The 72,089-nt window shown below is 39.0% G+C and overlaps 1 protein-coding gene across 1 annotated transcript; it reads left to right on the forward strand.

The window, feature by feature from the left end:
- Window positions 1–18,475: 18,475 nt before the first annotated feature.
- Window positions 18,476–51,310, forward strand: FHIP2A (FHF complex subunit HOOK interacting protein 2A; the record flags this gene model as incomplete). The annotated part of the gene is made up of 17 exons (XM_079714346.1): window positions 18,476–18,520; window positions 25,615–25,693; window positions 30,015–30,184; window positions 31,884–31,988; window positions 32,429–32,551; window positions 37,440–37,733; window positions 37,910–38,106; window positions 39,432–39,546; window positions 40,205–40,281; window positions 40,364–40,556; window positions 40,738–40,907; window positions 41,286–41,429; window positions 42,309–42,399; window positions 44,433–44,576; window positions 50,511–50,651; window positions 50,997–51,100; window positions 51,205–51,310. 17 exons carry the CDS (start codon window positions 18,476–18,478, stop codon window positions 51,308–51,310), a joined length of 2,298 nt encoding a protein of 765 aa, XP_079570472.1.
- Window positions 51,311–72,089: the final 20,779 nt, after the last annotated feature.

Here is a 72,089-nt window from a genome sequence, read left to right on the forward strand (position 1 = left end):
CAGATCTCTCTTGTCTTCATTTCCACTTCAAATTAGATTTTAAAGTCCACCACTTGAACCCCTCTCTGCATAGATTCCTCACCTCCTTTGTCTCATAGACTCTCACTCACATCTGCCTGGAAGTGCCTTAGTTTTGACTGATTTCAGCTGACAATCTTACACCTTTTCTACTACCTACGACCAGGTTAATGAAGGCTGCTGGAGAAAATCACACAACAGTATAGACCAGATACATGGTCATCACATTCACACTGGCTTCCGAAGTTGTTCAACAGTTCCACCATCAGTGTTTTCTTGGCCAGCTCTCTCTCCCCCCAGTCCCCACAGAGGCTATTTTCAAATATTCTCTGCTTTCCTCAAAACTTCAAATCCACCACCACTGCCACCCTCCACCTCTCCCGTCATTCTCATTTGCTTTTTTAGTTCCCAAAGGAAATAGAATCTATTAGCTGGGGACTCTTTGTGTCTGGACCCATCCTCTCCTCCTTTCCTCTTGTTACAATGAAAGAGGAGTTTTGCCTCTGATCTGAAGTCAGTCCCTCCACCTGTGCTTAAAATTTCATTCCCTCTCAACTTCTCAGCAACCCTGATTTTTTTTTTTTTTTTTTTTTTTTTTGCGGTACACGGGCCTCTCACTACCGTGGCCTCTCCCGTTGCGGATCACAGGCTCCGGACGCGCAGGCCCAGCAGCCATGGCCCACGGGCCCAGCCACTCCGCGGCACATGGGATCCTCCCAGACCGGGGCACGAACCCACGTCCTCTGCATCGGCAGGCGGACCCTCAACCACTGCACCAACAGGGAAGTCCAACCCTGATATTTTTTAACCAGGTGCAATCTCACTCCCACCTTCCTGTCTTCCCTGAAGCAGTCGCTTTCTTACTTTATTTTGTTAGCTTCTTCCTTTGTCTAAAACTGTGCTGCCGAACATGGTAGCCATTGGCCACATGTGGCTATTGAGCACTTGACATATATAGTCCCAACGGATAAATCTAGGTCTCAAAGACTTAGTATTTTTAAAAATGAAAGTAAATTATCTAATTGATTAATTTTATATTGATTGCATGTTGAATGTATGACTTTCTTGGGGGAGAGATGTTGGGTGAAACAGGGTAATGAGATTGGCCTCTAATTCCTAAATATTCTGTCATCTGCCATTATGAAGTTATCTGGTCTACTTTATCTGAATGATACAACACATTTCCCTCTGTATATATTCAAGGTTAAACTTCTCACATAGTTAAACCCATTATAAAAAATGCTATCTTTGGGACTTCCCTGGCGGTCCCGTGGTTAAGACTCCACGCTTCCACGGCAGGGGGCAGGGGTTTGATCCCTGGTTGGGGAACTAAGATCCCACGTGCTGCGTGGAGTGGCCAAAAAATAAAAAATTCCATCTTTATTTGAGAATAAAAGAAATGATTATCTTCTATTTCAATATTAACTGTGGTCATAAAGTAGGTAATTGTGTAATTACTATTGTTTAAGCTGCAGAAATTAAATGTGACTATTTTCTCTTTTATACAATAATATACTCACATACTATACAGTATAAATAATATATATCATTAACAAATATCATAGTATGTGTAGTATTTATAAATGAAATTAATAGTGCTGATCCTATTATTAATAATGTTATTCATATTTAAATATAGGGCTTTTTTGGATTTTAGCACAGTGAAACTCATTCCAGACCTCTGACCTTCTGTACTATAGGATAATCCATTTTTGTTGTTTTAAGCCACTAAATTTGTGGTACTTGTTACAGCAGCAATAGGAAACTTATATACCAGTTTTAGACTCTGAAGTCTTTTGACTGCTGTTGTTAGCTTGTACATGATATCTACTGCTGAATAGAAATAGTTAATTTTGATATGATAACATCTCTCAATCTTTCCCTTTATAGTTTTCTTTTTGTGGTCTTATTTAAGAAAATCTTCCTATTCTATATTCTCCTACATTTTCTTTGATTATTGAAACTACAGATTTACCTTTCATGTTTATGACTTTAAACCATTTGGTGTTTGTTTTTATATAAATCTGTTGTGATGGACAGGCCTAGCATACATTTTTTTATAGCAATAGAGTTTTCTAAGAGCAGTCTGCATTGTTACATTGGCTTATTAGTCTCTCCCTCCATTAACACTGTGCTATTTTATTGCCCTGGTTTTACAACTGGGTTTTTTTAATTGAGGTTAAATTCACATAGTATAAAATTAATATATATATATATATATATTTTTTTTTTTGCCCTACGCGGGCCTCTCACTGTTGCGGCCTCTCCCGTCACGGAGCACAGGCTCCGGACGCGCAGGCCCAGCGGCCATGGCTCACGGGCCCAGCCGCTCCACGGCATGTGGGATCCTCCCGGACCAGGTCACAAACCTGTGTCCCCCGCATTGGCAGGTGGACTCTCAACCACTGCGCCACCAGGGAAGCCCTAAAATTAACCATTTTAAAGTGAATGATTCAGTGGCATTTAGTACATTCACAGTCTTATGCAAGCCCTTCCTTTATCAAGTTTTATAACTTTACAGATGGTTTTAATATTGAGTAGGATGTATTCAACTCTGCCTGAGTTTCCTCATCATTCAGTAAAGACAACAGCATAACCTACCTCATAGATTGGTTGTTTATTAAATTTTTTTTTTTTTTGGCCACGGCACATGGCTTGCAGGATCTCAGTTCCCCAACTAGGGATTGAACCCAGGCCACGTCAGTGAAAGCTCAGAATCCTAACCACTAGGCCACCAGGGAACTCCCAATATTTTTTTAAAGTAGTATATCTTAAGGGCTTAGAATAGTGCTTGGCACGAGCCATTATAATATTATTATACCATATTATTGCGTTATGGTCAAAAAACACAGTCCAGGATGATGTTACTTCCTTTGCTGGCACCTCTGCCTCTTCCCAGACTCTGGAGTCTGAGTAGCTCCAGCTCATGGCTTGAACCTCCTCTCTTCCCTACCTACATTCATCCCCTTGGTAATTGCATCTAGGTTCATGTATTTAAATTTTCATGTAAGTTCTGACTACTCCCTAATTTATACTTCTAGCCCTGATCTTCCCACTGAGCTCTAGAGTGGTATATACAACTGCCTATTCAGCATCTCCACTTGGATGTCTTACAGATTGAAAACAGAACACTTGATTCCCCCCTCTGAAAACTCCACCCCTCCCCCAAAGTTTTCCATATTTTAAAATGGCACAGCCATGCACAGTCATCTGGGCCCAAACCCTGGCATCATCCTTGGTCTTGCTCTTTCCCTCATTCATATTTAATTTTAAAGAAAATCCTGTCTGCTATACCTTTGAAATATGTCCAGAATCCAACTACTTCTCACTGCTTTCTCCTTCTACTAGAATAATATGAGTCTTCCACTGGACTCCTTGCTTCTATTCTTGCCTTCCTCACAGACTGTTTTTCACATAGCAGCGGCCAGAGTGATCTTTTTAAAAATGTATATCAAATGTTTCCATTCAAAACCCTCAAATGGCTTCCAGGGTGACTCAGAATAAAATCCTGGATCCCTAAGCCCTGGCCCTATGGTAAGTAAGATCCCATGGCAGTCGGTCTTAATGGAGACAGTACTAGCATATCCTAGCAGGTGTTTTGGAAATTAGTGTAGGACTATGGAATTCAAGGAACAGTTCTAGACATCCTGCAATATATGGGCTATTCCCATAAAAGAAGGACTTTTGAATTTCTGGCTGGATATTCACGTAGATGAAAAACCTATTTACCGTTAGTTGAATATATAAAATAAAATTCCAGGAATGCACTAATTTGTAAATCAAGGGACAGTGGTACATTATTTTTTTTGGAACGTTACCAAAAGTTGCTCACCACGTTGAAGAATCGCATTATTCTTGGCAACACCATTTGTTACTTGCATCACTAGTGTAACATGCCTGAATAGATGTAGAGCTGTCACCTTCGTGCTGATCCCGTATATGGATATAAACATCTATTTTATCATGTCCTCTCTGGAATTGAGTCGCCGCATTTATGTGTTAAAACCCACATAATCCTATTAAATCAGGTCCAAATCCACCCTCCTAAACTCTGCTCTGTGGTCTGGGTCTAGGTCTGCAAATTAGTTTCTCTTTTGCCGGGTAACTGTTCAGTTCTGCCAGCAGGGGGTGCTGGAGGGAGAGTATGAGGAGGAAGAAAAGAAGCAGAACTGCCTCTTTGGGCTTGAACCCATGTCCCCTGCATTGGCAGGCAGATTCTTAACCACTGCACCACCAGGGAAGCCCTGAAAATACCAAACTCTTCCCTTTGTTCCAGTGGCAGGTCATTATCTCTGGGCCTCAATGTTTGCCCCATGTACCACATTTCTTACATTAAATTCTCTCTGCTGAAATGACTGGTGTGGTCTCTGTCTTCCTGACGGTACCCTAACAGGTACAGTACTCAGTGCCAAAGTGGTTCTGGGAAACAGACCCTCAAAGATGGGATTTGGGATTGTTTGGTTATGTCCTTAACTTTGAAAGCAGTGCCAAGATCTTTTGCTAATAGAAAATAGGAATCTAGTTGTCTGTGGTCATGCAGGTCATCAAGATTAACTAAAATATCATCTGTAGTTGACTGTGAAGAAGTGTGTACTGAAACAAGTGGCCTGGAGGACCAAGTGGTTGATGCACTGGGCTGCTATGATAATACTGAAAAGTATGAGAACTAGGGGGTCATTGGCTGCTTCTGACTGCACTGGAGAGCTTACAGAAAGGAAACAACAAGATCAAGCCTTTAAAATGTGATTTTAAACTCTGAGACATTTCAAGTCACAAAGAACTAGAGAGAGTCTATGGTCACCCTAAGATAGTTTGCAATTTCTTATAGCTGCAGGGTCAAACTCACTGAAAATCATACCCCAAATTTAGTTGCTTGGGTTGCAAAAAAAAAAAAAAAAAACAACCAACTTGAGTTGAATTCATAGACTTGGCCATGTCTCTTATGTTAAAGTTATGGCATTGAGAGGGAGTGGACCTGAGACTTGGAATGGGGACTTCTGGTGGAATTGAACAAAGATGAGAACTTAACTCCAAGTCTCTCTGAGCCTCTCCTGCCAACACAGACAGCCTGTCCTCCTGTGTCCAAGGAGACTAGATTAAAGATCCTGTGTAAGATCACCTAGGGAAGTTGCCTTGCATATCCTTCTCGAGACCCACCCTGACCACCCCTAATGACTCTAGACTCAGATCTCAGCATACCCCTGAGAGAACAGTGTTTTCCTGAAGACTCAGTTACAACACCAGTTTGAATACAACATCCTGTCAAAGAAAACTCAAAGACAAAAGCACTCAGAAAAGAAAAATAGCTTACAAAGGAGATTTTTAGAAATAACGTTAACAAAAAAATACAATAAGTTTTTAAAAATCCCACAAAGTTACCGATGTTACTGAGTTTATATTTCATTTGTACATGATGGAAAATAGCAATTTTCTCATATTATTATTATATCCACAAAGACCATGACATTTTTTTCAGGCATCAGCACTACAAAAATCAAGGATGAAGTTGGTTGTTTTTGTTAGGGAGTGAGAAATTTCCAGAAAAAAAAAAAAACACTTAAGGTTTCATTTATTTGGGGGACCAGAATTATATGGGGAGATTTGTTTGTTTGTTTGTTTTTTAAAGCATAGTTATACATAGAGTTTGACATGGCTTTGCTTCAATATCCTGAGAGTCTGTACTGTGATTCACATATAGCAGCCTGCCAAATGCTCCATACAGCATCCCTATCTGCCACTGACATTTCAGGCACCATTGGATCTGCTGGGTCATATGGCCAAGTGACAGAGCAGCTTATGCTGCAGCCCAGTCCTGTTTTGGGTCCCACTCAAAACTGGCAGCTTTGGGGGTCACTTCTTATATGGGTCAGAGCAGCATGCAAAAATGAGGTATATATTGCCTCCAAATTCCAAAGAGGCTTACTAGGTATTGTCCCTCTTTCTTAGTGGTAGTGGGGTCCAGATGGAGCAAATTATCCTTCACACAGGAGACATATCTTGACATGCCCCAGACCACTGAACTCCCTAGAAGTGACACCAAAATGGCAAGCCTCTAAATTTTTGTAGGATTTATTTTGTACCTTCTGGCACATGTGTAGCAGGAAGAGTTATTACTTCCTGCTCAGCAATCAGCATAATGTCATCAATGTATCAGACTAGCATGGCATCATGTGGAATGGAAGGTTGATCAGTCTCTGAACACTAGATTATGGAATAGGGGTGGAGAGTTGATATGTCTCTCAGCTAGGACATTGAAGGTGTATTGTTGGCCCTGCCTGCTGAAAGAGGACTCCATGTGATGATATTTAATGATGCAAAAGGTCAGCAAACCATGGCCTGAAAATCTGGCCTCCCAGCTGGTTTTGTACATAAAGTTTTACTGGATCACAACCACGTCCGTTAATTTATATATTGTCTATGGATGCTTTTGCACTACAATGTCAGAGTTGAGTAGTTGTGACAGGGACCTACAGCCCATAAATCCTAAAATATTTTCCATCCGGTCACTGACAAAAAAGTTTGCTGATCCCTGGTCTTTACTAACAGGTATAGAGGGGAAAAATATCTCAAAATAGCTGCGAGCCAGTTGAAAGGGGATGTGTTGATTTGCTCCAGCAATGAAAGCACATCTGGAACAACAGCTACAGTAGGAGTCACCACCTGATTAAGTTTACAATAAACCAGTGTGGTTATGCAAGACACATCTGTCTTCTGCAAGACTACACAGGCAAGTTGAATAGAGATGTGGTAGGAATCACCATCCTTGCATCTTTTCAATCCTTGATGGTGGTACTTATCTCTGCAATCCATCCATAAATATGATACTGTCTTACTATTTTCATAAACAGAGGCAATTCTAGTGGCTCCCACTTAGCCTTTCCTGACATAACAGTACTCACTCCATGAGTCAGGGAATCAATGTGGAGATTTTGCCAGTTGCTGAATATGTCTATTCCAGTTATGTATTACAGAACTGGGCAAATAACCGCAAGGTAGATTCAGATACCCACTGGGACCACTATATAAGAACCTGTGACAAAACTCCATTGACCACCCGACTTTAATTTCCTAAGGCCCTACCCTCACTGTTGGACTACAGCAACATTTGAAGTCTCTAAAAATTAGTGTCAGAACTAGTATTTAGTAATTCCTAAAATAGTCTGACTCTTTCTCTTTCCTCAGTACACAGTCACATTGGTAAATGACTACATATCCTTGGGAGATGGCTAGAAAGAAGATTAACCCTGTAAATATTTGGCAGTATGGCATGGTCCTTTCTCAAGGGGACCTGGCTTTCCCTCCATTCAAGGAACTCCAGGTTTGTGACATGACTCAAGCCTGGGAAATGATAGAGTAGCTGAGACTCTCTGTTTTGGTGATACAAGCCAGGCTTCTGTTCATTAGAACTAGAGTAACAGATGAAGTAAGACTTTAATAAGGATGCCCATCTATTTCAATTCTAGGGATACCATAATCAATTAGCCAATGCCAAAGACCTGTACAGGTTAGGCTATTCTAATTATCGCTTTGACTCTGTTGTCCATTACAGTCATTATGTCCACCTTGACTTTGGTAATTAAGTGCTGCCACTTGGCCCCTGCTATCCTAGGATCCTATCATCCCCATTTAATTTAGGGGTCCCAGTTCAATGGTAGTAGTTCCCAACTTCAATTACTTACCTAAAGAAGAGCCAGCGCAGAATCTATTTCTCACTACTTTGATGAAAAGCGTATCCTGAGAACCTCTTGGGGGATGTGGTGGGAGGGTGGATGAGCAGGTCTTACATGATAAATCCACTAATATTCCAGTTTCCTTAAACTTTACAATTTCCTAAATACCTTTCCCTACAACATACGAAAGAAGTTCTGGCATTTCTACTTCATTTAATGGAAGTCACTTTTGGGTCCAGAATTTGGATCAACCAAACAAGAAAACTATCAGATCTATTTCCATGCTCGTTGGCTAACATGCTGAGTCTAGACTCTCTGATTAGTGAGCCATCATTGGCCTGATCGAACTTTATATTCCTTCCATCCTTAAGATTTATTCCCACACCTATTCTCTAGGTTTCTATCTATATAAATTGGGAAAATCATGATACATTACCCTCAAAAACGCGATAAGACTGATAGATGACTTCTTAAAAAAAGTAACGGAGGCCAGAAAAATGGAATGATACCTTTAGGGTGTTGAAAGAAAAATAAGTTCCAACCAACAGTAAGAATATCCTGGGCTTCCCTGGTGGCGCAGTGGTTAAGAATCCGCCTGCTAATGCAGGGGACATGGGTTCGAGCCCTGGTCCAGGAAGATCCCATGTGCCACGGAACACCTAAGCCTGTGTGTCACAACTACTGAGCCTGCGCTCTAGAGCCCGCAAACCACAACTACTGAGCCCACATGCCACAACTACTGAAGCCCGTGCGCCTAGAGCCCGTGCTCCACAACAAGAGAAGCCACCGAAATGAGAAGCCCGCCCACCGCAACGAAGAGTAGCCCCTGCTCGCTGCAACTAGAGAAAGCCTGTACGCAGCAACGAAGACCCAATGCAGCCAAAAATAAATAAATAAATAATTATAAAAAAAAAAGAATATCCTTCAACATTGAGAGTGAAATAAGTGAATAAACAGATAAAGATGAAATAAAGATATTTTTAGGCAACCCCCCACTGCCAAACTAAAAGAAAAAAAACAAAAACAAAAACCAATCATGAGAGTTCTTCAGGGCAGGAAGAAAGTAACCCTAGAGGGAAACCAGAGGGAATTGAAAGGAGAAATAAAAAACAGAAGAAGAAAATATATGGTAAATACAAGTGGATATATAATGTTCAAATAATAATAGTAATGTTTTATGGAATAAAACAACCCTAAAGGGTAAAAGTTAATAAATAGAAATAAAAGTATTTTAAGGTCCCAGCATTATTATGGAAGTTACGAAGGTAATAATTTGTATTAAAATAGAATATGTCAAGGATATATGTTATAATTTCTAATCTATCAGTATTAAAAGAAATATAATGCCTAATTAACAAATTTTGTTAAATTTTTATATAAATGTAACAATATTAAAATATTAATGGAAATAAAAAATCTTGATTAATTCAAGGAAGGTAAGATATGAATGAAAAGGAAACAAAAAACTGGTAAAATAGAAAATAAATAGTGAGATGGTAGACATAAACCCAAATTATCAGCAACTATATTAAACAGAATAAAATTCTAAGTAAAGGGCTAAGACTGTCTCAGTAGATGAAAGAAAAACCTATGTTGTCAACAGACAGATCTTATTTTTTAAGCACACAGAAAGTTTGAAAGTAAAAAGATGGAACTATATACTCAGTATGCAAACATTAACCAGTTATACTTATAATCAATCATAGTAGACTTTAAGGCAAGAAGCATTATTATCATAAAAGGTACTTACATCAGGACAAAGAGGTCAATCCATCAGGAAGTGACTAAAAGTCAAAATCTGAATATACATATAATACAGCTTCAAAATATATAAAGCAAAATTGGCATAACTAAAAGTAGAAGAAGCCACAATCATAGTGGGAGACTTACATCTCTCAAAAGCTGACAGAACAAAGCAAACAAATAATCATTAAGGATATAGAAGATCAGAACCACAATATTAACAAGTTTGGCTTTTACAACACTGCACCCAACAGTGACAGAATACATGTTATATGATTCCACTTTATATATAATTCAGAATGAGGCAAAACTAGTCCACGGTGTTGGAAGTCATAACAGTGGTAGCTCATGGCAAGGGTTAATGACTGGATGGGCATTCAGAGGCTTCAGAAATAGTGGTAATGCTCACTTTCTTGATCTGCGTACTGATTGCCCAGGTGGTTCACTATGTGAAAATTCATTAAGGTGTACACATATGACTTTTCCGTATTTGTAATACTTTCATTAACATTTTTCCGTTAAGAAAAGGGGCCCTTTGAATTTGACAGCATTGAGAATTACTGCTTTCTGTGATCTGACTCCTGGCCACCTCCCTAACTGCATATTCAACTTTTTCCTTTTTTCTCCTCAAACACCTACCTATTCCAGCCACACTGGCCTTCCTCAGAGATGCCAAACTCTTTCTCATATCATAAGACATGTGCACATGATGTTTTCTCTGCCAGAACCACTCTTCTATTTGCATAGCTAATTCCCTTGCTTTGTTCATATGACACCTCCACAGAAAAGACTTCCTGGGCCACTTTATTTAAAATAAGACTTCACCAAATCATCTTCTCTCCCTTTATTCTAGTTTATTCTCTTCAAAGCTTTTACCACTACTTGAAATTTTATTATATATTTGTTTGTTATTAGTTTTTCCCATTAGGATATAACCTCTGTGTGTGTGTGCATGCGTGCGTGTGTGTGTGTTGCTCAATAAATATTTGGTTTAAGAATGAATATTGAGTCTTTGGAATTTCCTTATGCTTCTTTTGTGGCTGGGTATGTAATCAAATTTTGTGGATGTTCCAGGTATGCTTGAAAGTATGATCTCTTTCATGGGTATACATTTCTATATAACTTTTAGCTTGAGCTTATTAATCATGTTATTCAAATACCCTATATCTTTGCTTATTTTCAGAGCTTGATCTATCTGCGTATGTGAGAGGTGAATTAAAACCTCTAAGTACAATAGTTTATCTCTTTCTGTAGTGCTGTGAGTTATTGCTTTATATATTTTGTGTCTATGCCATATTTTTTGTCAATATCAGGTATCTTTATATTATTGGTCTATTATTATTTTACCAATATTGTTATATGTTTTAGCTCTTGTGACATTTTTCAACTTCAATTCTTTTGTCTGATACAATTGTTACTCTGTTTTTTTCTTTGATTCATATTTCCCTGGTATAATTTTTCATTCCTTATTTCAGCCTTTCTCTTCCCTTTTGTTTTAAACGTGCCTCTCCTAGAAAGTATGGTACTACAGTTGACCTTTTGACAATGTGGCAGTTTAGGGGCACTAACCCTCTGAGCAGTAGAACATCCGTGTATAACTTTACAGTCATCCCTCTGTATCTGCGTTTCTGTATCCATGAAGTCAACCAACTGTGGATCATGTAGTACTGTAGTGCATATTTATTGAAAAAAATCTGCATATAAGTGGATCCTTGACGTTCAAACCCATGTTGTTCAAGAGTCAATTATAGATATTTTTAAAAATCCAATGTATGACTCTCTGGCTTTCAATTGGTGGGTTTAGCCCATTTACATTTATTATAATTAATAGACCTATTTTAAGTTTTCTATTTTTCATGCTTCTTTTTTATGTATTTTTTCTTTCCCACATTTCATTGGATTGAGCAAACTTTTTGTACTGAATTTGAAAGTTATACTTTTTTATTTTTCTGCTGGTTACTCTGAATTAAACACTACATTTCCCAACTTTCTTTCCCAAAAACTAGGTGTGGTTATGTAAGTTCTGGTCAGTGAAATGTAAGAAGTGTGGAACTTTCAGAAAGAATTTGTTAAAAGGGAGGAGGTAATCGCTTTTCTCCTTGCTTCTTCCTGCTACTGCCCTCAAAAGGGTAACTGGAGCTCCAGCATCACTATGAGACCATGAATTGATCTTGAGTATGGCAGCACTGGATGGAGTGCGGAAAGTTAAGAGTCCTGACAGCCTACCAGGCAAACTTTTACTTGAGAGAAAGAAACTTTTTTAAGGAACTATTATTTGAAAAAAAAAAAATTTTTTTTTTTTTTGGTCATATGCAGCTGGACCTAATAGGCACTGATCACCTCTAGGAATTGCATCCTTTGTTGTAATTCCCTAGCCTATGGGGTAAGGGTATATTTCCCTTAGTCTGGACCCAATTTGTGGCACTTGGTCTTCCCCTCCAGGCTTCTTCCACTCTAACTCCCACACACAGTGGGTTTCCTCAAAAGTAGACCCTGAGACAAAACTTGACTGTAATTTACTTCAGATCACAGGAAGTGAGGAAGTGGGGAGGATAAGAATGAAGAACGAAAAGCATAAGAGGGCTACTGAGGTCACCACTCTGGTCAGGGGTACTTGATCCCACCAGGACATCCTGAGAAGTGTGCAGAATACTTCCTAGAATTGCTTCCCAGAATCAGACAGGACACTGGAGTCTTTATCCACCAGTTTCCATCCCCCATTGGCTAAGAGTTGTCCCCACGGGTTCTAACTTCATCACACGTTTGCAAGGAGCAGGCTCTCCTACACAGAGATTTCAGTGGCAGAAGTTCTGAAGAGGGTTGAATGAGACTGAGGGGAGATGCTGTCACCATGAGGTGAGTCTGAGCTTGCACAGAACTGCAATCAGCTGCAGCTGCAATCAGAAGTGGACCAAAGGAACGTGACACTGGACACTAGAGGTATCTGCCAATACTTGCTAAGGAGTTTTCACAGTTTTTATATAAGGTTCTGGGATCTATCAGCTTCTCTCTTGTTTCTGTGGCAGCTGTAGGGTTGAGTTCAGGAGATGAAGCCTATGCTACTTTTATCTTGAACCAGCCTCAAAAGTTCGAAACTCACTTCATCCTGAACTTCACAATGTATTTTCCTATCCCTTTAACTGCTTTTTCCAGTGAATTCCTCTTCCATCTCCCAATCCGCAAATTCAGTGACTCCTGAAGTTTACATACATTCTGTCTTTTTTCTGTTCACTATACCATCTCACTGAACTACCTCATTTATTCTAACATCTCATCTCTAAGAGATGACTCTCAGATCTTTATTTCCAGCCCAGATCTCTCTCTTGACTTTCTAATCCAAATTTATCATTCCATAATCAACATCCTCACACAGATGTCATCATACAAGCAATCAAACCTAACATGTTAAAAGAAACCCTATCTTTCTACATTCCCGCAGTCCCTATTTCAATTAATGGCATCTTCACCTAACTTCATCCAAGCTAGAAACTCTAGCAACATCTTTGACTACTTTTTCTTCCTCACTTTTTGTATTTAATCACTTGCACAATTTGGTTGATCTTACCTCATCTTTCAAGTCTACCCTCTCCTTCCTATTTTCCACAGTTAAGAACCCTTACAATCTCTTGTCTGCACCAAAAATGGTTTCTTGCCTTTAGTTTCTCCCTTTGCCAAACAAACTTTGGTCATATCAGTTATACTAGCATACAGTTGGTCAAGAGGTTTTTACAAGGTTTGTTATGAAAGCCCCTGCCTTCCTCCAAAACTCCCAACTTCCTGCTTCACAGAGGCAAGCTCTTTCAATGCTTTGGGTGGGCTCTTTTGTTAAATACTTCCTTTCCTTAAATAATATGCTTATAGTGTCACTTCTTGATATTTTGGTTTTAAACAATACCTAATGTTTCCTGACTACAGATGATAAAGATTTAGCTTTCTTTCACACTCACACACACACACCCCCACCCCCACCCATCACACATCCATCCTTTCATCTTCCCTAAGTACAGCAGCAATACCATAATTTTTAATTAGATCAGTATTTACATTATTATGGTTATGTAAGCACTATTTACAGTTGAGCCATGTGTATACTATGATTACACATTTCTACACAATATTTTTCCTGGTGTTAACAATGATCTAGCTTTTTTTTTTTTTCCTTTGCTTAGTTTTCTTTGTATTTATCACTAATTCAATATCACTCTCCTCCTATCTGATAAATCTGCTCAAACACATAGATAGGCTATCCACCAGTTCCATCTTCTTGAGGAAATCTCTTCTTTTGTTTTTAAATTGAAGTATAGCTGATTTACATATTTTATTAGTTTTTCATGTACAGCATAGTGATTCAGTATTTTTAGATTATACTCCAATAAAAGTTATTACAAGATAATGGCTATAATTTCCTATGCCATACAATGTACCTTTGTTGCTTATTTATTTTAGACATAGTAGTTTGTACTTCTTAATCCCACACTCCTACTTTGCCCCTTCCCCCTTCCCTCTCCCCTTTGGTAACCACTAGTCTGTCTTTTATATCAGCAAGTCTGTTTCTATAGGGACTCTCTTCTGACTTGCTCCAATTTGGACTGGTTGTTTGCTATCGCATCTTGATGCATAGCTGTCTTCCTGAGATTCTGCTTTACTATCATTCTAGGAATTTCCTTTACCTCCTTCTTATGGTGGATTCTGTTAGCTGATTCCTTTATCTGTTTTCCTTTGGTTTACTCCCTGAGTTTTGATGGAGCACATCTTCCGACAGCTTCCTGAGAAAGACTGCATGTTAGGAAAAATTTTCAACACCTTGCACATCTGAAATGACTTATTTTACCCTTACACTTGATTGATAGTTTCTTAGTATAGAATTCTAGATTGAAATTATTTTACCTCAGAATTTTGAAGGCATTGCCCCAAAGCCTTCTGACATCCCATTTTGTTGTTGAAAAGTATGATGCCATTGTAATTTTTGATTCTTTGCATAAACTTGTTTTCTTTTTTTCCCTCATTGGAAGTTTTGTAGGAGCTTTCTTTGAACCCACTGTTCTGAAATTTCACAATAATGCCCTCCAGAGTGAGTCTATTTTCATTCATTGTTCTGGTGTTTAATGAACGCTCTCAATTTGGAAACTCATGTCTTTCAGATCTATAAAATTATATCAAATTATTAATTAATATATTCAATTATTCCCCCCCTCTATTCTCTCCAATTTTTCAGATGTTGGATCCATTGGACTGGCCTTCTAATTTAAAAAATTTTTTCCTCCCATTTTCCATTCTTTTTTGCTCTAGTCTAAGCTTGCTAAACTTTTTCAAGCTTATTTTCCACCCTTATTTTTTTTTTAAATGTCTGTTATCATATTCTTGATTTCTAAGAGTCTCTTTTTCGTTTCCAAAATGCTGCTTTTTAAAAATACCATACCATTCTTATTTTATAGGTGCAACATCTTCTATCTCTCTGAGGATATTAATGAGGATATTAAAATAGTTGTTTTTTTTTAAAGTTTTCTTCCCATCTTTCCCTATCTGTTCAATGTAAGCAACTCTGTTTCTTCCCAGTTTCTTTTTTGACGTGTTTTTCCTTTGGGTTCTATCTTTAATGTTGTAAGCTTTCCTCAAGTTATTGATGATCCCGGGGCTGTGTGATCCTATTTAAAAGAGGTGCATGAAGAAACTGAAGCTCTGAGCATGTGGACAGAGCTTGTCAACTGGGGGCTGCACTGAAGACTTGTCTGGGTTCCCTCTGCAGGACCTTTGGGTCTTTTCTCTTGGGCTAAATGGATTCTCCAGAGAGGATCCTTCCTGTCTTCTACCTGGAAGGATCAGCCTGATGATTACATTTTGAGCCAAGTGCAGGATGAGGGTTGGGGACGTGCGTCTTCAACATTCACAAGGTTTATTTTCACTTTATCTTCTTCTTCTCCTTCTCTTTCTTCTTTTTTTCTTCTCTCAGTATGGAACCCCTCCCTTTCTGGGAAAAAGTCTCTAATGTTATTCCAGGGTGGGAAAGGTGAAGTCAGCCAATCTTGTGGAGTGGGGGGGATGCATCTATCCAGTTCTAAACAAACTTTCAATCCATCCTGATATTTTCAGTCCCACTTTTACCTCTACTTCCAGAGGTACTTAATGCTACCAATTCCTGAGCCATTGAGAGGTTCTGTGAATGTACTGACATATCACTTTTGTTCTTGGTTTCCTTAATTGTTACCTTGGGATTCAGCTTTCTTATGTCAGTCATATCAGTTCCCTCCTTTACAGTTACTTTCCAATTCTCAAAATTTTATTGCTATCTCTTAATTTATTTGTACTTTTTCGGTGTGTACTTTGAAAAATCTCTTTACTGTAATTTTTAGTGACATTTGGAAAGGGAATGTTGCTGAATTCTATAGATAGAGGGAATATATATAGAAAATCTCCAGAAGTCTGCCAAATCTTGAAAGTGGGTATCCTCTAACTCTATTTCTTCTTCAACTCCATCCCAACCGAGGTTCAGTTTTATAGATTTTTCTGTGTCCTTGCTGATTAAACTTTATTCAGAAAAGAACTTAGATTCATTCACCCTCAGGTGTAATGAATGATAAGAGTTTAATGTGTTATCTCTCCCCAAAGTATTTTAATTTAAGCAGGGACTAAATTTCTTATTCGCCTTAAGCCAAAGGACTGAAGAAATAAAGTTCTAATTGAGGAATTTCAGGCACCTGTATCTAAGTGTTTTGGAGACCCAGGAAAGCCTTTGTTATGCTTTCTTAAGTCATAAGCTACTTTGTTGAGGTAGGTTCAACTCTGCCCATGCAAAAGGCTGGTGATAATGTTAGTGTCATTCTAGGATGAGAATAAGTAAGAGTATCCGCTCCATTATAATTCTAGTCCAACTTGCATGTCTTGGAACCTATATATCGAATAGATGAATCGTCATCCTAAATATTGATATTAATCTAGAGCAAAACATATATCTTATTGTGCTTATATTAAGTATACAAAAGACAGGCATTGTCAAATACAAACAACTCTAAGTAAGCCTGCTTTAAACAGACCTCCTCATACAATTAGTGGTTGTAAGGTATTATGAAAATACAAAACACCATATAAATGTATGTCAATTAGGTCAGGAAAATAATTAGTTAATAATATGACTAACTATCTTAAACTGCTGAATAATAATAATGAGAATAAACAGTATGTACTCTTGGTTGAAGCAGACACAATTACCTACAGTTTGATAAGGAGCACATTTCGATCTTTAGCAAATGACAGAATTTGCCTCCAGCATTCTGGGGGCTACTATACAGGGAATTAAGGTCAAATTTACCTGCTATCCAAGGACAGAGGTAGCAAAAACAGGAGAGAAAAGAACACAAGACTAGTTAAAGTCTCCTCCTTAAATCTTGATTTCTGGCCCTATTATTTTGTTAAATACTACTATTACTAATAACAATAATAATAACAATTGTCCATGCATCGCTTACTATGGACTGGGCATGTTAAAGTATTTTACGTATATTAAGGAATTTACATACAACTTCATGAGGTAGGTGCTACTCCCATTTTACAGATGAGGAAACTAAAAGCACAAAGAGGTTAAACAACTTGCCACAGTGAGTGGCATAACTGGGATTTAAATCTAGGCTACCCAGTTCCAGAGACTGGCCCTAAACACCACTCTGCACTGATGCTACTTTTTCTGCCTTTTTCCTCTGTTCAGCTAATTGAGTTACAATACATATTTTCATCACCGGTTGTGCAACACTTACTTCACCCTCATCTTATCAAGAATTTAGTGGTTCTTTTGATAAAATGCCGATACAAGCAAAAACAAAGTTCTCCAGGATATGAACATGTTCATAATTTGTATCAACCCAACCTAAACTTTACCAGCCCGAATCTTGTTTCTTCAAGGCTTGACAAATATACTGTTGCACTGTATTTTAAGAAGCCTCCATCCGAGCGCTTACATTGTAGCTCCACTTATCTGTACTATGCATTTCCTAGAAACTCTTCTGATTCTTTTCCCTCACTGTTGTTTCCCAGTATCAACTGATAAGCTGAACAGAAAATGCTATACTGAATGCATTTTCTAACTATCAAACATGTTACAAATTAATAACTGAATCATCTTACCATTTGTCCACCTGGGGCTTCCTGTTTTAATGTTGAATAAATAAATAACTAAATAAAATAATAACAAGACAACAATAAAAATAATAATAAAGTTTTACAGTTAGCAAAGCCATTTCATCTACATTAGTTGATTTGTTCTAATTCTTAGCATTTAAACCCACGGTTCCTGTTTGCCTTGGGAATTCTGTGCTTTTTCTTACCGGTCTTGCAAATCTGCCCTTAAAAGACGAACCTCTGAATTTTATGTACATACATGTCTACGGTTTCATACAAAATCGGCATGTTAACTTCCATCGGAGAAGCAAAGTGAGTGAGAACGGCTGAATTTTTAAAACGTGAGAATGACCGCCGGAAGAGGGGGGCGGCTGCGCCCAGGCCCGACTCCCGCCCCAGGCAGGCCGCGGCCTCTCGGTGCCTCTACCACCCCCGCGGCGTGTGGCCCCCGCGGCGCAGGGCCGGCCTGGCCTGGCTGGGCGCCCCACCCCCGGGCCGCGGCGGCGCCCCCTGCAGGCCGCGGCGGGCAGAGCGGGCGGAAGGAACCCGAGCCGAGCTGCCACCGTGTCCGAGCAGGAGCCGCCGCCGCCGCCGCCGCCGCCGCCGCCGCCGCCGCCGCCGCCGCCGCCGCCGCCGCCGCCGCCGCCGCCGCCGCCGCCGCCGCCGCCGCCGCCGCCAGAGTGCCGCGGGCCCAGAGTCCGCCTGGAACGCCCTCCTCGCCGCCCGCCACGTCGCAGCGCCCGCCGGAGCCGCCTCGCCGCCCGCGCACACCCGAAGCGGCCGGGCCGGGCCCACCTCGGCCCTCTGCTCGTCCTCCCCGCTCCGCACCGGCCTTCACTCTGGAGCGGCCCCGGCAGCCGCAGCAGGGGCGGCGGCGGCGGATCGAGGAGCTCTCCAGGTCGTCCCGGGAGAGGCTGCTGCAGTCCCGGGACAGGATGTTCTCCAAGTTCACCTCCATCCTGCAGCACGCCGTGGAGGCGGTAAGGCCTCGGGCTGCGGGCGCACGACAGGCCGGGGATGGCGGCCGGCCTACGCTCCTCCGCCGGCCCCGGGAGAGCCCGGCGGCCTCGGCACGGCCCTCGGCGTCCCCGGCCCCGCGGAGGGGCGAGGCCCGGGGCGGGCGCCGCGGGGTCGGGCGGGCGCCGGGGCCTCGGGCCTGGCTCCGAACGGACCCCCTGCCCTCCTTCCTGCTCCGGGCGGGCGTGGAGCCCTTTCCTTCGCTCAGGAGGGTGGGCGGGGGTCCCCGGCAGGACCGGCCCCCCGGCCCGGGTCGGGGGTCGCCCGATTCCTCCGGTGGGGACAAGGGGAGTCGGGGAGCACCTGGCAGGGCCACAGGGCTCTCCCCCGGACTCCCTGGCCGTTAACCTCAAGTGGTTAGCGTTGACCAAGACAAAAGAAACGGCCTAACACTGCTTGGGTTTGTTTTGTTTTTGGGGGGTGGGGAGGCAGGAAGGGGTGCTCTTGCGGGGGGCGCGGCTCTGGCGAGGAAGCAGCCCACCCGACCCGGTTTCGTAGGCCAGCTCTTGCTTTCACGGGCCTTGCGGCCGAACTCAGCTGGACCTTACTGATTGATGTGAAATAGGGGTTTGGAGGGTCTCATCGAGGGCGCTTTAGACAGCTTCCAAGCCCTCACACAGCACCGGGACCATCTGTTTCCTTTCACCTCTTCCTTTACTGGACGCTCGTCGTTTTTCCTGCAATTGTGCCCTCCTTTGAGGATTTTAGACACAAGCATGGGGAGACATTACTCAAATATCCTAACGCTAATAAAAGAGAAGTAACTAACAGGAAGATGTCTTCCTGCTGTTTCAGTGAAAGGGGTCGAGTTGCTTTACTCTGGTTGTTTTGCTTTACGCTGGCAGAATTGCCCAAATTGAAAAATGCACCCTGTGAAGTTCATAACAAGTGCAGTTTTGCTAGACGTGTTACTTTGCTAGTTTTAAAAATGTCATTTTCTTTCTATGTTCAGTTTGAGTGATACAGCACATTCAAATCTACACAACTTTAAGGAAAAAAAACCCAAAACCCAATTACAATAGAACAGTTTTTATGGCCAGATAAAAATAGAATGGATTTTTAAAACTCAGTAATGGAAACAAAACTTCGATACAATTTTTATTTTAAGTGCTGTGTGGGAAATGTTTAAGAGTTATTTTAGCTCTACTACAAGTTCTTGAGAAAATGAGTGTATCAAATCAAGCAAGACAGGGTTTTTCGTAGATGAAGAGCAGTATTACTGTCAACTGGGAGGTGACAGTTTTTGACTTTAAGGCAACTTTTAATTTTCCTTTCTTGGCTTCTACACAATCAATCTACAGCACCTTATTTTAAGAATTTAACTGAAATTTATTTTTTAAAAAGTGATATTTACATTTTATATTATTCCTTAACTTAAAGTACTAAGAATCATTTAATTTTTAACACTGAATACAGCTAAATACTGAGATAATTGGGAATAAAAATTTATTACATTATTTATATTCTTTACTAATTCAGGCTGATATTTACAGAAATAAGTAGTTAGAAAAAGAAAGATGGCTTTTATGCTCTCCCAGTAAAGACTCATTTTTGTCCAGAGGCCTGTGTTCTGTGTCTGCGTTATCTTTTTATTACTGTATATGTTAGCACCTACCAGATTATCCATGTAAATTGTCTGACTCTGGCACTGTAATATCCAGGTTCTCTACTTTGCTGAGGTTAGTGAGCAAAAGTTAAGAGTGGATTATATTCACCTGGTCCTAGGAGTTAATGCATTGCATTTAGAAAAGTAATGTTTTTATTTGCTTAGCATTAATGTTTTCAGCTGTGATACTTCCCAGTTTACCTTGATAAGAGGTTAAATCTTATGAAAAATTTTTGGCATACTTTTTTTTCTCCCCTTTTAACATTCTCTTGGGAATGAACTCATATGTAATGCTGAATAAGCCACCTTTGTGGTATTTGAAGAATATTTTTTTTCCTAGCCCAAGATTGGTTTACATTTATTCAGTTCTATTTCTTTATTTGCTTGACATTTTTTTCTGTGTACTAATCTTACCATTCCTCAGTTTATTTCATTAGCTTTTCTCTGTACTCCTTTTAATTTGTATGCCCAATTAGCATTTTCTGATTCAGTATTGCAATTATCATAATTATCAGCATTCTACAGAGATGGGAGATAATCCTATATGCAGATGTTGACATGACCTTTTTTCAGTTGTGTCATTGTGTGAATCTCGAATGTTTTCTCAACCGTTTTGGTATTATTACTTACTAGGTTTCTTTCTTTTTTCTTTTTTCATTAATTAATTTATTTTTGGTTGACTCGGGTGTTCATCGCTGCGCGCGGGCTTTCTCTAGTTGCGGCGAGCAGGGGCTACTCTTTGTTGTGGTTTGCGGGCTTCTCATTGCCGTGGCTTCTCTTGTTGCGGAGCATGGGCTCTAGGCACGGGGGCTTCAGTAGTTGTGGCTCATGGGCTCTAGAGCGCGCAGGCTCAGTAGTTGTGGCGCATGGGCTTAGTTGCTCCAAGGCATGTTCCTGGACCAGGGATCGAACCCGTGTCCCCTGCATTGGCAGGAGGATTCTTACCCACTGTGTCACCAGGGAAGTCCCTTCCTAGGTTTCTTGATTCAATTGGATCAGCCTTCAAATGGTTTTTTAGGGTCAACCAGATACATATTCATTTAAATGGGGTTTAAGTGTAGAGTTTTCCTTATTGTTTAATTAATGGTTTCTTCACATTTCCTGTTAACTACTTAAGAAGGATGAAATACAACTAAGATGTTTTCAAAGATCAGTATTTGAAGATGTGTTATTAAGCTGATAGACTGCATTTTGAATTTAGGAGAGAAATTCACACCTTGATCAAAAACAAAAACTGTAATGTAACTCTTGCCTCCTGTTTCAGAAATGACAGTTTTCCCTCAGCATACAAATGATTGGCCAGTAAGAGTTACGAAATGAATCTATTCTTTTAGCCAGTTGTCACATGTCACATGTCTAAAATCAGGCCTCCCGTGTAGTTCTGAGGTGGATCATTTTAGTACAGCTTCTCCAAAGGATAAATAAAACACCTTCCATACAATTCAACATTTGTTGAGGGCCTTTGTCTATGTGAGGTTATCTGCCAGGGACTAATATCTTTTAAATTCCAGTCGGTTCCATCCTTGAGGGCAGATTTATTCCAAGAGGATAAAGGGCAGTGTCAGGAAAGAAAGTTTCATCTACCTTAACTAATTAATTCAATGGAAGTCATCTTTCAGAATTTGAATGCAACATTTTCTTTTTAAATTATAGTTGAGTTAATGATGATTGTTGGGACCAGCAATTCCTTAAAAATCTACTCTGCACTAGGAATTAAAACATCAGATGAAACATATGTAGTGTTTTCTTAAGTGTATTCTTTTCCAACAAGTGATCTTTAACTTTAGTCCTTTAGTCATTCAGTAAGTATTTTATGAGCCCACCAAGAAAGCATGGCACAGTGCGAGTTCACAGTAAGAATGCATTGGGAGACAAAAACAAAACACTGGTTAAAGTACAAGCAGTGCACAAGAGTGTGGCCTAGCCCCTAGAGCCAGTCAGGGTAGGGTTCCAGGCTTGCCTCTGTCCCTTGCTTTTTCACTAGACAAGTTACTTAGTCTTTGTACATTTCAATTCCTCATTGTAAAATGGAAATAATTGTATCTATCTGATAGAATTGTTGTGAAAATTAGAATGAGATTGTGTATATGAAGTGCTTAATGCAGTGCCTGGCACATAGTAAGTGCTTAATAAATGTTAATTATTATTATTATCTGGATGATTGTTCAGCCAGTGAGTTCTATAGGAGGAGGGGGGTAAACACTTAGGGTTGGAGTAGTTGCAGAAGGCTCCCTGGAGGAAGTGAGACTTGAGCTGGACTTTGGAGAGGCAGAGAAGATAGGATGGGCGTCTGGAAAGTTGCAGCGGAGGAGAAGCATTTGAAAAGATCTGGGCATGGAATGTTCATGATACACGTGAGACTGCAGATGTGGCTTTGAGAACACTAGTTCTCATCTGAGTGATCAATGTGGATAGGTCCTTTTGTGTGGTAGGCATTTTGGAGAAAGAGTCCAGGTTTCTAATTACAAGTAGTGTTTCCTTGGGCAGGTCAGTTAATGACCCAGGGTCTTAGAGTTTATTGTGAGAATTTAAGACCACATGGTGAATGTAAACTTTGTAGCACTGTGCCTGGCACATAGCTACTCATTAAATGGTAGCAACTGCTGTTTATTCACTCAATAAACGGTACTGAATGCTTACTGTTTGCCATCATTGACTTGGAAACTGGGGATTCAGTGATGAGCAAGATGATATAATCTTTGTAAACTCATTGAGTTTACAATCTAGTGGAGAAGATGGATAACTCAACAATTACAAACATGGGATAAGGGCTGGGAGAGAGTGAGCAGTCAGTCAGGGAGCGGGTGCCACAAATGTGTTTGGAAAGGACTAACCTTGGCAGGAAGTCTGGCAAGACTTCTCAGGGAAAGTGATATCCAGGTTAGATATTCAGGTCAGTTTTTGGTTGAGATAGTTATCGATCGCATGAATTTTCAAAAATTTAATCTCTGTATTGTAAGAAGTTAACTCACATTAGAATCCCCTCATGCTGATTCACACATCTTTTTTTTTTTTTAACCCAGAGTGTAAATGTTTTTAGGTAATGATAAAACATATATTTTGCATGTTATAATTTGAAATGAAAGAGGCATGTTTACTAGGAAGTTTTACCTAAATAAGAAAATTTATTCATGTTTGAACAAGATTGTTACTAAATTATTAGCAATTTAGAACTGTTTCACTGGCTCCGTAAATAGGTTTCTTATTTAAAGCAAATTTCTGCAAGAGATTCACAAGTAAGCAACACCATCCTGCTTTGAATTTGACTGTAACAGCAAAGGCCCAGACACAAATCATTTAAGACCTCTGATTTAGTAACTTTCCTTTTAAATAGAGTTAAATCCCCTGGGTGAAATAATCTGGAACAAGGATGCTGTAATTCCATATATACCCTGGAAATTCCCTTGGAAAAATTTAACAAGTCATAATATTTACACATAAGAAACTAGGTACATTTTTTGAAACACCAAATTTCATTTGGGTTTGTCCCAATTGTTAATACATAATTAATTAATAATAATTGTTAACACTACATAAAGTTGGTGTGTAAAAAACCAGGCCCAAAAAACAAGAGAAATTTTATGTGTTTTGAGGAAGATTCTAAAAATAAGTAGCTGATTAAAACAGACTTTTTAATCTAAAAATTTCAGGAAGATTATTTTCCCAAGTTAATTCTTTCTTTCCTATTTTTCTTTTTAATTGTTTTCTCAATCTCCTACAAGTTATTTCTTTCCCCATGTTCTTGAAGTATATAATCCCAAAGGTTTTAACTCCTTTGTTAAAGATCTTAAAGTCTTTAAAAATTTTTCATAGCATTCTATTTGGAAATAAGATGAATATTTATGTTTTCTTAATTCAGTACTATTCAGAGTGGTACGAATACGCACATATGAAAAAGCTAGCGTTAAGATGTTGATGATTGCTGAAAATTTTTCAGGTCCATTTTTTTCCTAAGTACAGTTCATCCTGTGGATTGAAACACTTAAGACATCATGACCAATGTTTATAATTTGCTCAAGAGTTTGGAAATTGTTTTGACAGGGTTTCGAACTTTGAGGTCCCTCCAGGAGACTCCAAGAAATGAAAATGGAACAAGTAGAAGTATAGGAGTGACATGACCTCTTAGGTCATCTGTTTAGATGAATATATGAAAATGGACGACTATGCTGCCATAGTTTAGGTTCCCAAAATAGAAACCTATTTGTTCTTTTTTTTATATAAATTTATTTATTTTATTTTTGGCTTGTTGGGTCTTCTTTGCTGCACGTGGGCTTTCTCTAATTGTGGCAAGCAGGGGCTAATCTTCGTTGCATTGCGCAGGCTTCTCGTTGTGGTGGCTTCTCTTGTTGCGGAGCGTAGGCTGTAGACGCATGGGCTTCAGTAGTTGTGGCTCGCAGGCTCTAGAGTGCAGGCTCAGTAGTTGTGGCGCACGGGCTTAATTGCTCTGCGGCATGTGGGATCTTCCCAGACCAGGGCTCGAACCCCTGTCCCCTGCATTGGCAGGCGGATTCTTAACCACTACGCCACCAGGGAAGCCCGAAACCTATTTGTTCTTAAGTAAACTGGGTCAACTCTGTACTTTCTGACCAGAATTTATGATGATACTAGGACTGAGAGAGAGTTCTCTCTCTCTTTCTCTCACTCTTTTTAAGGGCAAGAAAATGTTTTAGAAGGTACATCCAAATCTTTTTCTATCCATTTAACACCCATTTGAAATACTTGTAAATTTGCTATGAGATGGCTGAAGGGATATAATTTTGGTCTTCAAACTTCTGAAGTAAATTTCAAAATTAAAATGTAAAACATTTTTGACTTTGTGGAATTTAAATTGGTAGTGTCTTGTTCATGTAGTTGTTTTGCTAAAAATATGCACTGCCTAATCTAGGCTTAAAACGAAAAGATTCACTTCTGTATGTCATTGAAAATACGGAACAGTTTTAATCTGATTACAGGGTTGACTTTGGTGATGTGTAACTAATCACATAGCAGCCTTTTTACTATCTTGCATTTCAAAGTCCTAGGTACAAAGATCCCTGGTTAGCGATAATTCCATTTTACTGATATTTAGTAATAGAATATTGTGTTGTCACGTAACGCTGTTACTTTTGAAGCCATATATATAGTAACTAGTGTCAGGGGAGGGGGAAAAATACCCAATACTATAATATAATAATAATGCTGATAAATGTGTTTGTCCTCTTTCTTAATAAATCATTTTTACTTTCTTGGATTTGACTCATTTTGTTTCTCTTTGATATTGACATAAAGAATCAAATTAGAAGCAATTATACTCCAATAAAGTTGTAAAAAAAAAAGAATCAAATTAAAGCTCACCCCTTATTCTTATTCTGCTTTTGCATCATTAGTAGACAAATACAGAGTTATACTTAATGGGAAACTTTTAATGCCATTTTCTTAATTGCTGTGGTCTTTTTGTTTGTGTTTGTGTAGCTTGCACCTTCTCTTCCTTTACAAGAAGATTTTGTTTATCACTGGAAGGCAATTACCCATTACTACATAGAGACTTCGGGTAAGAAACAACGCTAATATTAATTAAACAGAAAATTTGTGAAATGCTAAAATACATTTCAAACTAGTTTTCAAAATTATTTTACATTAAACTTATAAACAATTTATTTTACTTTTAATTACTCTCGTAGATTCATTCAAAAGTATATCTGTTGAACACCTACTATGTGTAAGCGTTGTTCTAGGCACTGGGAAATATAACAATCAAACAGACAAAACTCTCTGTCCTAACAGAGCTTATGTATTGATTGGGAGGAAGCGAACAATAAATAGACAAGTATACATAGTGTGTCAGATGATAAGTGCTAAGGAGAAGATGAAGCAGGCTAAAAGGGATAGAGGTGTGTGTTGGGGAGTGGGGGTCAGGGGCAGATGGCTGTTTAAGATTACAGAAAGCCTTGTTGCCCCAGGTGACTTCTGAGCTGAAGTCTGAAGGAGGAGGAAGCAAGCCTGGGGGCACGTGGGGGAGAAGTTCCAGGAGAACACCCAGCGCACAAACCCTGAGGCTGGAGCGTGCAGCACTTGGCTTATACTAGGAACCACAAGGAAGTGTGGCTAGAGCAAGTGAACAAGGAGGGAAATGGGAGGAGGTGACAAAAGACAGGTGAGGGTGCAGCCTCACACAAGGCCTTGTAAGCCATTGTAAGGGCTTTGGCTTTTACTCTAAGATGGGAAGCCGTTAGAGGTGTAACATAATCTGGTTTAAAGGAATCACTTTGGCTTCTGTGAGAAAATTAGATTGAAAGTATGCAGAGGTGAAGCTGGCAGAACAGTTAGGGGACTATTGCAATGGTCTGAGAGATGACGGTGGCTCAGACTAGGGTGGAGGTGTAAGAAGTGATTGTCCTCTGGGTATACTTTGAAGAAAGCTTTGTTGGTGCATTGAATCTTGGGTATGAGAGTAAGAGTCATGCATAACTCCAAATGTTGGGGCTCAGGCAGTTGGAAAAATAGGAGGGCCACTCACTGAGTATGGGGAGACTGTTGGAGTACAGGTTTGTGAGGCACTGTGGACATGTTTAGTTTGAGACGCCCATTATATATGCAATTGGATATGTCAAGTAGACAGTAGGAAATAGGAATCTGGAATTTAGGGTAGAGGCCTAAACTATACATATGGAATTGAGACTCATCAGCATGTAAGTAGGATTTAAAGCCTTGAGACTGGGTGAGATTATCTAGGGATAGCTAAGGATAGATGGAAGAGGGAAAGTGTTCAGGAACTAAGCCCCTGCACTCAGTGTTTAGAGATTGGGAAAATGAGAATGATAGCAAAGGAGATTTTGCTTTTGCCAGTTCGGTAGCAGACAGCCAAGAGAGAATGGTGTGTAGAAGCTGGAGGGGGAGAGAAGGATCCAAGTGTCAAATGATGTCAAGCTGATGAAGTCTGGGAACGGATCATTGGATTCAGCCATGAGGAGCTCATTAGTGGTCTTGATAAGAGCCCTTTTAATAGCAAGGAAGAGAGAGGAGACCTGATTGGAGGAAGTTGCAGAGAAAATGGACAGAGAATAGACAGTGTGTGGAGACTGCTGTCTTGAGGAGTGTTAGTGGAAAGGGGGACCGAGACATGGAGCGACAGCCACAGGAGAGATGTGGCATTGAGGGGGTTTTAAATTGTTTGTAAAGATGGAACATACTAGAATGATCTAGTGGAGAAGGAAAGGTAGGTACGAGAGTCGTATGAGATCATTTCTGAGCCCTATCCTTAAGTTGGCAAGTGGGGTATGGGATCCGAGTGCATTAGTGGAGGCTTAGCCTTCATAGACTTGTGGACAGTTCATCCATAAAATTAAGGCAGAAAAAAGAACATATGGGTGTAGATTCAGGAAAGGGGTAGACATGGTATAGGGAGTCTTTGGCAGTTATTTTCTGGTTGCTTCAATTTTTCTTAGTGAGTAGACTGAAGAGTGAATATGGGGAAATGTGAATAAATTAGGTCAAAGGTTGGCAAAATTTTTCTGTAAAGTGTCAGATAGTAAATATTTTAGGCTTTGTAGGCCATGCAGTCTCTGTTGCAACTATTCAATTCTGTTGTTATCGTGCAAAAGCAGCCATCAACAATAAATAAAAGAATAGCATTCTTTTGTTCCAGTACAACTTTATTAAAACAGCTGACAAGCCTGGGTTTGTCCCATGAGCTGAAGTTTGGCAACCTCTGAAGTAAGGAAATAGAGTAGCCTTGCTACATAGCACTATGGGCTCCCTTGAGGAATGTATAGGTAAACGCTAGTGGATGTGCAGATTGGACACATGTTTTTTAACTGAAAGGAAACATGAAAAAAAAATAGTTGATCTGATAAGCTGATGTGGTCATAGATAATTCTTCTTTAAAAGAAAGAAATTCTTCATATTTGTATAGTAAGTGAAAATCAGACTACCTATATCTACATATACACCTTTAAGTGTAAAATATAATTTCTACCTTAATTTGGATGTTTGGACAGCAGATCTACAGAAAAGTGTTTTGAGAGGAGCTGCCTTTTCAAATGACTATTCTTAGCCCTTGTGAATTTTTCACCCCTCCATGGTCTTAAGGAAATGCTTTACAGGAAAGCCTGTGAGTTCTTGCTTTAAATGATTTTTTTGCAGTCTCGTAGCAAAAACAAGTGTGTACATTACAATAAAGTATGGGACAAAAAAGTGAATCAGGCACAGAGAGAGAAGGAAGAAGGGAGAAATAGGAGGCAGTGTCTGACCTGGGCTTTAAAGGATGAGCAGTAGGCTTTGAGGTAGATAAGGAGGGCAGGGGCATTTCAGATAGAAGGAATAGCTTATGCAAAGGCACAGGGAGCTAAACATGGTTTGGGATGAGAGTGGACAGCAGAAACTAGATCTTCTTGAGAGCTAGGATTTTAATCCTGTCAAGTCAAATTTACAGTTTATTTATTTCTCAAAAAAAAGTCTTTTTGATTATTTTTCTCCATAAATAAGTATAATCAGACCATGCTTAAATATTCTTTCCTGGAATGTTTATATAAAGTCTGCAGTAAAACAGGTGAAAAAACATTTTTAAAACGCAGATTTCAAATAAAATTACACACTTTTTTATTAGCCCTAGGCTACTCATTTTAGAAGAATATGAAGTAAGACATCATAAGTTAACATTTCTTGAATTCTTACTATGCACTAAGGCACTGGGCTTTACACAGAGTATTTCGTTGAAATCATACGACAGCACTTACTGGTGTTGATTAACTCCATTTTACAGAAGTTGGTGCTGAGGCTTAAACAGTTTGCCCAGGTCATCCAGCTAAAAGTGGCAGAGCCAAGATTTGAATTCAAGTTGTCCAACTCCAGGTCTCATGCTCTTAACAGCTGTCCCGTACTATATCAAATTTGGTACATATATGTCCTCCTGGGAAACAAGAGTGACTCTTCTCTTTCCATTGTTTTCTCCATAAGGCTTTAGTAGTATGGTTTAGCCTGTGTGTGTGTGTATATAATACATACATGTGCATATGCACAGACAAAGCTTTAAATCAACAGATACATAGTATACCAGGATTGTGTAGTATAAACTGTAGCAGTACTAAGTAAAGGAGAATAGAGACGTAAATAGAGACGTAAAAAAGAACTTGTCATTCCCTAGTATATTTTGTATTTAGACATTCTATAAAACTTCACATTTTATTGAGAGTAATTTAACCCTTATGTAATAAAGATAGGTTAATAAAACCATGTGTTTTTGATATATAAAAAGTATCCATGAATTTTTATTTTGAAAAATCAATATTTTATAAGAATTCTCCTGAGAAGCAGCTTTTACTTTGGGAGTAGGTATTTGCTAATGAGAGGAGATGTCAGAAATTTTTAATAGAGGGATTTTCTTTGGGGTCCTCATGTTTTCAAATCTGGAGATGAATTGGGGACAGTAAAGGCATTGTTACAAAGCAGTACAGCAGTGATCAAAAACAGAACCTGTCCTCTCCTCATATCCTACATTATTCAGCTTAACATTCACGGCCAACCTGTTTCTATGTAAAGAGACCAAAAGTTTAGATCTTCTAAACTGGCTAATTGAAAAAAAATTTTTTTTAATTATAAGTGGGTACAAAATTCTGATGTTACTTATATTTTTTTCTGATCGTGTTCCATTCCCCATATAAATGGCTCCTTTTCTGAATTACTTTGTGTGAATATTAGCTTATAGACTATCTTTCAGAATATAGATTGTTTTTGAATAAGATATAAGCCTCACTTAAGTGTGTGTAGTTCAGATTTTTCTGTTTGAATAGGAACAGGGAAATACAAAGGGTATTTTAGGTGCAAATGTGCAGATAAAAATGTTTGAGAATTTGATGAACGTTTTTATTGTTTAGATGATAAAGCCCCGGTGACAGATACAAATATTCCATCTCATCTGGAACAGATGTTGGTTATCTTGATACAAGAAGAAAGTGAACGGGAATTTGGAGAGACGGGGCCATGTATGGAATATTTACTTCATCACAAGATCTTGGAAACGTTATATACCTTAGGGAAAGCTGATGTAAGTTCCTAATTCACGTGACGTTCTTGGGCATGTAATATATGTATTCATGTTTTAGAGGTAAAGAAGCTGCCAAGCACTAAATTTAATTGTAGAGTTGTGTGTTAAGTATGGCAGGATTCAAGTCAGTATGTGGGAAAAAAAGAAAATTGTATGGCCTCTGTGAACATGACTTTCCATAGATATAGCGAAGCTCCCAGATGCTCTAGACAACAACTGGTACTTGGCTGCTTAGAATTACAGTGTAAACATGTGTGAAAATAAACTCAAGTGCAGACGCTCAGAATCAAAGGAAATGAGTAGGAACCCAGTGAAAATTGGGTTACAAAAATAGGAAGTATTTTTCATAATCCTGAAAGAAAATGTCACTGATTATTCTGACATTAACTCTACTGATGCGTGGAGCCAGTTTCAAGTAAGTCTCTGGTTAATCTTCCTCCTCTTTAAAAACTAGGAGGTGATCGCCAAGGGGCCTCCCCCAGCTCTAAAAATCTGTGTTTCTGTTCTGTGAATTTCTATAATACATGATGTGAAAACCAAACTAGAAAAACCCCAAACTAATAGACGTGTTTAAACACCAAATAGAATTATGAAGTAGTATTGAAGACAGTTTCCTTTTAACTAAATCTGTAATACTCCGTTTTATTTCTAGGTTAAATTCATTCTATTTATATTTTCTAGGCAACATGTTTGCTCCCTAACGTCCTCCGATTCATTCCCCTCCTGCCTTCTTTTTCCTGTTCTGTGGAGAGAGGGGTTATGCAACATTATATTGAACAAATATTAATTGACTTTTGCGCAAATATTAGTAATTATACTACTAGGAAATTTAGTTTGATATTGGTGATTATAAGTATTGTGTTTCACCTGAATAATTGAAGGTATTTGCTATCTTAAAATATTATTGTGCTTAAGATTATAGCTTACGCTATTTTCAGATAATGTGTCTATGATGATGTTTTGGAAATACTTCTTTTGTGACTATATTTTAAATCTGAGGCAGAATAAGCAGGTTAACTATAGAACATATAACCTTGTTAACTCTTACTCTCTTAATCTACAACATGAGTAATCGTCAGGTTTACCTACTTTTCAGAAAATATTTAAAACAATTGGCATGTTATCAAAACTTATTTATTAAATATTCATTGCCTATAATAATCATAATGTAAATAATTTTGCAACTAATTTAGAACAACATTGTTAGAATAAATCACAGCAGTTTATACATAGGATTCCTTTATTTACATAATATGTGTTAGAAGGCTTTATTACTCCTACACGTGTATGATGGAAGGTTATTGATTACCTGTCATTACCGTAAGCGATAAGATTCTGCCTTTGCTTTAGCTGGGGAGTTTCCTGTTACCCTAGCATTTAGAATATAAACAGGTTGGCATTGCCTGAACCAAACTCCAGTCTCCATGGCACATTATCACCAGGCTATTTGTAATTACATCAGCCTGTGTCTCACACGCTATATTATAGTCCCAGATGTGATTTTATTTATGCAATACCAGTCAGTAATAATTTGATGGAGAATTTTATTCTGATAAAGTCATTAACTGGCTAATTGCATTGATTTTTGAAGATGGAATATATTCACGTACATTGCCTCTCCTATTTTTTAAGCTTTTGAGTAAGTATGTTTGCATTGTCTGTTTTTTTCTTGTTTGCTTTTCTTTTCTTCTATCCCTAGTGTCCTCCGGGGATGAAACAGCAGGTTTTGGTGTTCTATACCAAACTTCTGGGGAAAATCCGGCAGCCACTACTTCCACATATTAACGTGCATAGGCCAGTGCAGGTATTTTGTTCCCTTTACACAAAACTTTTTAGTTTGCTTCTTTTTGTATAGAAATGATTTTATATAATTTTTCTAAAATAACATGCAAATTAGCAAATACTTGAGCTTTCTTTATGCATGATGATGTATTAAATGCACTTCATGTCTTTATATTTCTCTTTTAAAATTTTATGCATTAGTTTTACCATTTACTTATTTCCATGACATCTCAAGGAGAGTTTATTATATAACTCATTAATTTTTTAGAGTAACATATTTGAAAAACCTACTACTGGCAAATTTATTTTGATAGAGGTGATTGTAAATAATGTTCTTTATGAAAAATGCAAGGTATTTGCATTATTTGAAAGTTCTAAATATCCTGAAGGTAAATGAATGGCTGTTTACATGATTATAAAAAGTAACCTAAGTTTAAACATTTGTTTTAAATTTTTTGACAGAAATTAATTCGACTGTGTGGTGAAGTCCTTGCAACGCCAACAGAAAATGAAGAAATTCAGTTTCTCTGCATTGTGTGTGCAAAGCTGAAACAAGATCCCTACTTGGTTAATTTTTTTCTGGAGGTATGGTATACTTCTTGTCAACCTTCAAAGTATGTGTGTATTAAAATCATTATGAGAATTGAATTCTGTCAATAATATTAGAAGGAATTACTTCTTTGGGAATCAGATAGCTTGTTTTACTTCCCAGAATTTTCATTTAAGAGCACTGTTTTATTTTAACCTGAAATCTCCTGAGAAAAACGATTCTCAGAGAATGTGATTGAGCCAGATGTATGGGGCAGTATAGGGGCTGGACAAATACAAAGCCAAGGCTTAGAAAGAGTACAGCTTGAAGGGCAAATCAGGGAGAGAGAAGTCACGGGAATTTATAAGCTATCATATTTTCAGCCAGACTTGCTGAAGTGCAGAGTGTGGGTAACTTGACCTGGGGTAAGGATGGTGTGTGCAGATTTGGACAAGATGCGAATTGTCACGAGTTACCTCCCCACCGTGGTGTAGCAGTTGGAATTGCTCTACTATCTTGTACTATCTTTTCATAGCTGTAGTCACCGAATCATAGTTTACATAAATCAATTGATATTTGGATTTTATTTCCAGTTTTAAATTAGAAAATAACTTTTATGAATTTCCTGCTTTCACTTACTTTTTTTCAGCAGTGAAGTCATTTAGGAATATATTAGAAAAAATGTTTTTTTTTAGTTAAAAAAAGTTTTTTCTTCTTTGTTTTTTTCAGATTGAGGTATAAGTTAGAGTACAATTCAGGCTTTCTGATCCACCATTCTATGAGTTTGACAAACACAGTCGTGTAACCACCAACACAATCAAGATATGCAGTAGCTCCATCACCTTACCATATGTCCTTTCTTGGTCATCCTGTTTCCACCTCTGCCCCAAGCAGTCATTGATCTGTTTTCTGTCCCAAGTTTTCTCTATTCCAGAAAGTCATAAAAATATAATCAGCCTTTTGAGTCTGGCTTTTTTTACTTCAAATAATGCATTTGAGAGTCATCCATGAGTTTGGTCCTTTACATTGCTGAGTAGTATTCCACTGTATGGATGTACCACAGTTGTTTATCCATTCACCAGTTGAAGGACTTACGGGTTGTTTCCAGTTTTGGGCAATTATGGATGAGGCCACTGTAAACATTCACAGATTTTTGTATGGATTTAGATTTTCATTTCACTTGGGTAAATACCTCAGAGTAGGATTTCCGTATCATGTAGTAAGTGTATATTTGCAAAACTCATCCCAAGTGGGTTTTTCATTTTGCATCCTATGGACACTGTATGAGAGTTCTGTTGTTCCATGTTCTTGTCAGAGTGGGTGTTGTCAAGTTTTTTTGTTTTGTTTTTAAAACTTTTAGCCATTCTAATAGATGGGTTCATTTTTTATTCACTTTATTTAATAAGTAATTCAGGATCTTATTCTGCACTCTTATTGGAGGTAGGTAAGCAATGAAGCTGCAAAATTGCATGAATTTAAATTTCTAGGTTAGTGTTAAGGACTATGAATGCCTGATTTTCATGGTATGCGTCATATTTTGAAAGTTTGCTTCAACATGGCTGGAATAGCCTTATGATATAAATGTATCAAATATCTTGATTGGCTAAGTGTGAGATTTTTCTTCTCAAAGTTTTTTACTAAAGTTTTCTTAGGTACCTAAGTTACTTTATTTATTTATTTATTTATTTATTTATTTATTTATTTATTTATTTATATTTTGGCTGCATTGGGTCCTCATCACTGCACGCGGGCTTTCTCTAGTTGTGGCGAGCGGGGGCTACTCTTCGTTGTGGAGCACGGGCTTCTCATCACGGTGGCTTCTCTTGTTGCAGAGCACAGGCTCTAGGCATGTGGGTGTCAGTAGTTATGGCACGCGGCCTCTAGAGTGCAGGCTCAATAGTTGTGGTGCACAGGCTTAGTTGCTCCCGCGGCATGTGGGATCCTCCCGGACCAGGGCTCCAACCCGTGTCCCCTGCATTGGCAGGCAGATTCTTAACCACTGAGCCACCAGGGAAGTCCTGATACCTAAGTTACTTTAGATGCAGTAGATTTTTTTCCAAGCTTAAGCTTTAAGGAGTTTTTCTCAGAATCTCCGAAACTTGTTTCAGAAGTACACAGCCGTAGGTCAGAAGCAGAGAAAATTTGCAAGCATATGTATGCCTGCCTGTTTTCAGAGAAACATTTACATTTAGACCTCAATACCAAGAACACCTTTCTGAATTAGTGTCATGACTGCTGTAATGCAGCATGTTTATAGCACATACTTCTCCAAAGCATGAGGTGGTAGGTATCTCCATTTTCTGAACTGATCAGACTACTTATACACTTTTAATGTCAGTTATTACAATCTCCCTAGCATTAGAGTTATTTATATGCATTTTATTTTTTCTTCCTGGTCAGTAAGCTCCTTGAGGACAAGGACTCTATCTCAGTAATCTTTAGGTCCCCACAGCTTCTCTGGTATCTAGCACAACGCATAGTAACTTTAATTAACTCTTATTGAATGAATGAATCTTTAGAGAAGTGCAGCTTTATTATTGGTAAGTAACAGATAGTAACAGAAGTACTTTGCAGTTCTTGAGCATATATCCCCTGAAATCTAATCTCTCTGTTCATTTATATCAGCTAATAGATACATTTGCTGTGAATTAAGTGCAGATAGTAGATGAGTTAGAAGCATTTTTGCCCTAAAGGAGTTTGTAGTCTGGTGATGAGGGTAAGACTGATGTTCAGATACTGTAATCTAAGGTAGCGTAAGGTGAGTATCATAAGGAAGATACCCCCTAATGCCCCCTAAATGTTCATAGGATGAAGAGATTAATCGGCCCTGGTCATTAGGAAAGGCGGCATGGAAGAGGTTGTCTTTGAAATGAGCCTTGACAGATGTTTAGATAGGAAGGGGTGAGCATAAATAAAGGAGTGAAGATATGAAAGTCTCTGGTGTGTTCTCATAGTTTAATTAGACCATGTGGTAAGAAAAGGGCCTAGACAGATAGGTTGGAATTGTCAAAGGCTTTGAATGGCAGGCTGAAGAGTCTGTACTTGCTTGCAGAGCTTTTTCAAAATGCAGATTCCTTGGAGGTTCCACCTCCAGATATTCTCATTCTGCAGGTGTAGGTGAGACCCAGGAATCTGCATTTTTATCAAGCCCCACAGAAGACCACAAGGCCAACAGTCTTGAGTCGCACTTTGAGGAACACTAGTTTAGGGAGTGAGTGCTGTTCTAGGATTATTCTTCCTCTTGCCCTTCTTATCCCAGGTGCCACTCCCAACAATAGCATTAACACTTTAGATGGAATAAAATGTCTTACATTCATAAAGACTATGATATGCAATTGACTTTATAGGAAATAGGGTAGTTGTTTGGGATATTCATGTAGTTCCTCAGCATTGTTTTCTTTTGATGTATGTGCTCTGAGCTCAATTTCTCAAGAAGATTGGTCTAAACTCTACTTTTAATGGTAATAAAAGTGATTTATAATAACTATCATATAACTTTGGAAGTAGAACTTTGAGTTCATTCAGCATTAATGCACTTCTGTGATGGGTGGAACACTCTGATAGGCCCTGCAGAGAAGCGGGTTTATGATGAATTCTAACTTGTGTGAGTGATTTGACTTTTGCTCTTATGTTTAAATGGAAAGCAAGATACTTTTACCTGGAAACTAAAGATTTGCTTCAGTTTAGATTCTTTTTGTGTTTGGGTGTATGTGGTGGGGGGAAGGGTCACAATATTTCAAGCAAATCTTAGTTTTATCCTCAAAAACACGAGTAAGAACGCCCTCAGAGTGTTGATTTATATTTACAGAGCAGAAGTATAAGGAAAAAACAGAAAAATCATCTTAGAAAACTGGTTTTAGAAGAGTCAACATTGGGGCAATGTATTTTTAGTAGCCCAGTGATTAGAAAACAATTAACTGCAATTGAAACTTCTTGCATCTTTTTTTTCCTCACTAACATCAGTTGTTTTCAGTAGTAGTCAAATAGTTATCGCTAATATTGTTCATTGTTTATAGTCGGTGTAAAACAGTTGTTTATAGTCAGTGTAAAACAGTTTGTAGATCGTGTTCTGAAGAGTATCATAAATGCCTATTGAATTTTTTTTAACATCTTTATTGGGGTATAATTGCTTTACAATGGTGTGTTAGTTTCTGCTGTACAACAGTGAATCAGCTATACATATACATATATCCCCATATCTCCTCCCTCTTGCGTCTCCCTCCCTCCCACCCTCCCTATCCCACCCCTCTAGGTGGTCACAAAGCACCAAGCTGATCTCCCTGTGCTATGCGGCTGCTTCCCACTAGCCATAAATAAATAAATAAATAAAATTTTTAAAAAATAAAAATATGATTTCTATTACATAAGGCTTTTTTTAAATTAATTTATTTATTTTCGCTGTGTTGTGTCTTCGTTTCTGTGCGAGGGCTTTCTCTAGTTGTGGCAAGCGGGGGCCACTCTTCATCGCGGTGTGCGGGCCTCTCACTATCGCGGCCTCTCTTGTTGCGGAGCACAGGCTCCAGACGCGCAGGCTCAGTAGTTGTGGCTCACGGGCCTAGGTGCTCCGCGGCATGTGGGATCTTCCCAGACCAGGGCTCGAACCTGTGTCCCCTTCATTGGCAGGCAGATTCTCAACCACTGCGCCACCAGGGAAGCCCTTTAATGGGTTTTTCTATAATTAACACTCAATATCTAGCCACTGTAGCAATGGATACGTGTTGTGACAAATGAAAATACCCAGACTGAAACATACTGTGTTTTAAATATTTTAAAATTACACAGGCGTTTCAGACATAGAGAAGGGACTTGAGGACGTGGGGAGGGGGAAGGGGAAGCTGGGACGAAGTGAGAGAGTGGCATGGACATATACACACTACCAAATGTAAAATATCTATTATATAAGGCTTTTGACGTGAATCTTACAAAACATGTCTTCCTTTTCAGAACAAGTTTAAATCACTGGCTTCTAAAGGAACACCAAATACAACTCCAGAAGATGTATTAAAAGGTCAAGATTCCTTGTCAACAGATACAGGGCAGTCCTGTCGGCCAGAGGAACCGTCTGGTGCTTCTGGAACGGAGCACGCAGAGTTAGAAGATGAGCCTCCTGCTCCGATGGATGACCTGTCCACAGGCTTGGACAACCTCAGTATCGCTGCACTGCCCGAGGCCACAGTTGCTCGTCTAAACCAGGATTACAACTTAGTGAATTCTTTGTTAAATCTTACTAGAAGTCCTGTGAGTCGTCTGCGTTTCCTTTTTTCCCTCTCACATAATCTCAGTTATTTGCCTAGGGAAAAAAAATCTATTTTTATTTGGGTGTAAAACTTTAAGTCCGTTTACGTTGAATTTTTCCAGACAACCTGATGTATGTCTAGTTCAAGCATTGAAGAGGTATGTGTCTTTCCCCTCAGGATGGCCGAATAGCTGTGAAAGCCTGCGAGGGCTTGATGCTGTTAGTGAGTTTGCCAGAGCCAGCGGCCGTCAAGTGCCTCACCCAGAGCACCTGCTTGTGCGAACTGCTCACAGACAGGCTGGCCTCCCTGTACAAGGCCCTACCTCAGTCAGTGGATCCCTTAGATATTGAAACAGTGGAAGCAATTAACTGGGGGTAAGAGCTGCTATTTCTGTTTTCCCATAAAAGTGACTTCTTAAACCTACGCTTTTAAATCCATTTCCATTTTGCAATGATAGAAATCTTTAGTTTTGAAAAAATATAATATTGCTAGCGATCATTAAACAGGATTGTGTTTTGAGGCTTGTTTTAAAGTTTGTTATCAGGAATGAACTGGCGCGGGAACAGTCCATCTGTCACAGAGTTAAGCTATTTTCCCTCTGTCTGTTCTTAGTGATCAATTACGACTTTAACTGTGTTAAGATCAATAACTTTATCTGACTATATTTTTTAAAAACAAAAAACCCTGAGAGAAGGAATCTTCTCTTTTATAAATCGGTTCCACTGCCCCTGGGGCCGTCTCATAGTTCATGGCCTGCCTGTGTGAACCTCGCCTCCTACCTCTTTGTTTCACCCCTTCCCCCCAGCTTTTAGGGCTCCCCCCTTGATTCTCATATGAAAATATTATTGAGGAACATTTATAAGTTATTAAAAACTGTAAAGCAGCATAAATAAAATTACCCATAATCCCACCACCTGTAAGCAGTCTAACATTTTGACATAATAACCTGTTATTGTTTCTCTGCATTTTTAACCCTGCTTTGGTTCTTACTTGTTTTTTTCCATCTATATTCTGTTAACATCTGCCAGACCCACTTGTTAACTTTACTACTGGGTGGTATTTTAAGGCAGGAAGACAAGCAAACCAGTTATTTCCTTTTTTTTTTTTTTTTTTTTTTTTTTGCGGTACGTGGGCCTCGCACTGTTGTGGCCTCTCCCGTTGCGGAGCACAGGCTCTGGACGCGCAGGCTCAGCTGCCATGGCTCACGGGCCCAGCCGCTCTGCGGCACGTGGGATCCTCCCGGACCGGGACACGAACCCGCATCCCCCGCATCGGCAGGCGGACTCTCAACCACAGCGCCACCAGGGAAGCCCCAGTTATTTCCTCTTGCAGTCCCTTCTTTATGTTTCTTTCCTTCCATCCTAGTGGCTGAGAACCTCCGACTTTTCATTTCTGTTACTTGGTCAAATTTATGGTGGAAATATGAGGACCTATCTCAATGCTTTTTCTGCTGCAGCTCCATTCTGCTTCAGTCTCTCTCCACTTAATGAGTGAAAATTATTCACAACTTTCATTTAAAAGGTTTTCTCTTATCTTTGGCTTTTATTTATAAAACCCTCTTCTGATTGTCATCCAGCATTGCCTGTGTAAATGTATCATACTGTGTGTTCATTCACGTGCCTTCATCTCCCCTTTTGTACTGAACTGGATTAATGCTTTCGGATAACTTTGGACTTCACATTTCTTCTGTGTCCTATAGCTTGGACTCATATAGTCATAAAGAAGATGCTTCCGCATTTCCAGGAAAACGAGCCTTAATTTCATTTCTTTCCTGGTTTGATTATTGTGATCAACTCATAAAGGAAGCACAAAAGGTTTGAATATTTCGTTGTTTTTTACTGATAACTTAAAACTGTAAATATCAACTAAGTAAAATTTGAACCCTCAATTTACATTTTTGAATATGTCTTAATTGTCTTAGGATAGCACAGTTAGTAGTTTATATCCCTAAGTATATCTTAATTGTCTTAGGATAGCACAGTTAAATAAATACAATGAAATAAACCCCCCAAAAGTTTATATATACCTGTGTGTGTGTGTGTGTGTGTGTGTGTGTGTGTGTGTGTGTGTGTGTGTGTGTGTGTGTGTGTGTGTGTGTGTGTGTGTATTACAGCTCTGGAATAAATCGAAGTTCAAGTTCTGCCCATATGTTTCTTTAAGTATTATAGCATAACCCTTCACAAGGTGACATTGGCCTCCCTCCATTTCTCCTCTTTGGGGAGACGTTAATACAATAAGTGATTGGGATAATATTTTTATCCTGTTTGTCTTTGTTCTTGGAAATTTAGATAACATGTAAAGGACCCAGTAGCTAATGTCTAATCTAGGTTTATATGCCATCAACAAGATGGTCAGTAGGCAAGTTTTTTTTCACATTAATTCAGACGGAGAGTGCAAACTGACTTACTGATGTTATAAATTAATCTCTTTCCCATTTTGAAAAAAGATAATGATACTTATACTATGTTCTAGACTGCTGCTGTTGCTCTTGCCAAAGCTGTTCATGAAAGATTTTTTATCGGTGTTATGGAACCTCAATTAATGCAAACGTGAGTGGCCTTTTTACTTAAAAAAAAAAAATCACTGTGTCCATGTTATTTTTGCCCACTAATTACTTGTTTGTTTTGCCAGTTCCGAGATGGGTATTCTGACATCAACTGCCCTGCTTCATCGCATTGTTCGGCAAGTAACCTCTGACATTTTGCTTCAAGAAATGGTGTTTTTCATCCTTGGAGAACAGAGGGAACCAGAAACTCTGGCAGAAATCAGCAGACATCCTTTAAGACATAGGTTAATTGAGCATTGTGATCACATATCTGATGAGGTAAGCTATGTAAGGATTTAGAATTGGACTTAGATTCTTTGACATACTGACTTTGATGTACATGTGATGTTTTGAATATAGCCTCTTTTTTTGTGTGGCTTTTTATGTTGAAAATTGCAAGCATGAAGAAAAATAGTTTATTTAAACTTTTTCAGTTACCCTTTATCATTTTGGGTTTCAGATAAGCATAATGACATTAAGAATGTTTGAACATCTTTTGCAAAAACCCAATGAGCACATTCTTTACAACTTGGTCCTAAGAAATCTTGAAGAAAGAAACTACACAGAATATAAACCTGTGTGCCCAGAAGATAAAGATGTAGTGGAGAATGGATTAATAGCAGGAGCAGTGTAAGTTTCTATCCAACTCTGTGAGTTTAGCATTTCATATAGAATCATAATTTTCTCCCCTCTTATTTCCCTTCCTTATTCTTAAAAAAAATACCTCTAACAGTTTAAAAGTTTTTTAAAAATAAAATTTAGATGTCCTGATTTTATTGTCCCTTTAAATTACAAGTGGCAGTATATAGTCATTAAACCTAACAAAATCATTATAGCCTTGAGTTTGATGTTAGTATAAAATGTTAATTTCTCTAAAAAATATAAATACATTCATTATTCCTTAATTCTTTTATTAGCAAAATTATGTTTTCTAAGAACATAGCAGAGAATCTTTTGGTTTAGAAACTATAATAAAATTTTTTTTATACATCATTAAATTAAACTTAGAGATCTGGAAGAAGATCCTTTGTTTACTGACATTTCACCAGATAACACTTTGTCAAACCAAGAGTGGCTTAGTTCTTCACCTCCTGCTTCTCCAGACCACCCCAAGAATGATGGGAAAACTGAAGTCCATAAAATTGTAAATAGGTGAGTTGCTGTATTAATTTGACTTACACCTCTTTTACTTATTTTTGTAACATGTAATAGCTCTGCTCTTTGATCATTATAGAGATATGTTATGAATTCAGTCTTCCCTTCTTTAAAATCTTTAATGTCAGCTTTTTGAAATGCTTATGTAGCACAGCCTAGGGGCAACGATCCATACAAAAGAGAAAAGCTCCAGAGTAGTAGTGGTTAAATAAATCTTCAAGGTCCTCTACTTATTTTCAATGTAAAATATTTTAAGTAATTCCCAGTTGGAACAACACTGAGAATTTCCAGTTTGACAAATTGAACTTATTAGCCGTGTACTCACATGTGTTGAGCAGAGGGCTATTCCTTGTTTTTTTTTCTTTTTTAGCATTTTTATGTTGTTGGGTTTTTTTAAGTGCCCTTTCCTGGCAATTTTCTTCTTTTCCTTCCTTTGCAATCCTGTCGCTGATATGCCTGGTGCTGGGAGGTGACTTTAGAGAAGACTGCATATGGTGTAAGATGCACAGTTTAGGGTGCATGAAAATCGAAGGTTCAGTTACTTAAAAGCCAGGTTCCTGAGACTAACAAATTTCATGGCAATCGATCATTGTCCTGTAATGTAAAAAGAGTCGAGTCTTCTTGTGCTTGATTCTATTTTAAGTGGAATGAGTAATTTTTAAATAAAACCTTTAAAATAATGGCAGAGTATTTAATCAGTGAATTGTAGTACTGATTCAAGATTAAGTACTTACGAATATACAATTTTACTTTTCAAGTTTCCATTTGCATTAATACTTGGCTAAACTGAAGATATTGCTAGGTATTTTAACACCTATAGAGATGTTGAATTGTGAGAATATTTATATTATTGATTATGGCATTTTTTCTTTTAAGTTTTCTCTGTCTGGTACCGGATGAAGCAAAATCATCCTATCATGTTGAGGGCACGGGATATGACACCTACCTCCGAGATGCTCACAGGCAGGTAAGAGAAGTAACTAGTTTTCGACACGCAGTCTAATAAGAATGCACACACATGGTCACATTGCCCACAGTCGTTTCTCCAAAGGTTTCCCTTTCTCTGCAAGACCTGAACTCCACTCTCACCACTTGAACTTTTTGCCAGTGACCTGACTTTGCATTTCACTAACTGTGTGTCTCTATCTCAAGATTTCTTTATGCTGCCTTCCCCACCCACCCTCCTTTTCTTCCCTTTCTTCCTGCCCTTGAAATTATATGTCCCCCAGATCCTTTCCCCTGCTGATCTAAAACATGATTTTTAAATAATTCTACCCACCGCCCACCATTGCCCCCAGGCTATACCCTTTCCTCTTCACTGTTCTTACTCATCAGTAATTCACAAGTGCTGGCTCTTCATCCCCTGCATCCCAGCTTTCCACCTCACTGAAAGTACTTTCTCAAAGGTGCCCTCTTAGTTATTAAATTAAATGGCTTTCTCTCAGTCATCTTTCCCCTCTGTAACATTTTACATTTTTACCAAATTCCAAATTTTGAAATGTCTCAAGTCAGAAAAATATACATTTAATTTTCATTTAAATCCTTTGGGTTGAAGTGTGCTCTTATTGATAATTAACTTGCATGCGTTTATAGTTAATTCATGATGCTTTAAGCCTGAATTCAAGTCCACATTACTATGTGAATAACTAGAGTAATGCAAATACATTCACATAACAATAAAATAGAGGCAATAAAAGTAGTACCAACCTCAGTAGTACTGACTGGATTTTTAAACTGCTTTGATTCTTTCTGTAAAACTTCATTTCCATATTCTGATTACAGTTATGATTGTTTCAGAAACATTCGACAAGACACAAAAAGAACAGAAAAAATTTACACTATTACTTTCTAGCTCAGAATTTCAGAAGTGTTAATATAAAAATGCTTTATTAAATATTGGGGTGTGATTTTATAAAGAAAATTTTCTATTGAAAGACAAATAGTTTAAAACTCACAAGATATTAAAAAAGTTGGTTTTTTAATCATTTTAAATATGTTTTTCTTTTAAAAGTTGAAGTTAGTGCTTTGTGTAAAAATATGTTTTAATCTCAGTTAATTTGTAAACTAAAGATGATGAAGTAATTTTGCTTTATTGAATAAGGAAAATCTGAAAAGGGAGAAAGAATATGTAAGAAAACTATGCTCTAAATTTCTTTTGTTTAAATTCAAGCAAATTACATATCAGGGAAGACTTTAAGATTTTCTTTTTATTATAAGAGATATTCTTGTGCTTATAAAAATCCATATTGTGTATCCTGCTGATAAACTGTATAGTGAGGACCAGTTTCCACTTATTTCCAATCTGTCACTGACCAATACTTTTGTAAAATATAGAAAAATGAAAAGAAAAAACACAAAATACAAGCCCTGATTATTTTATAGATTGAACAGATGTAAAATTTACACAGTGAAATTGCAAGAGAAGTTTCTAAACTTGCTATCAGTTTTTGTACTTGTCTCAGAGCAGTGGTAGTGAACAGTTTTCAGACCACACTTAGAGCAGCCCTGTTTCCTCCTGGCAGTCATGGCAACGTGCCTGGGTAAACACATCGTAGCAAAGTCAGGTTTGCCTTCTCAGGTGCTGTGTATCTGTTCACCTACTTTATATACGATACGTATTCTAGAATAGATTTGAAAATGTGGCTAAGACTTGCTTTGCTTTTTAAATACTCGCTAAATCTATGGCGAGAATAAGTAAAAGCTTGAACTCCTCTAAAGGAAAGAGCATAAGCTCAGCAGTGAAAGGGGTACTTTGGTAAAGTTAAAATCTGCCTGCTTTCGCATCAACGTGCTCGGACTGGTGGTTGTGACCTGACCTTGTGCCTCTCTCCAGGCAGCGTGTTATCCGGGTCATCCTTTTCCCCTCTTCCATGGCACCTCACACTAGCAGACACTTAGCATTGAAGCGGATTTCTATGCCTATTTGGGAAAATTATTTCTATTTAATCTCCATTTGTTTTTGTTCAGTTCTTCTTTAATGATCCAAATATTTCTCCCTAGTTCCGGGACTACTGTGCTATCTGCTTAAGATGGGAGTGGCCTGGGTCTCCAAAAGCATTGGAAAAGTGCAATTTAGAAGCAGCTTTCTTTGAAGGTCATTTTTTGAAAGTTTTATTTGACAGAATGGGAAGAATTCTTGATCAGGTAATAAGTTTTTTCTTTGTTGTTTTAAAATTTATTTATTTATTTTTGGCTGTGTTGGGTCTTCGTTTCTGTGCGAGGGCTTTCTCTAGTTGCGGCAAGCAGGGGCCACTCTTCATCGCGGTGGGCGGGCCTCTCACTATCGCGGCCTCTCTTGTTGCGGAGCACAGGCTCCAGACGCGCAGGCTCAGTAGTTGTGGCTCACGGGACTAGTTGCTTCGTGGCATGTGGGATCTTCCCAGACCAGGGCTCGAACCTGTGTCCCCTGCATTAGCAGGCAGATTCTCAACCACTGCGCCACCAGGGAAGCCCAGTAATAAGTTTTAAAGTATTAATTTCCATATTATTTTGTTACCATTCACCATGAGTTCTACTCACATCTTAGTTTACATCTTCAGTAAAGTAGTTTTATTGTTTTCTTTTTCCACTAGATGACTTTTTCATAAAGCTCGATTGCCAACACCTGGTGGGTTTCTGATGCATTCATTATGTTAAAACTTTTATTTGGCCTGACAGCTGTTACAGAGTTGTGTGTTTACTTCTCATTGTAGGTCGTTGTCTTAATAACCTTAACACCTTTTGGCAGTGCCTGGAGTGCTTTCTTAGAAAGCCTTTTTGTTAGTACAGTTAGTACAGATACAGGTAGAGTGAAACTTGTTAGGTTTAATTCAGAAGACCTTAAATGTCATTTCAAATAGAATCTTGAGAGTCCTGGTCTCACTAAAATTATGGAACAGTATCAGATGAACCTGCTTCTTCAGACAAAGAACTTGTGAATATACTCATTTTCATATAGGGAGATGCAATTTAAAGAAGGTTAATTTACTTACTCCAAGGTAGATAAAAATCACCATCGGCCGGTATGTTGCTCTGTTTCTCTCGTTGAATGTCAGGAGAACTGAACTTGGGATTATATCAATAGAATCCCTCTCTCCGTCTCTCCTTGACATACAAAGTGACGATAGAGCTTTGAACTGTTTTACACACTGGGATGGACACTTCAAATAAAACAGTCTGGCATTAAACTTGCCTCAACATGGAAACTGAGTTAGCCAATTTAGAATTAATTTAAAACTGTATATTAAAGTACTTGTTCATTTTAGTTAAATATTTATGTGACCATAGTGAGTTATAAAAGAAATTTACTCCACAAGCAGGCTGTCTTCAATAACCAGAAAGCCAAATAAAGAAATGATAATTAAGAAGTGTTTCACTGGGTTGGACTTCAGTCAGCACTGTTTCTGATAGTAATCAATAAAGACACAGAGTAAAGTCCTTTTTTTCTTTTAACCTCCTAACAACATGTGCTGAATTTCTAGTGTTTCATTGTTTGCTGATTTGTTGGTTGGTTTTTAATACTTAACAACCAAAGTATTTAAATCCAGCTACTGAAGGTATTATGCTGTAATACATCACAGCTGTGTAAACCTCCCAGGTAATGGGGCTCATCAGTATATTGTGTTTTTGTGCTGGTTCTCTTGGCTTAGTTTGGATCTAATTAAACTAACACAGAAGAGACATTAACAATCAATATTAAGTCAGTAATCTTCAGAAATTTTGACTGAAAGCACTAACAAGGAATCTAAATTTTAAAAAGTAGTTTCTTTTTTTTTTCTTGCGGTACGCGGGCCTCTCACTGCTGCGGCCTCTCCCGTTGCAGAGCACAGGCTCCGGATGCGCAGGCCCAGTGGCCACGGGCCACGGGCCCAGCCGCTCCACGGCATGTAGGATCCTCCCGGACTAGGGCACGAACCCGCGTCCCCTGCATTGGGAGGCGGACTCTCAACCATTGCGCCACCAGGGAAACCCTAAAAATCAGTTTCTGAGTTGAGTGGAAAGATCCTCTCTCAATCCTCATCACACTTGAGCATTTTTCCCTTCAGTCTGTAGAGTGCTGACACAAAGGGATTCTGTCGGGGACAGAATATCCCGAAGTGCTTACAGTTCTTTTTCGTTCACCAGAGAGCTCTTCACAGTGCAGAAGCGATTCATACACAGTGTCTCACTTATTCTTCCTGGAATCCTGAATGATAGGCAAGACAGTTCCTTGTATTATTGTATAAATGAGGAACCCTTAGTTTCAGTTCATGTGACTTAGTGAGCTGTGGAGCCTAGCCTCAAACCTTCTGTCTTTAAAACCCTTGATTTTCTAAGCCTTTTTGGATAAGGACATTATAATCAGATCTCAAAAATAATCATGAGTCCTGGTGTGCCTAGCGTGCTTGGTTTAATTTCATATTCTTTCTTTTCTGAATGTTTTTGCTGAAGATGATGTTTGCTTGTATTTTCTTAGTACATATATACCCCTAATAGGATCAGGGTAACCAGGCTGGGATTAAACATTACTATGGATAATTAATAAAGTAGCTAATTTCTGCATGTATAATTGAGAAGTTATGACATCAGGTATTCATGACACTATTGTGTTGTCACAATGTTAATTTTTGAAAAATATAGTGTGTTTAGTATTGTTTTTAACCGTAGTGATTTTAAAAAGATAGTAAAAATGAAAGTCCATAGCAGAATATAAAGAATACCAGGAAAAATATAGGGAAGCCCAAGTCCTTGTCCCTGCTCTGACTGAAAAATCTGAATTTGGGCAACTAAACTTAGCTGTTTGTCACATTTTCTTATTGTTAAAGTGAAGTTGATATTACTTGATTTGCTTGTAAGAATTATCTGAAGAAAAGCAATTTAAAATACTTTTTTTTTTTTTTTTTTTTTTTTTTGCGGTACGCGGGCCTCTCACTGCTGTGGCCTCTCTCATTGCGGAGCACAGGCTCTGGACGCGCAGGCTCAGCGGCCGTGGCTCACGGGCCCAGCCGCTCCGCGGCATGTGGGATCTTCCCGGACCGGGGCACGAACCCGTGTCCCCTACATCGGCAGGCGGACTCTCAACCACTGCGCCACCAGGGAAGCCCTAAAATACTTTTAAAAATATAAAATCTTGTTAAATGCAGGTGTTATAAAAAATTTCAGAGACTGTCAAGTTGTTGAGATTTTTAAAAATTTGACTTATTTCTTATTATTTTGACCATCTACATACTTGGCCTTTAATAAAAGGGTCGTGACTGAGTTTACAGGTGACATCAGTATACTTTTTTTTTTGACTGCATTGGGTCTTCATTGCTGCACGTGGGCTTTCTCTAGTTGTGGCAAACGGGGGCTCCTCTTGTTGCGGAGCATGGGCTCTAGGCACACAGCCTCAGTAGTTGTGGCGCACGGGCTCTAGAGCACAGCCTCAGTAGTTGTGGCGCACGGGCTTAGTTGCTCTGTGGCATGTGGGATCTTCCCGGACCAGGGTTCGAACCCGTGTCCCCTGCGTTGGCAGGCGGATTCTTAACAACTGCACCACCAGGGAAGTCTGACATCAGTATGCTTTTTTTTTTTTTTTTTTTGGCTGCGGTGGGTCTTCGTTGCTGCGCGTGGACTTTTCTCTAGTTGCTGTTGTCTTCGTTGTGGTGCTCGGGCTTCTCATTACAGTGGCTTCTCTTGTGGTGTAGCACAGGCTCTAGGCACGTGGGCTTCAGTAGTTGTGGCACACGGGCTTAGTTGCTCCATGGCGTGTGGGATCTTCCCGGACCAGGGCTCACACCCATGTCGCCTGCATTGGCAGGCGGATTCTTAACCACTGCACCGCCAGGGAAGCCCTCAGTATGCTTTTAAGTCAAAGTTTATTGTTCCAAAATTCAGATCTTGTATTTAGGGTGAGCTCAATCAAAAATGGGCCAAGTGCACTTTAACGTGTCACAAAAATCTGGTTAACTTTTATTTCAGGTGAATACTGTATAAAGTACAAATGGGAGGGATTCAAAATAATAGATACAAACAGTTGCTGTTTGCAACCCTCTAAAAGGCCAGCTTGTTTTAAAGTTACTACTTTAAAGTAGAAGAAAGACACCAGTGAAGTAGAGACCAGTTCAGAGTATGTTGGAACAGTTTCTATCTAGCTGAAATTTATCTTCATTTTCACAACATTAAAATATAATCTGGGACTTCCCTGGTGGTCCAGTGGTTAAGACTTTGCCTTCCAGCACAGGGGGTGCTGGTTTGATCCCTGGTTGGAGAGCTAAGATCCCACATGCCTCCGGGCCAAAAAAACAAAACATAAAACAGAAACAATATTGTAACAAATTCAATAAAGACTTTAAAACAAAATTTTTTAAATATAATCTGTCAGCCTTAAGTTTCTTAAACAACCAAAGATATAGATTCTTGTTCAAAAAAAGCTTAAAACCAAACTAACACCATATAGAGAAAATACAGAGTTTAAGTGGCAATATATAGTTGTTTGAAGCCAAATTTTCTCAATTTATTTAAGTACCTGTAAATGGCAGAATTTAGTGACCTAAAACTCTGAACCACCTGAAATGAAGTCACATACAATACTGTACTTAAGTTGTATTTTAAATGATTTTGTCCACATTTTACCAAATGCATTCTTCTTAAAGATTTTTTAAAATGTTTCCTTTGTGCCTAAAATACAATTTAATGTGAATTCATTGTTTGTTTTGAACTGAGTCTTGGAGAAGGCTATTCTGCTGCAAATATTCTCAAGTAGGAAAAGATGCCCTTCAAACTATCATTTAATGTGAATCGTATCTCCTTTCATTTATCTTGCTTAAGGCTAGATTTTGAATAAGAGTGACTTAGGGGTAGTTTTTCTTCTTTCAGAAGATCTGTGTTCATGTATCTAGTAGTAAGCAAAAAAGACTAAAATTGGACGTTAGCACAGGACTTGAGTTTTTGTTCAAATAACAGTATCTTTGATATCTTCTGGCACGTGCTCAAGCATTTGCTGTCCTTTGAATGTCAAATATTCACTTCTGGATTGGTATTCATTATGATCAAGGGCTTAAAAGCTGCTCAGTGAATGAGGGTAAAACATTCAGATTCTGTTTTTAATATCAACTTGGTCCTGAATCACTTTTCCCTTGCTCCTGCTGCAGCATCTGTTTCTCAGTCATCCAGTCACCTAGGTTCTTTCCAACCTTTTCACTGAAGTCAGTTTTGTTTCAGCCACTCAGTTGCCTTTGGCTGCTTAGAAGAAGAAGACTGGAAGGGATGAGAGATTTCTGTTGAAAGTTCTAGGCACAATAATAGCAACTCTTTTTGTACATTATGCATTTTGCTTGGATTTTGACACATGCTCTGTAAAGCACCTCCAAGCTGCTTCCTACAAAGAATAAACAAATTAAATATTAAAAAACAGAATTCAAGTAAAATTGTGATACATACAAAAAAGTATACACAGATGGACACAGACATTGTTTTGGAAGAGTTAATGCTCCTGCACAGTAAAGGAGGTGATCCCTGTCTGTAATCATGATTTTGAATCTTCTCGTTCACTTTTGAGGCATATGGTAGTTATTTCCACCCCCAAGTACTTTCATTCTGTTGACAGGGTTCTGTGATGTATATGACTTAGTTGTATACATGCTTTTGGTAATTGGCAGTAGTTGAATAATTTAAGAGATGAGGATTATCATTTCTAAAACTAGACTACTATAAAAGATTTTAATACCTTCCCTTCTGTCTTTGGTGTTATACGTCATGTCTTCTATTGTTTGTAATTAATATTACATATGACTCTTTGGTGGGTTTTGATGACCTCTTGAACTATTTTACTACATAAAACAACCTGCATAAAACAGAGACATTCTGACTTTGTTATGTATTTATTTTTTTCTGTATGTTTATGTGCATACTTTTTATTTTAAGTTTTAGGACTGTGATATATGCACTTTGACTAAGGTGGTGTGAGCTAGAGCTAATTTAGTTATAGATATTTTCATTGTAGAAGAGCATGTAGTGGGAGGAATGAGATGGTAGATTTTCCTTTTTCTTAAGAAGACAAATGGAAATGGTAAATTAAGTGCTCAGGTATATACATTATACATAATGTCAAATATCTTTTTGGTTTTTCCCTCTCCATAGCCATATGATGTCAATTTACAAGTAACATCAGTGTTATCTAGACTTTCTCTCTTCCCTCATCCACACATACACGAGTACCTTTTGGACCCTTATGTGAACCTTGCTTCTGGCTGCAGATCTCTCTTCTCTGTAATCGTCAGGGTGAGTTATCAGTTTTGTTATGTTCTCTAGGATTGATAAACCCGACCAATTAACATCTTAATATCATTGTGTGTAATTAGTGTCACATGATAAAAAATGTTATATATTTACTGTTTAGCAATAATTATTTTACTACAGAATGTGGAGAATAAAGATTCATTCTTTTAAGTGGTATATATAACTTGTGTATTTTAAGGTATAGCTATGAGTCCTTTGTCAAAGATTGTTATGTGAATAGTGAAAAGTGACAGTCTTCATTTAGTAATAGGAAATGGAGTATTTTTTTATCCTGAAAATCCCCATGGAGGTGTTAGGAACTGAGCTCCTTTTGTCCCTGTGACACAGGTTGTTGGAGACCTCATGGTTCGAATCCAGCGTATTCAAGATTTTACTCCCAAGCTTCTGTTAGTCAGAAAGCGATTACTTGGTCTGGAACCTGAAGGCCCTGTGTAAGTCAGCGTTTTACATGTTGTTTATCTAAAACTTTTGCCAGAACTTGATGATCTGCTAATACCCTGCATCGATTGACTGATTGCCTGCTTTCCCTTCCCAGTATTGAGCACATCACATTGCTGGAGGGTGTGATTGTGCTGGAAGAGTTCTGTAAGGAGCTGGCGGCCATCGCCTTTGTGAAATACCATGCTGCCTCCACACCATAGACAGCATCTTGCAAGTAACCAAGGGAACAGAACTGTTGTATGCATTTCATCAAAAAAGCCTCAGTTCCACCCAGCCACAAGAGGATACAAAGCCTTTTTAAATGAAGCATTGCTGTAAACTGGACAGAACCATTCGGAACCCACTGAGTGGACACTCAGTGCAATGTTGTGTGATGTTGACTTTATCATAAGGGTTCTAGATATAAAGTTGCACATCCTTGAGTCCAGGATACAATCAAAGGAACTTCAGGAAATAAGCATTTCTAATGCCTGTGTGAAAAGCTGCAAAATTTCTGATGTCATGACTTTGATGATATCTCTGTTAATTTAATATCCTTTTAGGTAGCAAGGCATTTTGACATTCTCTGGGACTCAAATGCTTATATTCTTTTGGATTAATAAGTAGCAGAAAAAAAAAACACCTAATTTTATAACTTTTTAAGGTCAGAATTCTTATCAAACAAAATATTGAAAAAAACTGTAAGTGAGAAAAAAATACAATTTAGGAACCATCAAATGAATTAATAATAGAAGATAAAACTGTGTAGCGCACCATTAACTTTCTTCAGCTTTTCTAAGAATAACAATTTAATATGATAATGAAATTCTTGATTAATATAATATATATATTTTTTAAAGAAACCTTCTTTTACTCTCGTGCACATAGCCACGTTAGTGATTGATTTTCGTGTATGGGTCCCAGTTTATTTAAACTTTGTCATTTTTGCAACAATGTTGAATTTGTGCTCACTGTTGGTAGTGTTTACTAAAATAGTATTTTTAAGCTAATTATCATGTATTGGGTTGAGACCCTTTTTTTTCTCTCCCTCCCTCTCTGAAAATTGCTTTATAATTTGATTTTCTTATTGAAATGCATGGTAACCTGTAGGTGGCAGCAATCAAAATGCCAATGGCCTCCTGAATGTTTACATTTTTTTTTTCCATTTTGTACAAGTCTTTTGTTTTAAATCATTCTGAAGAGTTTTTAAAACAAACCAGCAAGCCTGACCTGTTTACATATGAAAGAACTTGGGTAAATTGGTATATGTGTGAATGGGTACGTGTGTAGGAACGTGTGGTGTGGGTAGTTGGCAAAGCTGCGCTGTGCACAGCATGCTGGTACTTGATTTACAAAATGGCGTTTGCTCATCCACTTTCTAGTCTTCCTTTAAGTGATACTTATCACTCAAATATTGCTATTAAGCTTCCTTGGGTTTTTGTTTTATTTTTTCAGTTGAAATGTTAAGCAGCAGCACTTTGCTCTTTACCTTTTCATTTACTGATATTTGGGGGAGCAGACTAGGCAAACCTTCCAGCCTGAAAGGAACTGTAGCTGCCCGTTCTAACAAGTTGTTTTGTGTAGCATGTTTGTATCTATACATCGTGTAGCATGTGTATAGAAGCATATTTTACACCTACTGCTAATTTTGTTGTATTCGTTTTCTGATCTATAGTTAGTTTCTGCTATTTATTAACAAGAAAATATCGAAAATTATGAATATTCTTGGCTCTAGAATGCTTACCACTGTTAAAACAACAACGAAAAAACTAAATTTCTAATTTAATGCAAATCTCTGTTAGCTCACTCTAGGAAATGTATTGAGCGAAACAATGAAAAAACAGGTGGGAGATAGTTACTTTGTGCATGATTTTCTTTAAATGATTTTTAACGATGGGAAAGCATTATTCTGTTTGCTGTATTTATTGATGAAGGAATGCTGCAACATCTTCATTTTTAGATGTAGTTGTAGTCTGCTTTGATGTAGGTGTACTTAAAATAGAACATTAAGAGATATTAGATATTTCTTAATGTTTTTGTAGCATTCGATAGGTGTAATGGCAATGATGTTACCTCTCAAACCAAATATGATTTTATCCTTGATTTCACAGTAGGACCTTTTGGCTAATCCATGAAACCAAGCTCAGAGAAGCTTTAATTCATATTTGTGTGTGTGTATGCTGCTTCTTAAAAGATAATTATTTTCCTAAGTTATTGTAATGACTTTGATTTGTAATCAGCTAAAGCTTAAGGTATAATTTGTTTCTCTTCTAAGTTTGCGACTGTCTTTCCTTCCTTCCTTCTTCTATTTAGTTCAGACCTAGAGCCAGCACAAGTTCTCACAGTGAGTTGGATTTGTTGGTGAAACATTGTCCTCCATGACTAGCCATTTGTGTACTGTCTTTCAGAAGCTATTTCTGTTTCTCAGTATTTGCAAAACAGTGACTGATGTGCACTGTGTTGCGTGGGCAGTACCACCCTAGCAATCGATTGCCGTGACAAATTCCAAACTGAATTTTAGCCTTGCTTCACATTGGTGTAAATGGGTATGCACATTCTTTTTTTTTAACTTTCTAACAGTATAGTCTTTGGGTTTATTTTTTTTAGTAATGAGCCACATTCTTTATGTGATAGAACTCAAAATGTGTCCTTAGCCAGCCAATTATCATTGTAGTACTCACATTGACTCTGTAAGGTTCTCATAATGTATCTGTCTGTGCAATATATAAGCTATGAGTGGATTCGTAGCTTTTTGGTTTAATTGTACATTATTGTGTGTGTACATGTGTGTATATATATGTGTATATATCTGTAAGGACCAAAATCCTTAGCTTGCTTACACTGTTGCTAGTGTAAAGATTATTACACTTAATTTTACGGGGCACAAATTATGGAATTACTTCATAATTCATGGTAACATATTTCCATAAATTATTGCATTAATATACAATTACCATTTAATTATGAAGTTTATAGGTATTGACAGAAGTTACAGTGAAGTGCTAAAACCACAGTTTATATGGTAATTATATTTTGGGTTGTACAGTTAATCAAAATATGCATGTCATTGTGACACTTGGTGTGTTAAAACATGATAGATAATCATATTTCTGGGCCCTGTAAAATAGTGTTACTATAATACTCTGTTTTGCCTCCTGCCTTGTTTACATTAAACAAAGGATATTTGGTAAATTTTTCTATTGTACATTGTATAGGTTACTGACAGTGTTACCAAGGCCTGGAAATCTTGGGCCATCTATGAAGAAACTCTTCAGATGGTGATTATGTACCTAATATCTCTTCAAAGGAGGTTGTGATCAAGTTCAACTTTTTGTGCTAACAATGCATGCAGGACTAAGAGGGATGATCTAAAAATAAATAATGTAAAAATTTAAACAAACTGTTGTCTTATGTTTTTGTAGAATTCTAATTGGAAACATTTCATTCCCTGATAAATCTAAAATAATAATTCATAACATACAAAAGGATATGACACACAGCAGTCAGTGGTTCATTACAGCATTGATTCCAGAGAGAGAACGAAAAGGAATATATCAGAATATTTGTGGAGAGGGAATGTATAGCTTGAAAAATCTCTCTGGGTGAGCCTTATATGTATTGATATTTTCCACCCCACTCCTTAATAACCATTTCCCTAAAGGAAGGAATGGTTATATAAGTCTTAGAAGTATAATTCACTGTAAGCATTATTTTTTTTAATATGTTTATTTTATTTATTTTTGGCTGCATTGGGTCTTTGCTGCTGTGTGCGGGCTTTCTCTAGTTGCGGCGAGCAGGGGCTACTTTTCATTGCAGTGCGTGGGCTTCTCATTGCGGTGTCTTCTCGTTGCGGAGCATGGGCTCTAGGCACGTGGGCTTCAGGATTTGTGGTTCACGGGCTCTAGAGAGCAGGCTCAGTAGTTGTGGCGCATGGGCTGGCAGGCGTATTCCCAACCACTGCACCACCAGGGAAGCCCTAAGCATTATTTCTTTTTTTTTTTTTTTTTTTTTTTTTTTTTTTTTTTTGAGGTACGCGGGCCTCCCACTGTTGTGGCCTCTCCTGTTGTGGAGCACAGGCTCCGGACGCGCAGGCTCAGCGGCCATGGCTCACGGGCCTAGCCGCTCCGCGGCATGTGGGCTCTTCCCAGACCGGGGCACGAACCCGTGTCCCCTGCATCGGCAGGCGGACTCTCAACCACTGCGCCACCAGGGAAGCCCAGCATTATTTCTTAATAGATTTATAACACATAAAAACTTCTCTCTTTAACTGACATTTAAAACAATTTGACTCTAGGCTTATTCCATTCACTTGAGTATTTGCCAAAGTCCCTTAGTTGGAAACTGAAAGAAACGTACTACATGGCACAACGAGAAAGAGAAAAATCTAGTTATGAATCCCTCCTACCCATGATTCTTTTCAGCCAGTGTTCCTCAAAATAGTTTTAGAAGGAAATAAGGTAACAGGTTTAAGGATGCAAGGGACGTAAGGTTTAGGCATTGAAGAGTTAAAATTACCTCCTTATCTTGAGCTCCTTCGAAAGAAAACTGCATTTTAGGAATGCATAATCAGATCCCCAGTCCAAAAACCCGGTTCAGAATTTTGCGGTGTTCCATCTAGAAAACTAGTTATCTCAAGGGAATTTAAAGCATAAACATAAAATTGTTAAGGTTGAAATTTTGTTAGAAGTCTTTCAAGTAAAAGCTGTACCTCTTTATCAAAAAAAAAAAAAAAAAAAAAGACAAAAACACTGTGTGACAGTTTGATGCTGAAGTTTCCATGGAAGAAATAGGTTTTAGTTGGTCTAAAGCCAGTTAGGAAAGTTATCACCTATGGGCCTCGCCTCATAAGAGACTGGTTTTAAATTGACTTGATCTACACCCTACTACCCACATTAGAGAGATTTCATCTAAGCCTGTTTCACATACTCTTATGGTTGACTGTTATGTGCATTAGGGGTTTTATTTGTGTTATAATAGCATTTCTAAAAATGTATCAGAAATAGGATACTAACATGTCATCTAAAACCAAACCAAAACAATAATTTGGTTTACTCAACAAATATTGGGAACTTCTTATGAAACAAGTTTTAAGATGCTAGGAAAACAAATAAGAAGAAGCTTTTCTGCCCTCACCAAGTCACAGTCTCAGTTCAGTGTGCTGACAAAAATAAGGTACACTGCACACCGGAATACTGTTAGAGAAACAGCACCCAAGCATTATGAGAGCACAGGGAGAGGAAGTCGTGTTGCCGATCATCAAAATAGAAACCTAAAACTCAAGTCTTGACTGAATTATATCCTTACTTGTGAGTGCAGATAGGCCAGATATTCTGAGAAGTCGTAATGATAAAGTCAACTCAGCAATAAATAGACAACTGTTCTGTATTCTGTTATATTTACCATGATTAACCATTTCCTTTCACCTTCTTCATTCTGAGATTGGTATAAAGCACCAGCCTAAATAATTGTGCCTTTGGGCCCACATTTTCTCAATTGCTGAGGAGTAATTAGCTGTTCTGATTTCAGTGATCTCTTTCTAGAACTATTATAGAGAGAGAAGACAAAAAGTCAATTGAAATATTAAAACGGAAAGATTTAAGAAGGCTTAAAAAAATGGTCGGAACATTAGGGTAAGATTTGGTTTAGTAAATCTGTAGAACCAAACCTTTCTCCCGGCTTGAACTCAATGCTCCTTTGACCACATTCTTTATTCTCTGCCGGATTGGGGCACAGGTCGCTGCGTATCCAATTAAGAGAGAACGAAATGGGCTGATGGAGACAGAAAAGGTGAATTCAGAAGCCACATGCTGGATGTGTGTGAAGATGGAATGTGTAAACTTCCACCGTTTCTCATAACTCCATCCGTTCCTGAAATTGAAGGCAAGGGGTCAGGCTAGAAGGCAGATGGACAGGCTAGGGGGTCACACCTGCCAGGACAAGATGAGGAAACCTGACTTCTGTTTGCCTTCCTAACCTCAGCCTTCTTGAGGTAACCTCAAGGAATTACCTGATCTCCCAGGAGTGAGTCTGAGGAATTAAAGGAAATGCAGCATGCCTTATGGTTTTATATTACCTTACTCTTCCTTCTAGTTAGACTAATCAGTATATGAAGGAATTAACAGAGATTCTCTTATAAAGGGCATTAAGGTATTTATTCTCTTGACTAAGTAGCCAAATCCTGACACGAATGTAGGACCCAGTAGGAGCATCAGGAATTCAAATACTACCATGGGTTACTTTGCTCATTGCAAAGGTGAGGAGGTGAAGGTGAGGAGAAAAGACATCCTTTGAGTTTTGTAGCTTAGTTTCATAATGGTACCCATGTTATATACATTCATTTGCATGGTGATCATTCTATTAATTCTTAACAAAATATTTAATACCAATGATGTGCTAAAGTTTTCAGGGGAAATATTCAGGTTGAAAGATCTGAATAAGCCAAGAACACATTCTGGGTCTAAGAGATCAGTCTTTTTCAAAACACATTTTTCGGTTGAGAACTATAACCAGAATTGCAAGCTTGAGGAGCTATTTGTGGCTCAGAAAAAAAAAAAAGAAGAAGAAGAAGAAAAAAAGAGCAAGTGACATGTGCAGCCTCTGAGACTCGAGGAGACAAAGCAAAGGCATCTCCTGTAACTGTTACTGCCTCAGTCTGTTACTGCCTCAGTCCTGTAATTTATGAGTAAGGAATCATAAAATCAATTTCACTGTTATGCAGAAAGATGAGATGGCACCCGAATTCGCTATAGTCTGGGTAAAGTTATATTTCAAAGCCCGGAAGATGAGATTCATTTATGTAATAGCATGAGAAATGTATTCCTTATTCCACTCATAAATAGAATAGCACGTAGGGTTTTAATTGATCAGACTTCCCAAGAGAACCATGTACAAGGAGATTTCTAGAGGGAAACAAATTGGCCATTCCTTAAACATTATTCTTCCATGTTTAAAATATGCTTTCCTTCTGAAATCTCTTTATCCTGTTGCTATTATCAACAGTGTAGCAAGTCACAGAACATTTTATGGTTCTGTAATCCTTGTTGGCCACTTCAATTATTTGGGTGTCCTGTGATCATTATTTCACTTACGTTTTAGAAATGATTGGGAATAGAACATCTTTTTCTTAAGTCGAATTGCTGTTGGGCTCCAACAGAAATGGAAGTCGGGAAGGTAACGTCTACTTTTAGGATATAAATGTTATCCCAATAGTCTGTATAGCTTGGACTCCTTGACAATAAATAGGTTCTATTTTACAAAGAAGTGCATTTTCCTGAAAATGAGCCAGTGTGATGCAGCTTCAGGAAAGCCTTTCCCTGAAAATACTGTCGGCAAGAGCACATGACTCATTGGAGTCTGGGTTCAAAACCACATCCTAAAAAGAAAAGCTGTAAGTGCAAATGTGCATAGCAATTTCTGGGTGTTTTTCTTTGGAATTTGACATTGAAATAAAATTTGCACAGTTTTTTTTTTTACATTTTTATTGGAGTATAATTGCTTTACAGTGGTGTGTTAGTTTCTGCTTTATAACAAAGTGAATCAGTTATACATATACATATGTTCCCATATCTCTTCCCTCTTGCGTCACCCTCCCTCCCACCCTCCCTATCCCACCCCTCTAGGTCGTCACAAACAACTGAGTTGATCTCCCTGTGCTATGCGGCTGCTTCCCACTAGCTATCTATTTTACGTTTGGTAGTGTAAATATGTCCATGCCATTTTCTCACTTTGTCACAGCTTACCCTTTCCCCTCCCCATATCCTCAAGTCCATTCTCTAGTAGGTCTGTGTCTTTATTCCCATCTTACCCCTAGGTTCTTCATGACATTTTTTTTTCTTAGATTCCATATATATGTGTTAGCATATGGTATTTGTCTTTCTCTTTCTGACTTACTTTACTCTGTAGGACAGACTCTAGGTCCATCCACCTCACTACAAATAACTCCATTTCGTTTCTTTTTATGGCTGAGTAATATTCCATTGTATATATGTGCCACATCTTCTTTATCCATTCATCCGATGATGGACACTTAGGTTGCTTCCATGTCCTGGCTATTGTAAATAGAGCTGCAATGAACATTTTGGTACATGACTCTTTTTGAATTATGGTTTTCTCAGGGTATATGCCCAGCAGTGGGATTGCTGGGTCATATGGTAGTTCTATTTGTAGTTTCTTAAGGAACCTCCGTACTGTTCTCCATAGTGGCTGTACCAATTCACATTCCCGCCAGCAGTGCAAGAGTGTTCCCTTTTCTCCACACCCTCTCCAGCATTTATTGTTTCTAGATTTGTGGGGTTTTTTTTTTTGCAGTGCGTGGGCCTCTCACTGTGTGGCCTCTCCCGTTGCGGAGCACAGGCTCCGGACGTGCAGGCCCAGTGGCCATGGCTCACGGGCCCAGCCGCTCCGCGGCACGTGTGATCTTCCCGGACCGGGGCATGAACCTGTGTCCCCTGCATCAACAGGTGGACTCTCAACCACTGCGCCACCAGGGAAGCCCGTTTCTAGATTTTTTGATGATGGCCATTCTGACTGGTGTGAGATGATATCTCATTGTAGTTTTGATTTGCATTTCTCTAACGATTAATGATGTTGAGCATTCTTTCATGTGTTTGTTTGCAATCTGTATATCTTCTTTGGAGAAATGTATATTTAGGTCTTCTGCCCATTTTTTGATTGGGTTGTTTGTCTTTTAGTTATTGAGCTGCGTGAGTTGCTTGTAAATTTTGGAGATTAATCCTTTGTCAGTTGCTTCATTTGCAAATATTTTCTCCCATTCTGAGGGTTGTCCTTTGGTCTTGTTTATGGTTTCCTTTGCTGTGCAAAAGCTTGTAACTTTCATTAGGTCCCATTTGTTTATTTTTGTTTTTATTTCCATTTCTCTAGGAAGTGGGTCCAAAAGGATCTTGCTGTGATTTATGTCATAGAGTGTTCTGCCTATGTTTTCCTCTAAGAGTTTGATAGTGTCTGGCCTTACATTTAGGTCTTTAATCCATTTTGAGCTTATTTTTGTGTATGGTGTTAGGGAGTGTTCTAATCTCATACTTTTAAATGTACCTGTCCAGTTTTCCCAGTACAACTTATTGAAGAGGCTGTCCTTTCTCCACTGTGCATTCCTGCCTCCTTTATCAAAGATAAGGTGACCATATGTGCGTGGGTTTATCTCTGGGCTTTCTATCCTGTTCCATTGATCTATCTTTCTGTTTTTGTGCCAGTACCATACTGTCTTAATTACTGTAGCTCTGTAGTATAGTCTGAAGTCAGGGAGACTGATTCCTCCAGCTTCGTTTTTCGTTCTCAAGTTTGCTTTGGCTATTCAGGGTCTTTTTTGTTTCCATACACATTGTGAATTTTTTTTTTCTAGTTCTGTGAAAATGCCAGAGGTAGTTTGATAGGGATTGCATTGAATCTGTAGATTGCTTTGGGTAGTAGAGTCATTTTCACAATGTTGATTCTTCCAATCCGAGAACATGGTATATCTCTCCATCTATTTGTATCATCTTTAATTTCTTTCATCAGTGTCATAATTTTCTGCATACAGGTCTTTTGTCTCCTTAGGTAGGTTTATTCCTAGATATTTTATTCTTTTTGTTGCAATGGTAAATGAGAGTGTTTTCTTAATTTCACTTTCAGATTTTTCATCATTAGTATATAGGAATTCCAGAGATTTCTGTGCATTAATTTTGTATCCTGCTACTTTACCAAATTCATTGATTAGCTCTAGTAGTTTTCTGGTGACATCTTTAGGATTCTCTATGTATAGTATCATGTCATCTGCAAACAGTGACAGCTTTACTTCTTCTTTTCCGATTTGGATTCCTTTTATTTCCTTTTCTTCTCTGATTGCTGTGGCTAAAACTTCCAAAACTATGTTGAATAAGAGTGGTGAGAGTGGGCAACCTTGTCTTGTTCCTGATCTTAGTGGAAATGGTTTCAGTTTTTCACCATTGAGGACAATGTTGGCTGTGGGTTTGTCATATATGGCCTTTATTATGTTGAGGAAAGTTCCCTCTATGCCTACTTTCTGCAGGGTTTTTATCATAAATGGGTGTTGAATTTTGTCGAAAGCTTTCTCTGCATCTATTGAGTTGATCATATGGTTTTTCTCCTTCAATTTGTTAATATGGTGTATCACGTTGATTGTTTTGCGTATATTGAAGAATCCTTGCATTCCTGGAATAAACCCCACTTGATCATGATGTATGATCCTTTTAATGTGCTGTTGGATTCTGTTTGCTAGTATTTTGTTGAGGATTTTTGCATCTATGTTCATCAGTGATATTGGCCTGTAGTTTTCTTTCTTTGTGACATCCTTTTCTGATTTTGGTATCAAGGTGATGGTGACCTCGTAGAATGAGTTGGGGAGTGTTCCTCCCTCTGCTATATTTTGGAAGAGTTTGAGAAGGATAGGTGTTAGCTCTTCTCTAAATGTTAGATAGAATTTGCCTGTGAAGCCATCTGGTCCTGGGCTTTTGTTTGTTGGAAGATTTTGTTTTGTTTTATTTTGTTTTGCAGTATGCGGGCCTCTCACTGCTGTGGCCTCTCCCACTGAGGAGCACAGGCTCCGCACGCACAGCCTCAGTGGCCATGGCTTATGGGCCCAGCTGCTCTGTGGCATGTGGGATCCTCCTGGACCAGGGCATGAACCCGTGTCCCCTGCATCGGCAGGCGGACTCTCAACCACTGCGCCACCAGGGAAGACCTGTTGGAAGATTTTTAATCACAGTTTCCATTTCAGTGCTTGTGATTGGTCTGTTCATATTTTCTATTTCTTCCTGATTCAGTCTTGGCAGGTTGTGCATTTCTAAGAATTTGTCCATTTCTTCCAGGTTGTCCATTATATTGGCATAGAGTTTCTTGTAGTAATCTCTCATGATCTTTTGTATTTCTTCAGTGTCAGTTGTTACTTCTCCTTTTTCATTTCTAATTCTATTGATTTGAGTCTTCTCCCTTTTTTTCTTGATGAGTCTGGCTAATGGTTTATCAATTTTGTTTATCTTCTCAAAGAACCAGCTTTTAGTTTTATTGATCTTTGCTATCGTTTCCTTCATTTCTTTTTCATTTATTTCTGATCTGATCTTTATGATTTCTTTCCTTCTGCTAACTTTGGGGTGTTTTTGTTCTTCTTTCTCTAATTGCTTTAGGTGCAAGGTTAGGTTGTTTATTCGAGATGTTTCCTGTTTCTTTTTTTTTTTTTTTTTTTTTTTTTTGGTGGTATGTGGGCCTCTCACTGTTGTGGCCTCTCCCGTTGTGGAGTACAGGCTCCGGACGCGCAGGCTCAGCGGCCCTGGCTCAAGGGCCCAGCCACTCCACGGCACGCGGGATCCTCCCGGACCGGGGCACGAACCCGTGTCCCCTGCATCAGCAGGCGGACCCTCAACCACCGCGCCACCAGGGAAGCCCTTTCCTGTTTCTTAAGGTAGGATTGTATCACTATAAACTTCCCTCTTAGAACTGCTTTTGCTGCATCCCATAGGTTTTGGGTTGTCGTGTCTCCATTGTCATTTGTTTCTAGGTATTTTTTGATTTCCTCTTTGATTTCTTCAATGATCTCTTGGTTATTTAGTAGTGTATTGTTTAGCCTCCATGTGTTTGTATTTTTTCCTGATTTTTTTCCTTTAATTGATATCTAGTCTCATAGCGTTGTGGTTGGAAAAGTTACTTGATACGATTTCAGTTTTCTTAAATTTACCAAGGCTTGATTTGTGACCCAAGATATGATCTATCCTGGAGAATGCTCTATGAGCACTTGAGAAAAATGTGTATTCTGTTGTTTTTGGATGGAATGTCCTATAAATATCAATTAAGTCCATCTTGTTTAATGTATCATTTAAAGCTTGTGTTTCCTTATTTATTTTCATTTTGGATGATCTGTCCATTGGTGAAAGTGGGGTGTTAAAGTCCCCTACTATGAGTGTGTTACTGTCGATTTCCCCTTTTATGGCTGTTAGTATTTGCCTTATGTATTGAGGTGCTCCTATGTTGGGTGTGTAAATATTTACCCTTGTTATATCTTCTTCTTGGATCGATCCCTTGCTCATTATGTAGTGTGCTTCTTTGTCTCTTCTAATAGTCTTTATTTTAAAGTCTATTTTGTCTGATATGAGAATTGCTACTCCAGCTTTCTTTTGGTTTCCATTTGCATGGAATATCTTTTTCCATCCCCTCACTTTCAGTCTGTATGTGTCCCTAGGTCTGAAGTGGGTCTCTTGTAGATAGCATATATATGGGTCTTGTTTTTGTATCCATTCAGCCAGTCTGTGTCTTTTGGTGGGAGCATTTAATCCATTTACATTTAAGGTAATTCTTGATATGTATGTTCCTATTCCCATTTTCTTAATTGTTTTGTGTTTGTTATTGTAGGTCTTTTCCTTCTCTTGTGTTTCTTGCCTAGAAAAGTTCCTTTAGCATTTGTTGTAAAGCTGGTTTGGTGGTGCTGAACTCTCTCAGCTTTTGCTTGTCTGTAAACGTTTTAATTTCTCCATCAAATCTGAAGGAGATCCTTGCTGGGTAATCTTGGTTGTAGGTTTTTCTCCTTCATCAGTTTAAACATGTCCGCCAGTCCCTTCTGGCTTGCAGAGTTTCTGCTGAAAGATCAGCTGTTAACCTGATGGGGATTCCCTTGTGTGTTATTTGTTGTTTTTCCCTTGCTGCTTTTAATATGTTTTCTTTGTATTTAATTTTTGACAGTTTGATTAATATGTGTCTTGGTGTGTTTCTCCTTGGATTTATCCTGTATGCGACTCTCTGTGCTTCCTGGACTTGATTAACTATTTCCTTTCCCATATTAGGGAAGTTTTCAACTATAATCTCTTCAAATATTTTCTCAGTCCCTTTCTTTTTCTCTTCTTCTTCTGGGACCCCTATAATTCGAATGTTGGTGAGTTTAATGTTGTCCCAGACGTCTCTGAGACTGTCCTCAGTTCTTTTCATTCTTTTTTCTTTATTCTGCTCTGCAGTAGTTATTTCCACTATTTTATCTTCCAGGTCACTTATCTGTTCTTCTGCCTCAGTTATTCTGCTATTGATCCCTTCTAGAGTATTTTTAATTTCATTTATTGTGTTGTTCATCATTGCTTGTTTCCTCTTTAGTTCTTCTGGGTCCTTGTTAAATGTTTCTTGCATTTTCTCTATTCTATTTCCAAGATTTTGGATCATCTTTACTATCATTATTCTGAATTCTTTTTCAGGTAGACTGCCTATTTCCTCTTCATTTGTTAGGTCTGGTGGGTTTTTATCTTGCTCCTTCATCTGCTATGTGTTTTTCTGTCTTCTCATTTTGCTTATTTTACTGTGTTTGGGGTCTTCTTTTTGCAGGCTGCAGGTTCGTAGTTCCCATTGTTTTTGGTGTCTGTCCCCAGTGGCTAAGGTTGGTTCAGTGGGTTGTGTAGGCTTCCTGGTGGAGGCGACTAGTGCCTGTGTTCTGGTGGATGAGGTTGAATCTTGTCTTTGTGGTGGGCAGGTCCCTGTCTGCTGGTGTGTTTTGGGGTGTCTGTGGCCTTGTTATGATTTTAGGCAGCCTCTCAGCCTCTCTCTGTTATGGGTGGGGTTGTGTTCCTATCTTGCTAGTTGTTTGGCATAGGGTGTCCAGCCCTGTAGCTTGCTGGTCGTTGAGTGAAGCTGGGTGTTGGTGTTGAGATGGACATCTCTGGGAGATTTTCGCCGTTTGATATTACGTGGAGCTGGGAAGTCTCTTGTGGACCAGTGTCCTAAAGTTGGCTCTCCCACCTCGGAGGCACAGCACTGACTCCTGGCTGCAGCACCAAGAGCTTTTCATCCACATGGCCAGGTACATGGGGAGTTTCTTGCCTTTTGGGAGGTCTGAGGTCTTCTGCCAGTGTTCAGTAGGTGCTCTCTAGGAGTTGTTCCACGTGTAGATGTATTTCTGATGTATCTGTGGGGAGGAAGGTGATCTCTGCGTCTTACTCTTCTGCCATCTTCTGCACAGTTCTTAGTGGTTGGAATCTTTATATGCATAGCTTATAATATAATTGATATTCATTGAGTTCTGAGTCTTTCAAAGAAAAAGCTGATATATATCTTGCCAAGTAATGTTTTGCTCATTTATTATCATTCTTATTTCAATAGAAAGAAAAAGACTAGGGAAATGTAATTAATTTGACATAGATAATTCTGGGCTGAGCATTTCAATATCAACACCATTTTAAGGCCATTATGAAAAGTTCTTTGTCCTCATGATGCAGCTTACCATTGCTATACTTTCTGATACAAGACTATTGTATTTTGGCCCTTCCTCCATTGAGCTGTGTGATCAATCACTCAACTGATGCCATAACGCCTTAAAACAGAAATCCTCACTATCACCCTTTTTTGGATAAGAAAGATGTTGGGTAGATGTAAATGCTGAGTTTTTCTGCTGGTTCTAGGATTATATTTAGAAAGAACTTACAAGTTTCTCAGACCCTGCATTACATTTTTTTAAATCTGCAAACTCTTCAGAAATCCCCACATCACCATGGAAGCTGAACTGATCCCTGTCTCTTACAATGATTTAAAAAAAAAAAAAGAAGAAAAAGGTATTTTACAGGAGTAGTTAAACTACTTTCAGCATCTCTGTGCATAAAGACCACTGACATCAAGAGGCTATGCCACTTATAAAAAAGGCAGGGCTCTGCTCTCCTGATGTGACTTTCCAAAATGATCCTGAATAGAGTGGGAAAAAAACTTTCTAGCTAAATACATAAAACACTATAATTGAGTGCTGTGTTTATAAATATTGAGATCTGAGATCCAAAATGGATTGTGCTGTGTCACAGGATTATAGTAATATCATCTGTGATGCTAACCAATATTTACTAAAACTCTGTCTGGCTATGGCAAGGGGAGGGGAGTCCAAGAAAGTGTGTGTCTTTGAGAGGTTTGCTTTTTAATGTAGAGGGGATGAGGGGAGTTCCTTGCAGGTTATGAAGTTCTTGTCCTTCTGTTCCAAATCCACTCTTCTCTATTCTTTGTGATGTAGGGCTGGGATTCCACAGATTAGATTTCTCCTTTACTAGCTAGCTTTCTAGCTTTTGTCAATAAGGGGTTCCAGAAGAGAAGGGAAAACCAGAGGAGAAAAGGAACTTCTCTGAGTTTACTTCCTGTTCCTGACATACCAGCTCAGCAGTGGGTTCTCAGCAGTTGGTTTTGGCCTCTATATTACTTAAGCTCTCCCAGAAATAGCATCAGGCCTTCCAGAGGCAGCAACAGCAGCATGCAGCACCCCCTGTCAGAGGCCTGATCCCCAGCTTCCCAGGGCCCATCCTGGGTTATTACTTCTGGATGACCACAGAGAATGATCCTCTTCCTCACTCAGCCCTCCAACTAATTCCCATATTAAATTCCCTCTGCTGAAATCTCTACGATATGGTTTCTATTGTCCTGACAGGACCCATCTCAATGGCAGCATCTTCCCCCATGAACCTCAGCCTAGGGAGCATAGCCCCACAGAACCTTCCGAGGATACTGATATATTTCTTCATACCTTGGTGAGGACATTGCCAAATGGATTCCACCCGGAGATACGGTTGGGTATTCATGGCCTACGTAAATCTACAGTCCTGTCTCCCTAAGTCTTTGGATGAGTTTTCTACATCACACTAGGAAGTTCTAGCATCTCACCTCATCAGATGTAGGCGCCAATGAGTACACACATCATTAAATCAACCACGAAAACTGCTAGAGCCACGTCCAGCTGGGTGAGCTGACACATTAAATCCAGACTCAGATAAACACACCCAAGTCCGTACGTTTGGCCTGGTTTAATATCATATTTTATCTTCCCTTGACTTCATTCGCACAATGAAGTTACTCCCCACCTCCTTCCACACTGCCCTCTTTGGAACCAAGTTGCAGTGCGTAGCCCACACTTAAGAACTGGGAGTTACATGCTATCTTGTTGAAGGTGGAGTGTCTACATAAATTATTTGCAATTCTCCAAGGAAAATGTATGTCCCCCTCCCCCTTTATTTATTCAATCATTTGTATCAATATAGACTCATGGATATTTATTTTCTACTTTGGGTTATAAGCCAATACTGCTTCCTTGATTTTACTGCTCAAATTGCTCCAGCTTTGGCCATTGGGAGCTCTTTCAGTTGTTTCCTATGTCCTGTTGACAGTCCCATCAATGTAGGGGTTTCTTTTGGTTGGTTTTTGATCATTTCCTTACTTTCTGGCACTGCAAGATGCTCCAGGCTCATCTCCTGTATTTCCTACCCTAATCCTAGAATCAGCAGTTTCATCAAGGAGCACCAGGGCCATTAAATTAAAAAAAATGAGTTCTGCAGCAATGCATTGAGTTGGCATGCTGCTTTGGATTCAAATAGGCTAAGAAAGGCTGTTGGACTAAATATATGGTATTTATAAAGCCCTTCCAACTTGAGCTTTCTTAAGACAGGCTAGAGGATGCTAACATATTAACAGAACGATTCAGAATGGGTGACACAGTAGGAAGAGCAGTAGGACTTAAAGACAAGAGTGTCCGTGTTAACAGAAGGGAAACCTCTACGGTCACCAATATCGTTAGCTTGAACATGGCCACGCAAAAGTTTTCAATTTTAGACTTTTTATATTATTTCCAAAGGAATGATATACTGACAGGATTGAAAGAAGTTTTTCAAACAGCTTTACCCCATGTCCTATTACCTAAGGTGCACTATGAATTATTACTTTATACAAATCCAATAATTAGCTTGTAACTAGAACAATTACATTGCATTATATCTTTTGTGTTAAAAATATTAACTTGCTAATGAAGCATTTACAATCCCCTGCTATTTTTAAAACCCAATTTTGTCATTTCTTCATTTTAAAAGTACTTGGGAGACTCAAAAACGTGGAGGGGACCTAGACCTCTCTGGCCCACAGAGGCCCTTGGGCATATTGATTTTCCTTTTTTCTGACAGAACTGGTTTGCTTAAATCTGTACAGATGAGAACACAATTATTCTAAAATAGGAAAACCCACATTGGTTGTGTATACTTCTGTTTGCTCTGTAAAGGGCAGCATTTAGGTATCTTAAGCTGTATCTTGAAAGCTTTCCTGTCTCAGAAGCTCACTTGCATTAAACATGAGATGCTGCTAATTGCTGTTGCCACAGGGAACTGCAGGCAGCTCTTCTCAGCCCCGGATGATCTCAGCTCTGTGGGAAGGCGCCACTGAGGAGGGCTTTGGGCCAACTGAGGATGTACGTGCTGTGGGAAGAAGACGGGTGGGGATTTTGATTGCAAAGGGATAGGATTTTGATGTTTTCCTTTACTTAAGCAATTGATTGTTCTCTCTGACATCCTGTGAGGAGTATGTGACATGCTGGGAGGACACGCCTTGGATCTCTGAGGGAAGCTAAAAACCTTCCTCTAGCGGGGAAGACAAGAAACAGGAAGAAGGGAGAAGTAAGAAAGGAACATGAAAAGATCCAGAGGAAGAAAGAAGCTCAAGGAGAAGGGACTGCAGGAGGACAGGGGTACAGAGGAGTCCCCAGCCCCCTCCGCCAGCGGACCACTGCTTGGCCTCCATCACACCACCTCCCCCTGTGCTTTCTGCAGCCTCTGGTCTGGTTGCTTTCTGGGCCCGGCCTCCTCTTCCTCTCTCTACCTTTTGTTCTTCCCTCCCTACATCCCTACCTCACCCCAAGATTTCCTTCACCACCGAGCACAGGTTTGACACCATCCCAGCTCTGGGACCACACCTGTGGTCTGTCATATCTCGGGTCCTGCTCTGACATTGGGCACCAGGCCTAGTAATGAAGGATTTGACTTGTTCTCGTGACTTGTTCCTGTGAGCAGCTCCCTGCCACCAACTCCCCGCTACCTGCCATCGCCAGCCAGACCCCATCACTGCCCATCTGTGAGGCTTCAGGCACCTATCGCCACCTCCCTGAGCCTCAGTTTCCTCATCTGTAAAATGGGAAGAGTACCATCTACCTCAGAGAGTTGTTGTAAGGACTCGATAAGGGAATAATGCGGTAATGCTGTGCCTGGGACCAAGTAGGCACCAGACAAATGGTGGACCCCTGCACTGCTTCTCAATCCCCTCAGACTCCTACACTGATTGAATCAAACTGGTGGAAAAGGCCTTCACAGAAGCTTGCTGAACAAGCTTCCCAGGTGGTTTTGATGTGCGATAAAGTTTTCTTCACTGAGATTAATCTTTCCCCCCAGGCCCGCTCCAGGACCTAGGTCGGCACTATGGCCCGTTGTCCCTGTTCACCCTGGTGACACCTCCTCTCCTCAACTGTCCCCCCAACCCGCCAGTGTACCCCACTACCTTGGACTTCTGCCCCCCACACAAGGGACAGTGTTAAACTGAACCTTCTAAAGAGTTTGTTTTGCTAAATATTTACACTTTCCCTCTTTCCCAGACCCTATAACTGTTGATGTGATATATTTTTTTCCCCCCAGTAAACTTACAGGAGCAATTCTGGCTCCATTCAGCATTCCCGGTGTCAATAAGCAACTCTGCAGCTCTTAACAGCAACTGTTACTCCTGGCAGTTAAGAGCCAGTCTGGAAACTTTGTCCCAGGTTTATGGCTCCAAGTCTGCTGCTGACATGTCAGGGAAGGGAAAACATATTACTAATTCAAGGGAACTTTCAAAGGGCAGGCCCACGCCCAGCCGGTCAGTGGCTGAAATGGAGACAGACTCCATGGGAGGCTCTGTCAGGCAAGGTTCAGAGCCCGCTTTGGGACCTTTTCTAGAGAAACAAGGGAAGAGTGAACCCAGGCCTGGCTAAACAGTTATCAAGTGTCGCCACAGGAGGGCAATGTCTCCAAACAGTCTCTCTGGCCACCTGGCATGGCAGTGCCCGGGGGTGAGTACCAGCCTGAATTTCCAATTCCCTCAATCCATAGGGCGTCTGGAAATAGTGAAGCTCTTTCTGAAATCCTAACAAATATGTATATATATACCTTCAGACAACGAAATAAATGAAAGTAGAATTTTGCATTCAACCAGATAGACTAAGTCAGTGGTTCTCAATTCTGCCTGAAGATTAGAATCACTTAAAGAGATTTAAAAACTATAGCTGTCTGGACCCCAGAAAAGACCAATTAAGTCAAAGTTTCTGGAAGATGGAGCAGTGGTATTTGCATATTTTTAAAGCTCCCCAGTGATTCTAATGTTCACTCTGTAAGATTCTAGTTGGAACATCAGGGGCAGGCATCAAAGGAAAATTTACAGGAGAGAATTTTAATTTTGGAAAATTCTATCATGTTTTCTCCTACAAACTAGGAAATCACTATTGATATTTGCTTTTAGAGGTAGAACTGCTTACCTCTCACAGAAGGGATCCTCTGGAAGGGATCAGTGGTTGAGAACTTCTGCATCCTGCCTATGGAAGTCCATTTTCAATAACACCTTTCCAGAGCTAATACCCAGGTGCAAATGACTTCCTCTGAGATCAAAATATCTAGGATTCTGACAAAACTGAGGCCAGAGGAGCTTAATTTTTTAAAGAGAAGGGGGAAGAAAACTTACACTGGCTTTTCTTACTCCTGTATATAGGCTTTTCTTGAAAAGTCAGAAAGTATTAAAAAATAAATCATCTACAACCTCTCTATTGCTATTGATATTTTTATATATCTCCAGTATTTTATGAATATATGTATTTTTTTTAATCTGTGAGGTCTACATAATTTTGTTTCATCCTTTTTACCTTAACATTATAATATGTCCATTTCCGATACTTTAAAACATTCTTTAGAAGCCTTATGAATAGCTGCCTAGAATAAACCTTATGAATATACTTCAAATCACACAGTGACGGTGGGACGTGAGAGCATCTGTTTTATGCCCACACCCCACTGTAGGCCTTGGAATTATGCTTCTAGTAGAAAATAGCTGCTGCATATTGTTGTAGATTTACATAGTCTGTTTCAAAGAGGCCTGGAGACACCTGCTGGAATCTCTTGGACCCAATTACAAATTCCCAGGAAAGAGACTCACTGGCCAAGCTTGGGTTGGGAGTTCTTACCTAATCCAATCAGTTGTGGCATAGGAGGAGTGGGGGTGAGTTCACACTGTTACAGAAGCTGCTGGGAGCTCAGGGCTATAACCTTGTTGGTGGTGGGGTCAGGATAACCCTAGGAGAGCGGAGCCTGGGCTGGTGGCCCTTGGGTGTTTTCCACAACCTGTCCTTCCTTAACCCTCTCTTGGCTTTTGCATATGAGACGCTACGATAGGAGTTGTGTGGGAATCAAAGGGCTGTCCTCAAAGGAGCTTAGAATCCAAATGAGGAAACATAGGAAGCATGAAATGAGAAGTAACATAACAGTCATATTTGCTACTTTTTACTGAGCACATATTTTGTACCATCTTGTATACGTTTATTATGTCATTTACTCTTCAGAATCATTCTGTGAGCAAGGTACCAATAGTCCAAATCTACAGGCTGAAAGGGATAAAGTAACAGTTATTAAAGGTAGAGCAGGGTAGCCAAAGCCCTCACTATTTCCACAATGGCAGGCAATCTCGAGTAGCCCATAATTATGTAGTGACCTGATCTTAATGTAGGATCAGACTACTGAAGGACTCATAAAGTTGGATATTGTTTTAAAATGTCTCAAAAAACCCTCCAGCAAGCCCTTTAATCCCCATTTTACCTCCTTCCCTTGGGACTTGGCTTAGGCAAGCCCCAAAATTGGATTAGAGAAAGGAACTGATCTCATATATAAAATGCAGAGTTATACCAGAGCCAGACTAAAGCACATGTGAATAAATCCATATGGAATGCTAACACACACACACTCACACATACTGGGGCACATTTTTTCAAGAAAGGCAGTGATACAGGAAAAATTGTCTCTGCAATAGAGCCTTTTATAGCAGTTCCGAAATACCTCTATGTATTCTCACTGTGTCAGAATCACCAGAGGCACTCTTTTAAAATACAGGGTTTTTTTGTTTTTGTTTTTTTTGTGGTACACGGGCCTCTCACTGTTGTGGCCTCTCCTGTTGCAGAGCACAGGCTCCGGACACACAGGCTCAGCGGCCATGGCTCACGGGCCC

The sequence above is a fragment of the Hyperoodon ampullatus genome (genome assembly GCF_949752795.1).
Source record: "Hyperoodon ampullatus genome assembly, chromosome: 1".
Taxonomy (NCBI): domain Eukaryota; kingdom Metazoa; phylum Chordata; class Mammalia; order Artiodactyla; family Ziphiidae; genus Hyperoodon; species Hyperoodon ampullatus.